Raw genomic sequence first — 67,092 nt, 5'->3', positions numbered from 1 at the left:
ATGTCGAGGATCGGTAGGATAGTCAGTTTTACTAGGGTAAGCTTGGCGGCGTGAGTGAAGGAGGCTTTGTTGCGGAATAGAAAGCCGACTCTTGATTTGATTTTCGATTGGAGATGTTTGATATGAGTCTGGAAGGAGAGTTTGCAGTTTAGCCAGACACCTAGGTACTTATAGACGTCCACATATTCTAGGTCGGAACCATCCAGGGTGGTGATGCTAGTCGGGCATGCGGGTGCAGGCAGCGACCGGTTGAAAAGCATGCATTTGGTTTTACTAGCGTTTAAGAGCAGTTGGAGGCCACGGAAGGAGTGTTGTATGGCATTGAAGCTTGTTTGGAGGTTAGATAGCACAGTGTCCAAAGACGGGCCGAAGGTATATAGAATGGTGTCGTCTGCGTAGAGGTGGATCAGGGAATCGCCCGCAGCAAGAGCAACATCATTGATATACACAGAGAAAAGAGTCGGCCCGAGAATTTAACCCTGTGGCACCCCCATAGAGACTGCCAGAGGACCAGACAACATGCCCTTCGATTTCACGCACTGAACTCTGTCTGCAAAGTAATTGGTGAACCAGGCAAGGCAGTCATCCGAAAAACCGAGGCTCCTGAGTCTGCCGATAAGAATATGGTGATTGACAGAGTCGAAAGCCTTGGCAAGGTCGATGAAGACGGCTGCACAGTACTGTCTTTTATCGATGGCGGTTATGATATCGTTGAGTACCTTGAGTGTGGCTGAGGTGCACCCATGACAGGCTCGGAAACCAGATTGCACAGCGGAGAAGGTGCGGTGGGATTCGAGATGGTCAGTGACCTGTTTGTTGACTTGGCTTTCGAAGACCTTAGATAGGCAGGGCAGGATGGATATAGGTCTGTAACAGTTTGGGTCCAGGGTGTCTCCCCCTTTGAAGAGGGGGATGACTGCGGCAGCTTTCCAATCCTTGGGGATCTCAGACGATATGAAAGAGAGGTTGAACAGGCTGGTAATAGGGGTTGCGACAATGGTGGCAGATAGTTTCAGAAATAGAGGGTCCAGATTGTCAAGCCCAGCTGATTTGTACGGGTCCAGGTTTTGCAGCTCTTTCAGAACATCTGCTATCTGGATTTGGTTAAAGGAGAACCTGGAGAGGCTTGGGCGAGGAGCTGCGGGGGGGGCGGAGCTGTTGGCCGAGGTTGAAGTAGCCAGGCGGAAGGCATGGCCAGCCGTTGAGAAATGCTTATTGAAGTTTTCGATAATCATGGATTTATCAGTGGTGACCGTGTTACCTAGCCTCAGTGCAGTGGGCAGCTGGGAGGAGGTGCTCTTGTTCTCCATGGACTTCACGGTGTCCCAGAACTTTTTGGAGTTGGAGCTACAGGATGCAAACTTCTGCCTGAAGAAGCTGGCCTTAGCTTTCCTGACTGACTGCGTGTATTGGTTCCGGACTTCCCTGAACAGTTGCATATCACGGGGACTATTCGATGCTATTGCAATCCGCCACAGGATGTTTTTGTGCTGGTCGAGGGCAGTCAGGTCTGGGGTGAACCAAGGGCTGTATCTGTTCTTAGTTCTGCATTTTTTGAACGGAGCATGCTTATCTAAAATGGTGAGGAAGTTACTTTTGAAGAATGACCAGGCATCCTCAACTGACGGGATGAGGTCAATGTCCTTCCAGGATACCCGGGCCAGGTCGATTAGAAAGGCCTGCTCACAGAAGTGTTTTAGGGAGCGTTTGACAGTGATGAGGGGTGGTCGTTTGACTGCGGCTCCGTAGCGGATACAGGCAATGAGGCAGTGATCGCTGAGATCCTGGTTGAAGACAGCGGAGGTGTATTTGGAGGGCCAGTTGGTCAGGATGACGTCTATGAGGGTGCCCTTGTTTACAGAGTTAGGGTTGTACCTGGTGGGTTCCTTGATGATTTGTGTGAGATTGAGGGCATCTAGCTTAGATTGTAGGACTGGCGAGGTGTTAAGCATATCCCAGTTTAGGTCACCTAACAGAACAAACTCTGAAGCTAGATGGGGGGCGATCAACTCACAAATGGTGTCCAGGGCACAGCTGGGAGCTGAGGGGGGTCGGTAGCAGGCGGCAACCGTGAGAGACTTATTTCTGGAGAGAGTAATTTTCAAAATTAGTAGTTCAAACTGTTTGGGTATGGACCTGGAAAGTATGACATTACTTTGCAGGCTATCTCTGCAGTAAACTGCAACTCCGCCCCCTTTGGCAGTTCTATCTTGACGGAAGATGTTATAGTTGGGTATGGAAATCTCTGAATTTTTGGTGGCCTTCCTGAGCCAGGATTCAGACACAGCAAGGACATCAGGGTTAGCAGAGTGTGCTAAAGCAGTGAGTAAAACAAACTTAGGGAGGAGGCTTCTGATGTTGACATGCATGAAACCAAGGCTTTTTCGATCACAGAAGTCAACAAATGAGGGTGCCTGGGGACATGCAGGGCCTGGGTTTACCTCCACATCACCCGCGGAACAGAGAAGGAGTAGTATGAGGGTGCGGCTAAAGGCTATCAAAACTGGTCGCCTAGAGCGTTGGGGACAGAGAATAAGAGGAGCAGGTTTCTGGGCATGGTAGAATATATTCAGGGCATAATGCGCAGACAGGGGTATGGTGGGGTGCGGGTACAGCGGAGGTAAGCCCAGGCACTGGGTGATGATGAGGGAGGTTGTATCTCTGGACATGCTGGAGGTAATGGGTGAGGTCACCGCATGTGTGGGAGGTGGGACAAAGGAGTTATCAGGGGCGTGAAGAGTGGAACTAGGGGCTCCATTGTGAACTAAAACAATGATAACTAACCTGAACAACAGTATACAAGGCATGTTGACATTTGAGGGAGACATACAGCGAGGCATACAGTAATCACAGGTGTTGAATTGGGAAAGCTAGCTAAAACAGTAGGTGAGACAACAGCTAATCAGCTAGCACAACAACAGCAGGTAAAATGGCGTAGACTAGGCAACGGGGCCAACAGATAGAACAAACAAGCAGAATGGAGTACCGTGATTAATGGACAGTCCAGCGTGCATCAGTTATGTAGCCAAGAGATCCACACTCAACAACAACAAATGCTGGGTTGTTAGAACAACCCAACTGCTGGTTTGCAGGGATTGGGTCACTTAGTTGTGTTTTCTATAACAAGAGCAAGGTTCTGATCTTAATGCTGGGTTATTGATGTTGGGTTATTGAGATATGACCCAGTCATATTTATCCCACAAATGTAGAAGATCAATGTGATCCAGGAAGCTCGTGAATGAGGATTGTTGCAGCTGTGTACCATACAGTGCAGCTGGCACTGAGTAGAATGACTTTTAGACAGGCAAATGGGCAAGGCTTTGTGGCTGACCAACAAAAAAAAGCTAGGAATAAATGACCTAGCTATCATAATTACATATTATCTCAGTAATTGACAATGTTATATAATCATAGCTAGCAAACTACTAACATTTACTAATTTAGCTGGCTAGCAAGCTATTTTCCTGTGCTGTGTGTGGTACTAAACATTTTAAGGTTGGTTGTATTTTTAAAATCCTAATTGTTTCTGAATTGGCTAGCTAGATGGGGATACCTAATCAGTTATACAACTGAAATGTGTCTTCCGCATTTAACCCAACCTCTGAATCAGAGATCGACATAATCGACATCCACGGCATCTGGGGAACAGTGGGTTAACTGCCTTGCTCAGGGGCAGAACAACATATGTTTACCTTGTCAGCTCAGGGAATCAACCCAGCATCCTTTTGGTTACTGGCCTAATGCTCTAACAACTAGGGTACCTGCCTCCCCCTAGTCTCAGTCTGAATGCAGACAGTTACTATAACTTCATATTGAAATGAAAAAAGCGTCTCAATTGTTCATCCAAGTTTAGGCTACCCATTTTGACTCTCCACTTAATCTGCGTTAACGTTGTCTTTGTCACCAACTGCCCTGATACTAGAGGAAGCATGGCCCTGATACTAGAGGCTGCATGGCCCTGATACTAGAGGCTGCATGGCCCTGGTACTGGAGGCTGCATGGCCCTAGTACTGGGGGCTGCATGGCCCTGATACTAGAGGCTGCATGGCCCTGATACTAGAGGCTGCATGGCCCTGGTACTGGAGGCTGCATGGCCCTAGTACTGGGGGCTGCATGGCCCTGATACTAGAGGCTGCATGGCCCTGATACTAGAGGCTGTATAGCCCTGATACTGGAGGCTGCATGGCCCTGATACTAAAGGCCGCATGGCCCTGATAGTAGAGGCTGCATGGCCCTGATACTGGAGGCTGCATGGCCCTGATACTGGAGGCTGCATGGCCCTGATCATAGAGGCTGCATGGCCCTGATACTAGAGGCTGCATGGCCATGATACTGGAGGCTGCATGGCCCTTATACTGGAGGCTGCATGTCCCTTATACTGGAGGCTGCATGGCCCTTATACTGGAGGCTGCATGGCCCTTATACTGGAGGCTGCATGGCCCTTATACTGGAGGCTACATGGCCCTTATACTGGAGGCTGCATGGCCCTTATACTGGAGGCTGCATGGCCCTTATACTGGAGGCTGCATGGCCCTTATACTGGAGGCTGCATAGCCCTGATACTATAGGCTGCATAGCCCTGATACTATAGGCTGCATGGCCCTTATACTGGAGGCTGCATGACCCTGATACTAGAGGCTGCATGGCCCTTATACTGGAGGCTGCATGGCCCTGATACTAGAGGCTGCATGGCCCTTAAACTGGAGGCTGCATGGCCCTTATACTGGAGGCTGCATGGCCCTGATATTAGAGGCTGCATGGCCCTGATATTAGAGGCTGCATGGCCCTGATATTAGAGGCTGCATGGCCCTGATACTAGAGGCTGTGGTAAATCACATAACCCAACAGTGCTGGATCAAAATAACCCAGTGCTGGGTATGTACTGTAGTGACCCAGCACTGGGTTACAGGAATTACGCAAATTGGTCATAATTGACCCGGCATTTTTTTAGAGTGTATGTGATGTTTTGAAATGTAGATATACATTATATGCTGCTGTCTGTCGGATTAAAACATGTTTGTCACTTGACGAAAGACACTGGACATGATCATATCCAACTAATAGTGCTCCACTGGCACACACACATGGCTGAGAAGCAGCATGTGACACAATGATGAAGAGAAGAAAAGACGCCAGCCCAGCATGTCCATGGCTATTGAGGAGGTTGAGAGCCAGAGATGCTACCACCACCATCAGAGTAAAGGACACATAACTAGAGCGTTCTGGATAACACACTTCACCTTGTGTTAGGATCACAGTCACACACAGCCGTACACAGACACCAGTGGAGGTTGCTGAGGGGAGGACGCCTCACATTAATGGCTGAAATGGAGTCAATGGAATGGTACACGTGGTTTCCATGTGGTTGATACCATTCCATTGACTCCATTCCAACCATTACTATGAGCCGTCCTCCCCTCAGCAACCTTTACTGCCACACACACGTGTCAAATCAAACTTTATGTGTCACATGCGCCGAATACAACGGTGAAATGATTACTTACATAACGAGGCTATATACAGGGGGTACCAATACCGAGTCAATGTGCAGGGTTACAGGTTAGTCGAGGTCATATGTACATGTAGGTAGGGGTGAAGTGACTATGCATAGATAATAAACAGCGAGTAGCATCAGCGTAAAAAACTAATGGGACGGGGGGTCAATGTAGATAATGATTTGATTAGCAGTCTTATGGCTTGGCGGTAGAAGCTGTTAAGGAGCCTTTTGGTCCTAGACTTGGCGCTCCGGCACTGCTTGCCGTGTGGTAGCAGAGAAAACAGTCTATGACAATTTTATGGGCTTTCCTCTGACACCGCCTATTTTATAGGTCCTGGATTGCAGGAAGCTTGGCCCCAGTGATGTACTGAGCCGTACACATTACCCTCTGTAGCGCCTTATGGTCAGCATAAGGCGAGCAATTGCCATACCAGGCTTTGATGTAATCGGTCAGGATGCTCTCAATGGTGCAGCTGTAGAACTTTTTGAGGATTTAGGGACCCATGCCTTTTCAGTCTCCTGAGGGGAAAAAGGTGTTGTCGTGCCCTATTCATGACTGTCTTGGTGTGTTTGGACCATGATAGTTCGTTGGTGATGTGGACACCAAGGAACTTGAAGCTCTCAACACGCTCCAGTACAGGCCCATCAATGTTAATGGGGCCTGTTCGGCCCGCCTTTTCCTGTAGTCCACGATCAACTCCTTTGTCTTGCTCACATTGAGGGAGAGGTTGTTGTCCTGGCACCACACTGCCAGGTCTCTGACCTTCTCCCTATAGGCTGTCTCATCGTTGTCGGTGATCAGGCCTACCACTGTTGTGTCGTCAGCAAACTTAATGATAGTGTTGGAGTCGGGTATGGCCACGCACGTATGCAAACGGCTGAGAGGTTGAGCACAGATACGGTCTAGTGTGTGTGTGTGTTTGTGTGTGTGAGAGAAACACAAGGGTAACCTACAGGCTTGTGCATTATTAGGAGGGAACCCTTACTGCACACACACACAGCAGAGGTATGTCATAGTTTTGAAACAAACTCTACATGGGACACTGAGTTATGCACCTTTAAGTGAGCCATTGAGAGCATACGTCATCACCCATCACGCAATAGTCATGTCATCAGAGCGCACAAAAGATCAGTGTACTGTCTACATTGTTGTTTTCATGACATACTGTAGTTTTGATTAAATTGGTTTTAATTATGTCAACAACAACAACATCTTTAACGATTGGAGGTTCTGATAGCAAAGGATTCCGCAACGCGGTTAGCTTATTTGGTTGGAACCGCAAGTTTGAAAACACAATAGTTATTGGTTAGCCATCAGGCTAACAAAGCAAGATCACGCTAGCAGCGCTAGAGTCAAAACACCAGCGGTATTTGTGTCTACGTCTGGGCTCAAATGCGCTAGGTGCGAGATCATATCTATACAAGAGTAGGAAAATAAGGTGGAACTGATATATTTACAAATTCTTGTTTGTTCCAAATGTATCATCATCAAGCAGTTTAGAGAAGAGATTATCTGACTGCTAGCTCAGCTGTGGAAAAAACACATTATTTCAGTTCTGAATGCCTGCTACCGCCAAGGGGTGCCGACGAGACGGGTGGGAATGACGTGCTCCAATCCACTGGACAGATGGTAAGCTCAACTCTGCGGCCCGTGGGAGACTTGACACTGGAAAGACGAAGGAGGTCGGGTGAAAGGCAGTTTGGATTCCATCGCAACCACCATTGTCGTGGACAGCTCGACGGTGAGAGATTTTGGCCTTCCTGTGGCCTGTGGGCAGACCAAGGTTCACTGTCACCCAGGCATCAACTCCTTCATGCCCACAGTTCTACTACTCTAATATTGTCACCATTGTCACTCACGTTGGATTTAACAACATTTGCTTTCGGCAATCTCAGGAACTGAAAAAGGACTACAACATTCTCTTGAACACCCTTGTTAGCACATGGAAGAGAACAGTCATCTCTGGTCCCCTTCCATGTTATAGAAGGGGAGCGGAACATTACAACCTCCTCCCTACCTCTGAACGAGTTCCTGAAGAAACTTATGTGAAAATGTTTACTTGCTATGGGATCAACCAACACTCTTTAAAATATGAGCATGCATTTATAAGATTGTGCTGTTATAATTTCTATTAATATTATCTATTATTGTTACAAAAAACATTTCTGGCTGTTTTCCATGATATTTGGTTAGTTCTCTTAAAAATCTCCCTCATACACTACCGTTCAAAATTTTGGGGTCACTTAGAAATGTCCTTGTTTTTGAATGAAAAGCAATTGTTTGTCCATTAAAATAACATAAATTGATCAGAAATACAGTGTAGACATTGTTAATGTTGTAAAGGACTATTGTAGCTGGAAACAGCTGATTTTTTATGGAATATCTACATAGGCGTACAGAGGCCCATTATCAGCAACCATCAATTCTGTGTTCCAATGGCACGTTGTGTTAGCTAATCCAAGTTGATCATTTTAAAAGGCTAATTGATCAGTAGAAAACCCTTTTGCAATTATTTTAGCACAGCTGAAAACTGTTGTTCTGATTAAAGAAGGAATTCAACTGGCCTTTAGACAAGTTGAGTATCTGTAGCATCAGCATTTGAGGGTTTGATTACAGGCTCAAAATGGCTAGGAACTCATCAGTTTATTCTTGTTCTGAGAAGTTAAGGCTATTCCATGCGAGATATTGCCAAGAAACTGAAGATCTCGTACAACGCTGTGTACTACTCCCTTCACAGAACAGCGCAAACTCTCTAACTAGAATAGAAAGAGTGGGTGGCCCCGGTGCACAACTTAGCAAGAGGACAAGTACATTAGAGTGTCTAGTTTGAGAAACAGATGCCTCACAAATCCTCAACTGGCAGCTTCATTAAATAGTACCCGCAAAACGCCAGTCTCAACATCAACAGTGAAGAGGCAACTCCGGGATGCTGGCCATCTAGGTAGAGTTACTCTGTCCAGTGTCTGTGTTCTTTTGCCCATCTTAATCTTTTTTTTATTGGCCAGTCTGAAATATGGCTTTTTCTTTGCAACTCTTTAAAGTATTTAGCTTCAAACAGGAGTAAAACAAGGCAGTCTGTTGTCTCCATATCTATTTATTTTGGCCATTGAAATGCGATTAAAATTAGATCCAACAAGAACATCAAGGGGTTAGATATCCAGGGGATAAAATCAAAAGTGTCACTGTATGCTGATGACTAAAGTTTTTTATTTTCTTAAGTCTGCAATTTGGATCCCTGCACAGTCTCATTGAAGATCTTGATCTCTTTTCTAGCTTCTCTGGACTAAAATGTAATCATGACAAGTGCACCATACCACGCATTGGATCGTTAAAAAACACTACCTTGTAGTTTACCAATAAAATGGGCGGATGGGGATGTAGACATACTTGGTATTCACATCTCAAAAAATATAAATGAACTTACCGCAATCCATTTCAATAGAAAATTAGAAAAAATAGAGAAGATTCTGCAACCAGGGAGAGGTAAATACTTGTCTATTTATGGAAAAATCACATTGATAAACTCTTTGTTCCTATCACAGTTTACTTACTTGCTAATGGCACTGCCTACTCCACACAACTTGTTTTTTAAATCATATGAGCAAAACATATTTAATTTTACAAAATTAAACGTGCCTATTTATATAATGCATATGAGTTTGGGAGGCTAAAATGATTAAATATTAAAGCTTTAAACCTCTCACTAAAAGCTTCACTCATACATAAAATATACAGTAGATTAATAAGAATCCTTTGTTCAAAATGGCCTTTCTGCCTTTAAACAGATTACAACTTCTCATTTCCAACTTATTGAAAATCAAATTTTGTTTAAAGTCTGGCCCTTTCTTAAACAAGCCATACAAAGCTGGTTACAATTTCAGTTTTATCAACCAGAAAAGATAGAACAAATATTACAACAAATGTTATGGTTAAAATTCAAATATATTATAAATTATAAATATATTATAAAATATATATTTTTTAATGGTATTATGAATAGAAATTGAGGAGTTATGTCACATACACATGACAGCTGCACCACACAGGTTGCAAAATAAATGGGTAGAGATTTTAGATGTACCAATTCCATGGCATGGTGGCCAGGAAAAACTCCCTAGAAAGGCCAGGACCTAGGAAAAAACCTAAAGAGGAACCAGGCTATGCGGGGTGGCCAGTCCTCTTCTGGCTGTGCCAGGTGGAGATTATAACAGAACATGGCCAAGATGTTCAAATGTTCATAGATAACCAGCAGAGTCAAATAATAATAATCACAGTGGTTGCCGAGGGTGCAACAGGTCAGCACGTCAGGAGTAATTGTCAGTTGGCTTTTCAAAGCCGATCATTCAGAGTATCTCTACCGCTCCTGCTGTCTCTAGAAAGTTGAAAACCCCAGGTCAGGGTTCCATAGAACATTTGAAACTGGAACAGCAGCACAACCAGGTGGACTGGGGACAGTAAGGAGTCATCAGGACAGGTAGACCTGAGGCATGGTCCTAGGGCTCATGTCCTCCGAGAGAGAGAAAGAAAGAAAGAAAGAAAGAAAGAAAGAAAGAAAGAAAGAAGAGAAAAAGAGAAGAGAGAATTAGTGAGAGCATACTTCAATTCACATAGGACACCGGATAAAACAGGAGAAATACTCCAGATATAACAGACTGACCCTAGCCCCCAGACACATAAACTACTGCAGCATAAATACTGGAGGCTGAGACAGGAGGGGTCGGAGAACACTGTGGCCCCATCCGATGATACCCCCGGACAGGGCCAAACAGGCAGGATATAACCCCACCCACTTTGACTAGAAGGATATCTTCAACCACCAACTTACCATCGTGAGACAAGGCCGAGTATAGCCCACAAAGGTCTCCCCCACAGCACTCCCCCATGGGCGCCAACCCGGACAGGAAGATCACGTCAGTTACTCAATCCACTCAAGTGACGCACTCCCCCTAGGGGCGCTATGGAAGAGCACCAGTAAGCCAGTGACTCAGCTCCTGGAATAGGGTTAGAGGCAGAGAAACCCAGTGGAGAGAGGGGAACCTGCCAGGCAGAGACCGCAAGGGTGGTTTGTTGCTCCAGTGCCATTCCGTTCACCTTCACACTCCTGGGCCAGACTACACTCAATCATAGGACCTACTGAAGAGATGAGTCTTCAATAAAGACTTAAAGGTAAAGGTTGAGACCGAGTCTGTGTCTCTCACATGAATAGGCAGACCATTCCATAAAAATTGAGCTCTATAGGAGAAAGCCCTGCCTCCAGCTGTTTGCTCAGAAATTCTAGGGACAGTAAGGAGGCCTGCGTCTTGTGACCGTAGTGTACTTGTAGGTATGTACGGCAAAACCAAATCAGAAAGATAGGTAGGAGCAAGCCCATGTAATGCTTTGTAGGTTAGCAGTAAAACCTTGAAATCAGCCCTTGCCTTGACAGGAAACCAGTGTAGAGAGGCTAACACTGGAGTAATATGATCAAATTTTGGGGTTCTAGTCAAGATTCTAGCAGCCGTGTTTAGCACTAACTGAAGTTTATTTAGTGCTTTATCCGGGTAGCTGGAAAGTAGAGCATTGCAGTAGTCTAACCTAGAAGTGACAAAAGCATGTATTCATTTTTCTTCATCATTTTTGGACAGAAAGTTTCTGATTTTTGCAATGCTAAGTAGATGGAAAAAAGCTATCCTTGAAACAGTCTTGATATGTTCGTCAAAAGAGAGATCAGGGTCCAGAGTAACGCCGAGGTCCTTCACAGTTTTTTTGAGACGACTGTACAACCATCAAGATTAATTGTCAGATTCAACAGAAGATCTCTTTGTTTCTTGGGACCGAGTTTAAAAGTTGAACATTTGCAGCCATCCACTTCCTTATGTCTGAAACACAGGCTTCCAGGGAGGGCAATTTTGGGGCTTCACTATGTTTCATCGAAATGTACAGCTGTGTGTCATCCGCATAGCAGTGAAAGTTAACATTATGTTTCACCAAGAGGTAAAATATATAGTGAAAACAATAGTGGTCCTAAAACGGAGCCTTGAGGAACACCGACATTTACAGTTGATTTGTCAGAGGACAAACCATTCACAGAGACAAACCGATATCTTTCCGACAGATAAGATCTAATTTAGGCCAGAACTTGTCCGTGTAGACAAATTTGGGTTTCCAATCTCTCCAAAAGAATGTGGTGATTGATGGTATCAAAAGCAGCACTAAGGTCTAGGAGCACGAGGACAGATGCAGAGCCTTGGTTCTGATTCCATTAGAAGGTAATTTACCACCTTCACAAATGCAGTCTCAGTGCTATGATGGGGTCTAAAACTAGACTGAAGCGTTTCGTATACATTGTTTGTCTTCAGGAAGGCAGTGAGTTTCTGCGCAACAGCTTTTTCAAAAATTTTGGAGGAATGGGTATAGGCCGATCGTTTTTAAAATATTTTCTGGGTTAAAGTTTGGCTTTTTCAAGAGATTCTTTATTACTGCTACTTTTAGTGAGTTTGGTACACATCCGGTAGATAGAGAGCCGTTTATTATGTTCAACAGAGGAGGGCCAAGCACAGGAAGCAGCTCTTTCAGTGGTTTAGTTGGAATAGGGTCCAGTATACAGCTTGAAGTTTTGGAGGCCATGATTAATTTAATCAATGTGTCAAGAGATATAGTACTAAAAATCTTGAGTGTCTCCCTTGATCCTAGGTCCTGGCAGAGTTGTGCAGACTCAGGACAACTGAGCTTTGGAAGAATACTCAGATTTAAAGAGGAGTCTGTAATTTGCTTTCTAATGATCATGATCTTTTCCTCAAAGACGTTCATGAATTTATCACTGCTAAAGTGAAAGACATCCTCTCTTGGGGAATAGGATGATGGAGCAGCAGTGAGGGCTCTTCGATACTGCATTGTACTGTCTTTCCAAGCTAGTCGAAAGACTTCCAGTTTTGTGTGGCGCCATTTCCACTCCAATTCTCTGGAACCTTGCTTCAAAGTTCGGGTATTTTCTGTATACTAGGGAGCTAGTTTCTTATGACAAATGTTCTTTGTTTTTAGGGGTGCGACTGCATCTAGGGTATTGCGCAAGGTTAAATTGAGTTCCTCAGTTAGGTGGTTAACTGATGTTTGTGCTCTGACGATCTTGGGTAGGTGGAGGGAGTCTAGAAGGGCATCTATGAATCTGTGTGTTGTCTGAGAATTTATAGCACGGATTTTGATGATCCTTGGTTGGGGTCTGAGCAGATTATTTGTTGCGATTGCAAACATAATGAAATGTTGGTCCGATAGTCCAGGATTATGAGGAAAAACATTAAGATCCACAACATTTATCCCACAGGACAAAACTAGGTCCAGATTATGACTGTGGCAGTGAGTAGGTCCGGAGACATGTTGGACAAAACCCACTGAGTCAATGATGGCTCCGAAAGCTGTACATGAGGCTGTGAATGAATTGAGAGAGAAAGCACTTACGGCCATTAAAAACGAATTCAAATTGAAATACCTACTAAAATTTGGCAAATAGTAATTGAATGTGTCTATGAACCAATTGCACTTTATGGCAGCTGGGTGTGGGGTCCACTTGCAGAACAAAATTTCACCCAATGGGACAAACACCCCTTTGAAACCCTGCATACAGAGTTCTGGAGAGAGATGTGTGAGCAGCCAGTCACTGGATACGTTTATTTTTATTTATTTTTATTTCACCTTTATTTAACCAGGTAGGCCAGTTGAGAACACCTTTATTTAACCAGGTAGGCCAGTTGAGAACACCTTTATTTAACCAGGTAGGCCAGTTGAGAACACCTTTATTTAACCAGGTAGGCCAGTTGAGAACACGTTCTCATTTACAACTGCGACCTGGCCAAGATAAACCAAAGCAGTGCGACACAGACAACAACAGAGAGTTAAACATGGAATAAACAAACGTACAGTCAATAACATAATAGAAAAAAAAGTCTATATACAGTGTGTGCAAGTGGCGTAAGGAGGTAAGGCAATAAATAGGCCATAGTGGCGAAGTAATTACAATTTAACAAATTAACACTGGATACATTAAGAGATTAAGTGTACCCATCTATAATCTTCACAACGTGTCAACTGTGTTGTCAGAATCCTCTGAATAGCCAAAACACTGAATAGACTCAGCTACCATTCTAGCTGGAAAAGGACACTACAGTTACGGGTCTTCTCTTTCTTCTCGTCCTCTGAAGATGGATGGAAAGGTAACACTATCCAGACACTGTAATAGACCTGTCCACAGCTTCTCACCTTGACACAGGTGTGTGTGCGTGTGCACGTGTGTGTGGCCTGCATGTGTGTGTGTGTGTGTGTGTGTGTGTGTGTGTGTGTGTGTGTGTGGCATGTGTATGTCCACATGTGTGTGTGTGTTTGTGCGCACACATGTACAGTGGGGCAAAAAAGTATTTAGTCAGCCACCAATTGTGCAAGTTCTCCCACTTAAAAAGATGAGAGAGGACTGTAATTTTCAACATAGGTACACTTCAACTATGACAGACAAATTGAGGAAAAGAAATCCAGAAAATCACATTGTAGGATTTTTAATGAATTTATTTGCAAATTATGGTGGAAAATAAGTATTTGGTCAATAACAAAAGTTTATCTCAATACTTTGTTATATACCGTTTATTGGCAATGACAGAGGTCAAACATTTTCTGTAAGTCTTCACAAGGTTTTCACACACTGCTCCTGGTATTTTGGCCCATTCCTCCATGCAGATCTCCTCTAGAGCAGTGATGTAACTGGTCTGACGACTTAACCGTCCGAGGGGGGTTTCAACAGACTCTTGTTGCAACGTCCCCCTGAGGCCCATCTGCAAGCCTGCTGCTAGCCTCGGCCTGCTAGCTGTCTGAATCGGCGTGCCTCCAGCTCGCCTAGCTACTCACTGGACCCTATGATCACTCGGCTACACATGCCTCTCCCTAACGTCAATATGCCACCTGTGCTACTCCTCCTACTCCTACTGCCTACATGCCCAGCCCTCAGACACTCTGACTGTTTAGTGTAAGGAAAACATCCCATATAATAACCAGCTGGGCCCAGGTACCATGTTAGCAATGCACTGCGACCAGCCCCACGCCCTTCATGGATACATCACATGACAGGGCGGACTAAACCCTGCAGAGCAGTGGGCGTGATAGAGAGAATCCAGAATCCAGACAGTTTATGCGTGCTGTCTATATTAATGAAGGACAGGGCAGAAGCAATCCTTGACTCAAACTCTGCAACCTACAATGAAATAGATCTTTACTGCTCTCTAGTGGTGATATAATGACATGACTTTCTTCCTTCCTTTCTTTAGGAGCATACAGCAGGCCCCTCAAACTCAACTCTGGACCTCGAAGCCAGTTCCACCACAGGAGGTTGGTGGGACTTAAATTAGGGAGGACGGGCTTGTGGTCAAGTCAAGTCTCAAGTAATAAACTTTGAGTTTCGAGTCCTTAACAAGTCATAATGTGCTCTTCACCAAATGTAATACCATTTTATATTTTTAACTAGAGTAATAGTTAGTATATTACATTTACACAAATCATGAATGCTTTTAAAAATATCCATATTTTTATTACTTTATCAAGTCAGGTTGAATCAAAAGGCTCAAGTCAAAGTCACGAGTCAGTGGTGTTAAAGTCAAAGTCGAGTTGCAAGTCATCATATCTCTGATTCTGTTATACCTGATAATGTATTGTACCCACCTAGTGTCCCAGGTCTAAATCAATCCCTGATTATAAGGGAACAGTTAAAAAGCTCTGTTGAACTTCGAGGTCCAGAGTTGAGTTTGAGGTCCCGAGCTGCATCTAGTACAGAGCTTGCCTGGTGATGTTGGAGGGTGGCTTTAAGAGGGTGTGGCCAAATCCATCCATCTCCATCTCCTTTGGATCTCCTCCTCCACAGAACGTGACTGGTGCGCTCCCAACCACCACACCCACAACAATCACCACACCACTTCCAACCACCACACCCACACCAACCACTACCAACCACCACCAACCACCACACCCACACCAACCACCACACCACTACCAACCACCACACCCACACCACCCACCAACCACTACCAACCACCACACCCACACCAACCACCACCCACCAACCACTACCAACCACCACTCCCACACCAACCACCACCACCCACTACCAACCACCACACCCACACCAACCACCACCCACCACCACACCCACACCACCCACCACACCACTACCAACCACCACACCCACACCAACCGCCACACCACCACCAACCACCACACCACCACCACACCCACACCAACCACTACCAACCACCACACCCACTACCAACCACCACACCCACACCACACCACTACCAACCACCACACCCACTACCAACCACCACACCCACACCACTACCAACCACCACACCCACACCAATTTATTTGTCTTTTAATTTTAATATTAAAACACATTACAAAGTCATTATGGAAATAACTTTTCACGCCTTGAGTAAACAGAGGTTAACTATAGAACAGGTCATTACATATATATTAGTTAACTTCAAATACCCTGCAAGTATGTTCACATTCATTGACCAAAATAATTGAATGGATGTATTCATTTCTGTCTCAACACTGCACTTCTGTGTCTGACAGCAATCAGGATCATGGAACCTTGCATGTTATTATGAGTAAAGAAAACAAAGTAAGAACTTTAGTTTTGTTCTAGGCTGGGCAGCGGTTTGGGTAAAACATTCTGACGGTTGTTATGAATGATACTGCACGCTTTACATTTTAGTCTTTTAGCAGACGCTCTTATGCAAAGCAACTTACAGGAGCAATTATGGTTAAGTGCCTTGCTCAAGGGCACATCGGCATATTTTTCACCTAGTTGGCTCAGGGATTTGAACCGGCGTCCATTCTGTTACTGTCCGAACGCCTTCAACAGCTAGGCTACCTGCCGCCTCAAACACTGATTTCTCACATAAATGCAAATATTAATTCAGGTTACAGACCATGTAACTACGCCTAGGACCCCTAGACAAAATGAGTGCAACAATATCCGTAGGCTAGTGAATTGTTATGAATGGTTTCATAAAGGTGTTATGAATGCCGTATGTATAACCCCTTCCTAAAGTGTTAACAGCATTTTGTTCAGCTTGACATTGGAGTCCCTGTTATTCTACTTTGACTTACATAAATAACCATCTTAGTCATACTTTAACTTTAGGTCCATTTATATCTATTAAACTTGTGAGGCAAAATAACCACACACTAAAAATCATAAACAGAGAAAGAAAATGCAATGGAGAGAAATGTGTTGTTCTCTATGGAACTTGCATATACAGTACCAGTGGACACACCTACTCATTCAAGGGTTTTTCTTAATTGTTTAAAACTATTTTCTACATTGGAGACTAATAGTGAAGACATCAAAACTATGAAATAACACATATGGAATCATGTAATAACCAAAAAAGTGTTTAACAATTCTTCAAAGTAGCCATCCTTTGCCTTGATGACAGCTTTGCACACTCTTGGCATTCTCTCAACCAACTTCATGAGGTAATGAGGTAATGATGCATTTCAATTAACAGATGTACCTTGTTAAAAGTTAATTGTAGAATTTCTTTCCTTCTTAATGTGTCTGAGCCAATCAGTCGTATTGTTACAAAGTAGGGGTGGTATACAGAAGATAGCCTTTTTTGGTAAAATAACAAGTCCATATTATGGCAAGACCCAGAGTTACCTCTGCAGCAGAGGATAGGTTCAAATAACAGACACATCTCAACATCAACTGTTCAGAGGAGACTGTGTGAATCAGCCCTTCATGGTTGAATTGCTGCAAAGAAACCACTACTAAATAATAAGAAGAGACTTGCTTGGGCCAAGAAACACAAACAATTGACATTACACCAGTGGAAATCTGTCCTTTGGTTTGATGAGTCCAGATTTTAGATTTTTAGTTCCAATCGACGTGTCTTTGTGAGAAGCACAGTAGGTCAACAGATGATCTCTGCATGTGTGGTTCCCACTATGAAGCATGGAGGTGTGATGGTGCTTTGCTGGTGACACTGTCAGTGATTTATTTAGAATTCAAGCGCACTTAACCAGCATGGCTACCACAGCATTCTGCAGCGGTACGCCATCCCATCTGGTTTAAGCTTAGTGGGACTATCATTTTCTTTTTAACAGGACAATGACCCAACACACCTCCAGGCTGTGTAAGGACTATTTGATCAAGAAGGAGAGTGATGGAGGGCTGCATCAGATGACCTGGCCTCCACAATCACCCGACCTCAACCCAATTGAGATGGTTTGGGATGAGTTGGACCGCAGAGTGAAGGAAAAGCAGTCAACAAGTGCTCAGCATGTGCTCAGCATATGTGGAAACTCCTTGGAAAAGCATTCCAGGTGAAGCTGGTTGAGAGTATGTCAAGAGTGTGTAAAGCTGTCATCAAGGCAAAGGGTGGCTACTTGGAAGAATCTCAAATATATTTTGATTTGTTTAATACTTTTTTGGTTACTACATGATTCCATGTGTTATTTCATAGTTTTGATGTCTTCACTATTATTCTACTATGTAGAAAATAGTAAAAATAAAGAAAAACCTTTGAATGAGTAGGTGTGTCCAAACTTTTGACTGATACTGTACATCTACTGCATTTATCGCCATACAGACAATCATGTGAAAAATTATGCAAATCTTGAAAAGAAAAGGCTTCCAGTGAAGAATACAATGTGTCGATTCACAGAACTGACAACAGTGAGCTCAACATATTATCTTTGTTTTGTTTTACAAAAACTGCAGAAAATACTTAATCCCAAAAGCTGCACAGAGGAGGAGTGGTATGCTTTCTATTTAATGAAAGAAATATAGAGCAGACTTTGTTTTAGAACTGTTGCTGTCATCCCACAGTAGACCTCTAGCGCCCCCCCCACCCCCCACACACACACCCCAAAAGGGTAACACACGTGTTACAAAACAAACAACATAAGATACCGTGCCTGGCTGTGTTGTCATTTTGATAAAAATGACCGAAACAACAATGAAAATAATGGACACCCTGGCCTAGCTGCTAAGGACCACAGCTTCTCTAAGAAGGCAAGGTCTTTGGCATCTCTCTGTGTTAATAGCATACTCCAAACACTTACTCACACCACAAGTCTGCCTGCATGCTCTTTTATGTTCTGTCAATGAGTCCACCCTCTGTTTGTGCTGTTTTTCCAGATCTTATGATCATTGTCACAGAGAGTTGGCAAGACCGCACAAACATATCTGGAACCAGGCTAGTCCATCCCTACTGTCTCACATGGCAACATGGAGAGGAGAGGGTATTGTCTCTGTCTGCAGAGCAGAGCTGGGTCATTTGGCCTGGTCCTCTTCCCGAGTCTCCTCCTCGATCACCATTATCCTTAGGCATGAGATCTGCCCGTTAGCATCCAGCTCTACCCCTTCTACCTGGCTCTGCTGCCCAGCTTCGAGAACCTCCCCCTGAACCACCATTCCCTCCCCTCCCTTCCCCTCCTCCGAGACAATGGTCACATCCATCCCACCATGGACGACCATGGCGGAACCCTCCTCCCCAACCTCAGCCTTTCCTTCTTGGGCCAGCTGTAGCTCCATCACCGCCCCCATGGTCTGGTCAACCAGAGCAGGGTCAATCTCGGTCACTGTCGTTTGTGCATGGCTCTTGTCCTCTAGTCCCTCCACCAATCCCTCCTGTATCATCCCTTCCTGGTGGAGTACCATTGGCCCACTCTCCACAACTTGGCCCATGGGCTGCTCAACCATCATCTCCCCACTGACAGTCACCCCTCCCTGGGTGAGTTGGACCAGCTCCAAGGGACTCATCATGGTTCCTCCCAGCTGACTTGGGTCCTGGAGGGTGGTGCCCACCAGCGTCAGACCTTGGGATGGTTGGAGGGTCAAGGTCTCTGTCTTGCCGTCGGCCCCAACCATGGTGGTGATGTATTGGGTGAAGGTCTGGGTGCCAGCGGGTAAAGTGTGGAGGGTCACCGTGTTGTTCTGTTGACCCAGCGTGGCCATGGGGAGGCCTGACAGGCCAGACAAGCCAGACAGGGAGAAGGGCTGGCCCATGGAAGAGAATGAAATGGGGGAAAGTACAGTGAACTGCTGGGGCTGCAGGGTGGCTGTCTGTGGCTGGGAGAGGGAAGAGGTGAGGAGGGTGGTGGAGGCTGGCCGTTGCAAGCGAGGTCGTTTGGCCTTGGTGGGTTTGCCTCCTGGGGTGTGACTGATGTTGTTGTCGGGCTGGGGGTGGCAGAGCTGAGCTCTGAAGTGCTGCTGTCGTCTCTGTTCCTCCAGCTGCAGCTCCAGGTCTGTGGAGATCAGTCAGAGGTCAGAAATGACTCAGATGGAGCTCTACAGTAATCAACCGTACCAATTAGCAAGTTTGAGGCCAGATCCAATACAGGTCCATCTTTACTATTGAATGTAGACTTGGCTTTTTTGTTTCCTGACCATTGACATGAAATAATATGACTAAAATGGAAATGATCCAAAACATCATAGGAATATTTATATACATATCTCAATCTCCCTTCCTCTGCCTGAAGTTACTGAATTGAACATTACTCACTGGTCAGTGTGCTAATGACCTGCTCCTCTCCAGGGTCAGTCTGTTCTCTCCTTACATTCAGGATGTGTTTGACTGAGTCCAGCAGGCCAAACACCTGGGCCAGGTTACTCAACACTGCCACCTCTACCAGACAGGAATCTGAGATCCATCAGTGGGCAACCAATCACATGGTCAGTAACAACACATCCATCAACCAATCACAGGGTCGCTTACAACACATCCATCCACCACCCCCCTCACTCCCTTATATCGTCTGTAACAACACATCATCAGTCAATCAATTAATCAAAGCAAAGAAGTGTAAACTTTATTCACTTACTAAAGTAAGACAATTCAACAAGACATAAAATGTGTCCCCTATTTTGGGGGATGCCCCACAAAAGACCCATAATGTAGACTTTACTTTATTTAATCCCCAGACTTGATCAACAGAAACCAACATTGCACCTGTGTGACACCATGCATATACCCTTAGAAAGTACCCTATTCCCTGTGTCTTAGGTGCCAGAACCCACCCGCGTCCTGCAGAGCAGCCTGCTCGCTGCGTAGCTGCACTCCTCTCAGCATCTCCAACAGCTCTGTCCTGATGTTGTCTACCACCTCCCCCATCAGGCCCACGTCAGCTATGCCTTTCCAGAAGTTCAATGTCTCTTCTGGGGGAACAAAGGACACAGCAGAGTTCAAAGTAGTTTATATGCCATTTGAGTAACAAGGTAGAGAGCGATGAGAAAGACCTTAAGTCAGTTACATGTCACATACTTTCAAATACTTGCGATGTGGTTGGTTTAGCTTGACCGGCATATAGGGTGGGCAGAGTTTGCACTTTGGGGATTATTCCATTGGTTCCATTTTACCGGTCGAGCTAATCCAATGGCACCCAATAGCAAGTATCTGACATAATGTATTTGACCCAGGTACGAACCTTAGATTGATACAAGACTAATGACCAGAAAACTACATTAAACAAAAATAGAAATGCAACATGTAAAGTATTGGTCCCATGTTTCATGAGCTGAAATAAAAGATCCCAGAAATGTACCATATGCAAAGATTTCTCTCAGGTTTTCAGCACAAATTTGTTTACATACCTGTTACTGAGCATTTCTCCTTTGCCAAGATAATCCATCCAGCTAACAGGTGTGGCATATCAAGAAGCTGATTAAACAGCATAATCATTACACAGGTGCCCCTTGTGCTGGGGACAATAAATGCAGACAGCAGGAATGTCCACCAGAGCTGTTGCCAAATAATTGTATGTTTATTTCTCTACCATAAGCCACCTCCAACATCGTTTTAGAGAATTTGGCAGTACGGCCAACCGGCTTCAAAGCGCAGACCCCTGGTGTGTGCGAGGAGTTTGCTATTGTCAACGTCGTGAACAGAGTGCCCCATGGTGGCGGTTGAGTTATGGTATGGGCAGGCATAAGTTACGAACAAACACAATTGTATTTTATCAATGGCAATTTGAATACATAAAAATATTGTGAGTTTTTTTAAAGGTATATGTGACCAACAGATGCATATCTGTGTTCTCAGTCATGTGAAATCCATATATTTTTTATAGATATTTTTTATTTATTTAACCTTTACTTAACTAGGCAAGTCAGTTAAAAATCTCTGAAGCTGGAGACTCATATCTCCCTCACTAGCTTTAAGCTTCAGCTGTCAGAGCAGCTCACAGATCACTGCACCTGTACATAGCCCATCCATCTACCTACAGTATTTATTTATTTATTTATTTATTTATCTTGCTCCTTTGCACCCCAGTATCTCTACTTGCACATTCATTTTCTGCACATCTACCATTCCAGTGTTTAATTGCTATATTGTAATTACTTCACCACTATGGCCTATTTATTGCCTTAACTCCCTTATCTTACCTCATTTGCACTCACTGTATATAGACTTTCTGTTTTCTTTTGTTCTACTGTATTATTGACTATGTTTTGTTTATTCCATGTGTAACTCTGTGTTGTTGTACGTGTCGAATTGCTATGCTTTATCTTGGCCAGGTCGCAGTTGCAAATGAGAACTTGTTCTCAACTAGCCTACCTGGTTAAATAAAGGTTAAATAAATTTAAAAAATTAAAAGAACAAATTCTTATTTTACAATGACGGTCTACTCCGGCCAAACTCTCCCCTAACCCGGACGACACTGGGTGGGATTGTGCGCCGGCCTATGGGACTCCCGATCACGGCTGGTTGTGATACAGCCCGGGATCAAACTGGTCTGTAGTGACGCCTGTAGCACTGAGATGCAGTGCCTTAGACCGCTGCACCACTCGGGCGCCAGATTAGGGCCGAATTAATTAATTTAAACTGACTGATTTTCTCATATGAACTGTAACTCAGTAAAATCAATGAAATTGTTGCATGTCGCATTTATATTTTTGTTCAATATATTTGAATCAGAGTTGTGAGTGCAACCACCGTAAATAGTCACTAGTGGGAGCTGTTTGGGTGAAGAACACACCTGATATCTCACTGGTTTCCTTCTTCTCTGTCTCCATGGCTACAGCCCCTGAACTCCACTCCATTGTTCCAGTCAGAACATCTGACCTCTCCTCTGTTGTCATGGCAACCTGGCCACCATTACCTATCACCACCTGGGCTACATGTCCAACAGGGGAGAGACATGGTCAGCTACACTACTTACAATATTTAATACACAAAATAAAACAGATGGTTCTGGTCCTGGATGCTTATTGACTGATACTGTATTCCAAACTTGTGTATATATCCCAATGAAAATGTCAAGTTAATGGACATGTGTACCATATCACCAACTAAAAAATAAGTTAAAATGGGAGAAAATAGGATTAAAAGGACCCTTACAGAAAATAACTGCCTGACAAACTTTTAAATTGTTTTGCCACAGACAACCTGAGATCTTTACAGCCCTCAGTGAGGGGTGTGTCTGGTCTCACCTTGTGAGGAGATGGGCATGGTGAGTCCGCTGCCGTCAGGGGGGAAGCGTGTGTTGTTGATCAGCAGGTCAAACTTGGTGCTACGACACGTGTTGGTGCACAGAGTGCTGTGTTCATAAAAGTCTAGCTGACCCGAGTCCATCATCTTCCTGAAGGAGAGATTATTAGATAAAGGACAAGAGTGAAGAAAGACAGAGGGAAGAGAAGGGACACATCGTCTACATCAATCACCTCGGGTTGATTTTCCCCTCAGACCTGGGATCCTAACTGGCAACCCTCCAGTTTCTGGTCCACCTCTAACTTCTAAACTACCTGTAGATCTAATGATCTCAGATCTCTGCACAAGTGCTTAGGGGCTAGAGGGCAGGGGTTAATTTGGGACTGGTCAACTCTACTCTTCACCTGAGCATGACCCCTCCCATCCGGATAGCTCTTTTCCAGTCCTTCAGTGTAGCCTTCCCAGACATGTGGACAAACTGCTTGGGACTGATCAGTTGGTCTTCATACTGTATGGGGCAGATGTTATTGTGAGAGTTTAGAAAGGAACCATACCTGTTCACTGGGATTACAATCATATACCTACACCACCTTATTAGAAAGGAGACAGCAAAGAAACAACTGGCCAATGAGAAACATTCAACCGATGTCTAAGGCATTGTTAAAGCAAACAACTGGTCCTGTATGTCTCAGTTGGTAGAGCATGGTGTTAGCAATGCCATGGTTGTGGGTTTGATTCCTGGGGCCACCCAGAAGTAAAATGTATGCACACAAGACTAAGTGGCTTTGGATGAAAATGTCTGCTAAATGGCATATATTAAATGGTATGTGACAATCTCTTCTGCTGACATTGTACAAACAGGATTATAAGTATATCAATAGCTGGCAGGCTGAGCTGTTCCTTCTCTGCATACCAACATTTGAAAAACTTTATGATTTCTGTAGAAAATACAATGACCATGACTAACCTTGACACATTTGACGTTTATTCCAGGACAGACAAACCTCTTGACCAGCAGCACAGCTTTACACTCTCCACATGTGATGGGATAACCCAGCTCTACCTCCTCCCCATCAACTGTGGCTTCTTCTGAAGGAACATTTTTTATGATATACTTTGTTTGTTTATTTATGAGTGTGTTTATTTATATATGTGTATATGTCAATTACCTGGGTGTGCCTCCACAGCTGTGTCTGTCTCTCCTGACTCATCCATACTGCAAGGGAAAGTGAAACAACAAATGAAAATGTTGGCAAAAAACAAAGCAGGGTCTGACTATGTTAGCTCACTAACCTAAAGCCTGGGCAATTAGATTGGGAAGCCATCATGTGAGCATGGTTCACCGATCCAACTGTTACACTAGTCTTGTCCCCTTTTCCCTTATCAGGTCCAAGTAAACATCAGTGTGTACCTACCCTGCTGTGATTGGTTGTAGCTGGAGGATGACCTGTGTGTTGCTGTCCTCATCATCACCATTCTCTTCATCAGTAGCCTTCACCACCACTAGGTCCCCCATAGAGACCGTTGTCACCTCGGTTTGTGCCATCCTCCCAGAGTAGCCTACTGAATTCCCAGGTGAGTATAGGGAAGAAGAGCACAATGGTTACAAATACAGTAGATTAGAATAGAGATAGAGATAGATAGAGATATATATATATATATATAGAGAGAGAGAGAGAGAGAGAGAGAGAGAGACTACAGGAGGACAGACTCCACAAGGCAGAATCTGGATAAGATGCTCTTAGGGCTGACCGTGCCCATAAACAGATTAAATTGCCTCAAAGTTCCAGCCAATGACTATGGCTTTTCAGCATTTTAACCTCCAAAGTGTTACTCAGTTATTCTGTCATATTTAGAAAAGGGGGCACATCATGGTTACTAACTTGCCGTGCATAACTTTTAACTAGTAGCTAGCTATTGTTACACCGGATCTCCTAACTGAAACTGTGTGTGTACTGCACTGCCCATACCCACAGAAACGTTGCGTTAGCTAGCTACTAGTTAAGCTTTATGCACGGCAAGTTTTCACTATTTTTCTACTCACAACGTTTCTATGGGTATGGGCAGTGTGGTGCATTAGTTAGTCATAAGATCAGGTCTAACATTGATAGCTAGCTGCTAATGCACCATTTGCCCGAATAGCCTACACCAGTGAGGTATATATGAACGGCTAACGCCCTTGCAATGGCAATGTACTATCTTGCTAGCAAGATGGCTAGGCTAACTAAAGTAATAGACTTTGGGCAGAGGTTTGGAGCTTAAGCAACCGAAGGCTGAGCTGTTACTAGCCACCTTTGATATTTACATCGTGACGGCGGTTACGTGACGCTTTTTTTATGAACAAGCGTGCGCCCGTTCGTTCAACTATTTCCTTTTCTCCGCTCCCTCAAAATTACGTCCCTGTGCGGCAGCACGTACACGAAAACAACAACGCGGCGACGGCGTTGCCCCGCCATTCGGAGCGAGCCCGGGGTGTTGCCCCTTTACAAATACCAAACTCTACGTGGAGATAGACATTGCCTAGCATATAAATCAGTTCGCCCTTATAATCCGAATAAACCTAAAATTACAAAACCATTTTTCTGATTTTCCTTACCGTTTTTACGAAGTCGAATACATCCCTACAAGCTGCTGGGCATGCGCACTTCGTGCAGTTACACTTCCTGAGATATAGCGCGGCTCGCCAGTCATGCATGCTGCTTCCCCCAAAATAGGTCAAACATAAAACACAAGCCTGTTGACAATCAGTCACTGTAAAAAAAAAAAATTGACAGCAATCATCACTTATTTCACAGACGTTCGGGTTACGACCTGCTTTAGCAATTGAATATTTAATTTTGTGGAGTGGCACAGACCTGTCTGTGTTTGTACAGGCGTCGCTCAACAATTAATCACTACTTTATTTGTACAATAAATTGGGGCGCAAAGATTCACGTTCATTCGCAACCCCAGAAGTTAAAAATTATGCTTCCGAAATCTCTTGATATAGATTCCGCAGGAAAAGTGGTGAATCCCTACCTTCCCTGTGCTAAACATAGCAGAAGCCCTTTTTACGTTAAAACACACAGTTCTACAATCTGTTCTCTGAACACAGGGACTTCAGTCAGGGTAGAGAATATAATTACCTTTATTTTACGAAACATGTTCTGTTTGTGATTTTCAGTTGGGTTAAATATGTAAATAATATTTTAGATGACAAAACAAGAGATAGCATTGAATCAAACAGAATTAATTTCATTTATCTGTAATTTTTCCTGACGCAAAGCATCATGGGATAGATAGGCTGACCTTACCATTTTATTCCAAATCGACACTACCACCTGCCCTCTGCGTCCCATTCCGCCTGAAGTGTGTACTTGTTCACGACTCCCCCGCAAATGTACAAATATTGGATCGGTGTACTGGCGTTTCCATCCATATACCATTAATTTATTTTCAAATCCATGAAGGGAACAAATGCACACTTCAGAAAAAAATGTGAGATTGTTGGGACACACTCTAGGGGTCAATCATTCCGGAATGGGAAACTTTGATTGGGGTCCACAAAAAAACGGATCTCATCAATTGATTTAATTGTGCTATTATTGGTCCGCGGATTTCCCATCCCTGATCTAGACCAATCTAGACTCGGTACCAGGCCAAAATCCATGCTCAGAAGGCTTACAAAATACCTTTACTGTCACTTTCATAAAATAATTAACTTTAAAAAGATATGATCATATAAATGAATCAAGTCTTTCTTTAATTTAACATAACATTTATTTTATCTTTCACCACCTATCAAATAATCACACATTTTGGCAGCTTACAAAACCATATGATACAGCTCAGCTAAACTAAACGTACATTAGAAATTGCACAGAGTGATTTGCACTGTCATTTTAATGAATTTGCACCTTTAGCTTGTGTGTATCTGCATTTCCTCACTCCAGATGTTTCATTGAGAACCCCGGTTGTTTCTACCATAAGTCTATATATGGTTTCTAAAGGTGAGCTTGGACAGCAGTGGAGGGTGCAAGTGAAAGCAATATCAGTGAACAGCTTCATTTCCACAAGTGATATTAATCTGTTATTGTTGATATTGATTAGTTATACCAATTAACACTTGTGATTTTCAACAGAGGCATATGAAAATTAAAACACACCATCACTGTTATTACCATACACAGTTTTATGTTTATTAGTTGAAGTTTAGTATTTTATTTGCGCTGTGATTCAGCTAAGTGGGTCAGGTATGCAGTTCTGTTGTTACCAAAAGAGGACGCCACAAGCCTGGCATGGAGCTGGTCAATCATAATATGGCACCATGGACATAATGTTGTTTATTCACTGAATACCCCTTTAACAGTAGAGTACCTTGCCCAGAACATTTAGAATAGAAAATAAATAACATTTATTCCATCAAGCTGTGAACTGTGATCAGACTTAGTCAGAGGCAAAACAGAGGCATCAACTGCACTGCTGTGTTGCTATGTCTAGTTCTAAGCTTGCCAAAAAACAGAATTTGCAAGAAAAATGCATTAGTGATTTGTCATATGTTGTTGTACTATCATGGACCTAAATCAATTGTTTTGTCGATTGATATTCGAGTTACAGTATTATGATATAACTATCATCACAATGAAAATTGCCACTTATTACTTATAATCAACACATTCTAAAATCTAAACTTTTCTAGTTCGACTGGCAATGTGTCAAGATCCAAGAACCAAGCTCAATCTCTTCTTTCAAGTCCTTGAGCCTGATTAGGCTGTTGAATATAGCTGGTGCTCCATCTCAGTGACATGGGCCTTTCTCCAGATACACCTTTTTCATAGACCGTCATCGGCATCATCACCACAGCTTGCTATTTCCTGTTTTCTTCATATCTCATGTAACAATACAATAAGAATCCTTATCAAATTCGGTGATCAGGAATATGTTGCATTCACTGACAAGCAGCTGTATTACAGCACATATTATCATTATTATAAGCATTAAAAATACAGCTGTACAAAAAAAACTGTTATCAATTACACACAAAGCTGAAAAATGAAAGAGGTACGTACTATAAGGAACATGATTTGACTTTAACTTCCTTTGTGGATTAGAATGGAAACATTTTCTGCTTTTCAAAAGGAGTTGAATTGCAATGACCAAACAGACAGCAGCCTACATGATCATACCTCTGAAACCATGTCTGAAAAATATAATTATCCATTTCTATACATTCCCAGGCAAGACTGTTTTTGTTCATTTAAAGGGTATGTCTCTTCTCCCTAGGCCTCGGTATTGCCTTCTCTTTGTGGATGTGTCCTTCCTTACCGTAACAAGAACATGGATCAATACAGAGTGTCATAGATATTAGTTAGCCAACTGATTTAACTTTGAAAGAAATGAGACATGGGTTATGACCTGTGATAACAGAGGTTTAATCAAAGTCTGTGAATGTTCACTGGAGCTGAAAAACTGACCACGGCATAACTATAAACCTGGTTAAGCCCATGAGTGTGGGAACAACTACACTATGTTTGCATCAGACTTTGTAAAGCAAGAGGCAAAACATAAGGACTGTATGTAGACAAACACATACTGTTGTCAAGAAATTGTTTGCTGAGGCTTTGTAAGCTGTTTGCCAGAATGTATGTAAAGGCTTACAAAAGTTAGTTAGTTAGACATTCCTTTCAACAAGTCAAGTCGCATGGCCATGATACAGCCCGGATGCTCCTGGACCTTGCCCAATGACCACTGAAACACAAAACCAACATAGAACACAATATCCTATAAAGTCACTGTTGCTGAATGCACAATGTCTCTCCTGTCATCTACAGTGTGTGAAGTGTCTGGTGAGGTGTGGTGCTGGTGAGATGTGGACAAGGTGAGCTAAGGGGAAGGAAGGAGGGAGGTAGGAGGAACCAGGCAAAGTGAGCTGTTATCTAGGCCCTGAGCCATGGCTGTACACTCCTATGGTAACACCAGAATCTACAGCCAAGTCTCAGCGCAACTGTTATCTGCACGGGGGTTTGCTGTATAGAGGTAGTAGCCAAAGGAAACTAGAGTTATCTTCCTGTGCCTCTCTGCAAGCAGAAAGGGACTATAGACAGAGCAGTGCAAAATTCTGTCTGTCTTGATATCGGAACCATTCTGATGGAGCATGGAAGCCATTAGGGCCAAAATGTCATGTTCTCAACCAGATAATGTAATAATGCCAATAAATTGTTATTATGGCTACAAAAGCCCCATGTGAGCAGTCTTAAAGTCAGCCAATACCTCTCTCCAATTAAAGGAAAATTGTTTGGTGTGGTTTTCCCCCTTGAAGACCCACCTTGGAAGGTTTGTTTTGTTTTTAATATGCCATATAGTATTCAAATACAAAGAGTGACTACCAAATTGTTTGTGGCTTCAGCAATGTACTACAAATGATAGATATGTTTTTAAAAATGTTGAAAACATTACTCGTCTGCTCTGAAGTAGGAAGTCCACAACATGATGCAACATGAAAATGATTTGGCTTATGTGCACTTACATAGATTAGTAGTCTACAGGACCATATTGATTAGCAGAGGATGGGGGGTCGTGGTGACACATATAGAGTACAGTTTATTCTCCCTGCCTATTATCAGTGACATTTTAACACCAGAGCTAACCATATGATGTACAGTCTCAGGGGACTGCAGGCAGAGCAACGACATATCCACACACACACACACACACACACGCAGAGCCAACCACCAACAACGTAATGGGAGTGATGCCAGACCACAATAATGCATTGTCCGCAAGTCCTGACCTCGCTTGCTTGAGACTCCAGTAACTCCTACGGCAGCAAAGGGCATCCAGGAATGAATAGGGTATGTACTGGAATAACTCAAGGCCTGATCACTCTCATACAGGTGTCTCTTATTGGCAAAAGGCCTTTTCTCATTGGCCAAATGAACAATAATTGGGCAAAATATCAGAATTGTCTGCCTGTGAAACTGCAGCCTCTGTGTCTGTCTTACCTAACTGGGCCCAAAGCTACCCAGGTCACCCAGGTGATGCAAATTTTTGTACGTTTAGCATGTACATGTATGATGCTTTTCCACTGCAAGGATTTACACTAGTGTTTGGCCTAAAGACTCAGACTTTTGTGTTTGTAGAGAAGCTTTTGTCACATCAAGATGTATACTACAGGATGTGTATTGTGTGCTCCCATCAGAAAACAGCCCCATCCTGACCTCTGTAGGAACTGATACAGAGGGGACTGGCATCCTGTCTACACTAAGCATAAGGTGACACGTGGACGCGTGATGATGATGTCATAGGACAAGGGCCTCACTTTAGACTGTGGCTTAATTTCGATGGGAAACTGACTAAACTGTGAGACGATGTGAGATACTTGTAGAGATAAGAGAGGGGGAACAACAGTGGAGACATGAGTCGTGTTTATTAGGGCACATATTGGAACACGTTTTCCAAAACGTTTCGCAATGGCAAATAAAAATGTGCGTTTCTTATTGGACAATTCCATGTAGTCCCTCTCTTTTTCAGTCCGTTTTCTTCCATTTGGTGCCTAATGAACATGACCATGGATGAGGTCAGGGGTCAGAGATCGAGGCTCAGTCTCTCAGCAGTTGCAGCTCTTCTCCCTTGGCTCCACCTCAATGTCCTCTTCGCCCGGGTACAGGACCCCGGTGGTGAGGCCGCTCTTCACCCCATCCCATCCGTCCCTCGTGGTGATCTCCCCCATCTTCATCAGCTCATAGATGTCCCTACTGAGCAGCTGGAAGGCCCGGTCCACGTTGCTGTTGCACTTAGCCGATGTCTCCACATAGCGGATCCCCATCTCCGCCGCCAGCTGCTCAGCCTCGTCCCGCGTCACCTTCCGGTCCTTGTTTAGGTCGCTTTTGTGGCCAATCAGAATGTAGACCATGTGGTGCGGCAGAATGTGCTCGCTCACTTCCTTGTGCCACTCTCTCACGTGGTCAAAGGTCTTGCGATTGGTCAGGTCGAACACGAGGAGCCCGCCCACTGAGTTACGGTAGTAGGAAGTAGTGATGGACCTGGAAGATGGAGTAGGAGATGTTACAATTCATCTCTGACCCATAGTGAAACGTGAATTTAAACAATGCTGACTTGAATCTCAGTGTAACTCTGAACCAAACTACACTCATAGCATGACAATAGCCATATAGGAGTTGGCAAAACAGCATAACAAGATCCACGACTCCTTGCAGGTCCAGGGAAAAACATAACTTGTGGCTTACAAAGGAACGATAACTAACAGTACAGACCTGTAGAGACAGTTCATTCATGCCACTGAGAATCTATTTTAGGTGTGTACTGTGACCCTCCTAGCGGAAAACAGTCTTTCTTCCATAATATTCTGTCAGAGACATGCAGGTTTGGCTTCAAGAGGAAAGGGAGATCTGAGAGCAGTCTGCAAACACAGTTATAATGATCTTAGAGGAATTGTATCTGAGACTACAGGCATCAGTGGGGAATGAATTGTGTTGTTTACATGTTCTTTTCAACTACAATATACTGGCTCCTGGATGGCTACTGTACATGTCCGGGCATTGCAGACTAGGCTACAATGAGGCACATTACAACATGTATGTAATAGAGAGAGAGAGACATGCCTGCGGATTTACAGGCCATCTCAGCAGCAACAAACGACACTTACAGAATAACTGGATTTGAGTGTACTCCATCCAAAGACAAAACCTTCTTATCATTGTATTATAAAGGGATATTTAATTAGTGTATTACACAAAACAATATCAAGGTGAGGTTGTTGCCCATCATCAGTGAATGAATGTAACTGATGATGCGCCACAATTTGGTGACTGTTTTTATAATGGAGATTGGAGTAAGGGGCCTCCGTTATTACAGTCATAGGGTAAAACATGACTGACGATGACTGACCTCGTTTCTCTGTGGGCTACTAGAGACAATAAAAACAAATATTTTTCTCCACTGTTATTCACCAAAATTGTAAACCAATCACAATAGATATCGTGAGGGCTGGTGCGTGTTACTTATTTGTTACAAATCGGTTAATTTATACTGATGGAAATAATGAATTACATGATCTTGTCAACAGATTATTGATAACAGATATAGGCCTAGGATAACATTTATCGTCTACATCTCACCTGAATCGTTCCTGTCCAGCCGTGTCCCACAGTTGAAGCTTGATTTTAATCCCTTGCTCAATGTCTAGCGAACGGGCATAAAAATCCACACCGACCGTTGGATCCGCTACATCGCTGTAAATTCCATCTGTAAACCGTTTCAGCAAAGACGATTTCCCTACCGTCGAGTCTCCGAGCAAAATTATCCTGAACTGATATTGCCACAAAATATCCATGACATGGCTATAGAGAGACCCACAATGGTGGTGGTTCCGAAACAAAGCTGCGCAGCACGTTGTGTTTACAAAGCCAGTGACTGCTGCTGCCTACTGCCTTCTGGTCAGACAGAGATGGGAGCGCCAGCGAGCAAAGAGCGATAGTGCTGCAGTCATGTGATAGGCTACCTACCCAGGTCCATGCACGGGCTTTATTATAGGGCCTATTGCTTCAGAACATCACCATAAAAAGAATACAGCGTCACAATTATGTTATGACAACTCTACAGCCTTATTGTATTTTATTCTAGCCTATGGGCCAAGGCTACGAAGCGTAATTTCGATAATGAAAATATGAATCGTACGTGAGGCCTATACAGTGTCAAAATATAGTTAGATAGCAGATGATAAGGCAAGATGTTATCTGACTCTCAAATTGGTGTGAAATTCCATGGAGCCTATGCCTGGTCCGTCTATAAATTGCTTATTGACTTGAGATGGCCATGACGGCGTACCATGAGCTGTAGGCGAAACTATTTCCTGCGCTGTACACGAATTGTGATATGCATTGCATGATATTCTTGTATTTGTTGTGTTATGTCCGTTCGAAAGTCAATTAAATCCTGGCGTTTCAATGAAACTGTGGTCGCATCAGTCATGGAACTGTCCCTGGTGCTGAAATGTTGAGACGGGTTTTTGGCGTCAGTCAGTGCGTGCGTTTGTTGGGTTGTTGACTTTGATCAGTTTAAATCTAGTTTTCACTTAGGCTTGCCTAACAGCATTGATTAAAGTAACCACTTTCAACACTATTGGCCTACTAAAAATATACACCTCGATTGCATAGATGTCCTATACAGACCTACACATCTATTTTCAAATCCGGAAGTGTAATTTCCCATTGTTGCCAACTCGTAAAGGCATAGGACGTCTGGAATAAATACTAGTGTGTGGGCTTGATCAATCTCAGATGCCTTAATCCAAAAATCACAAAGGGCAGCAATCCATTGATTTGTCTTGTTCAGAACTACATTGACCAGGCGTAATAAATTAGCAATAGCTTCAAGTGAAAATGTTTTTGTTTTGCCTCTCTTCAAACAGGTATTTCTGTTTTGATTTTCATTTGTTTAATCCCGTCTATTTTCGTTGTATTATTTGTTCATGTTTTATTGTTAATCTTATGAGTAGCCAATGCATGCATTAGCTATCTAATTTATGCCACATTCTAGCATTTGTAGCTATGTTGATAGCGGTCTATGATTTATGGCGAACGTCATATACCGTCATACATCTCGTCCATGTGACACATGTGGACCAATCGCCAGGTTGTCCCACACTATATAAAGCAATAGAGGGTGCAATTTCTCTCTCTTCAGTTCAAGCTAAATGCAAAGGTGAGTCACCAGCAAAGGAGGTATCGCCTGACATCACCTTTTATAGTCAAGTGAAAGCTATTTAACTCATTTGCCAATATCACATGTTTTGGGAAAAGCATGTACTTTAATGTTAAAATGGGTTTTCTGTCGATTTGCTATCGGTTCCTAGAACGGGTTGACTTAACTTCCGTCGGGATCTGCACCTTCCTGTGCTCTCGTTGGCTATATAGCTAGCTAAGTTAGCAACTAAAGTAGTTTCTGTGGACCTTGTGGGCAAACTTATGTTAATCGTGAAGTTGCATGTACCATTTCGATAATGCTTACCTACGCTAGTTCGATACTAATTGTTAGCCAGCCAGCCTGTGATTTCCACGTGGCGGCTGCTGCTCGCGGCCCTTATTGAAGCCGAGTCAGTACACTCTTCCGGCTGACTCCATCAACAAAGGAGTTATGGTTTTTACCGAAAAGAACAGTGGGATAGAACTCACTTTTTGTGACTTTTTAACTATAGCTAATCATGTCAAACATTGAATAGATGGTTATGCTAAAATTGTCACATTTTGTGCAGTGAGTGTAGGCCTACACAGCTAACGTTAGTTGGTTAAGGTTAGCCCTACTGAGTATACCTCATTGATCTCTGCTTCTAGGTGGACAAACTGCATACGATAAACCCTGCTCAGCCCAATATGGCTGCATTGCTACTGCAGAATAGGTGAGCAGTGTCCAATAACTCTGTACAACCCATTCTAAAACCCAGGCACCTATCGAAGCCGTTCCTGCATTCTTGTAGCAGACATGGTCAACAGGATGCCAAAAACAATACTTTCACCGACGGTCGCTGTCCAGTTCGAAAGTAACTGACGCAGCAACATTAAGGGGAAGGACATTCCATGCACCATTGTACCTAGAAAATGTTGATGTATTGGTCATATGATGGATGAAGTTTTCTAATTGGATTGCTTCCCTATGCCCTTTAAGCTCAATGGTATCTTCTGAGCAGACCTCAGACGGTGGAATAACAAATGGATATGCAGAAGGTACGTTTGTGCAGGATGATTTTGAGACGTTTGACCATCCTTCATTCTGGCTGTGATGAGACACTTGCCCTCACTTAGAGGAGTGCCTCGATGCTGAGAACTTCTTAGTACTCGTCTGAGCCCAAATATATCATTGATTTAAACTGAATGTAAATTGTGTGGTTTTGACTATACAACAAAGTATCTCTATACCTGATCCTAATCTTCTAATGCTCTCTACAGAATTAGTCAATCTGAAGACCCTATAAAATGGGATTCGAATGAACCAGTGGACGTTTAATTGGAGGTAAAACTGAATTTTAAAAAATTCAATCTGTTTTGGCTGTGATGACAAACTTGCCCTCACTTAGAGGAGTACCTCGTTGATGAGGATTTATAGTACTCGTCTGAGCCAAAATATTGTAATGAACCTGCCTAGTTAAATGAAGGTGAAATGATAAATGAGGACATTCCAGTATTCAACTTCTGAGCCTGTTTATTGAAAGTAGTAATGAGTTAAACATCCATGCTTTGGAATGGAAATGAACCTAGATTGATCATCCCACTAAGGTCACTTTGTTTCTCATCAGGACTCGTACCAACTGAAATGGCAGCGGTGATGACCCAATCACCTTGGGATTGAACAGCGGGTACGGATTTTTTAAAACTAAGTGTTATCTGGTCGCATGCTATCCTAAGGACCCGGGCTCTGTCTGTAGCCTTTGGTTCTCCAAGTTCATGCCAGAGAAATGGGGAGTCTTTGACTGTCCTAGCCTCTCTGTGCCTGAGGTAGTCACTCTACTGTCCTACAGATATTTAGCTGCATCTTTGAACCATAGTAATGTTGCTTTGATAGTTCCACCAATGTAAATCCTGCCGTTGGAGCTTAACTTGTGCGCGGCTGAATTTCTCATGTCTGACTTGGTATTTCTGCAGGTATGGAGGTACAAGTGTGCCTTAACACTTAAGCTGTAATGGCCCAATCCAGGTCCCTTGATGGGAATGTCAATCTGTATGTATATCCCGAACTGTTATTTTGGGGGGGATAAATAACACTCACTTATCTTCAGAGGGCCTGGTATGTTCTGATCAATGCTGATACCTTTATGTGATTGCTGGATTAAACATGCAGATATGGGACTTAAGATCAGAGTAAATCCTTAAATATAATGTGTGTATATATCAAGATGCTAAACTTTATTTCATTTGCAGGTCTTGTGACTGGCATTGACCAATTACACTTCACCGTTGATATACCCGTAATACGGGTTTTAAGGTACTTCTGTTTTGCCTCGTGCTAATCAGTCATCTGTGCAGGGTCTGGTGTGTTCTGATCAATGATTGATATCTTTTTAAAATGTGACTGATGGATGAAACATGCGGATATGGGACTGAGATCAGAACGGCGCCTTCAAAGTGTATGATACAAATTGTCTCCAGCCACTAAAACATTACTTTATTCTCAGGTCTTGTGAAAAAATGATTGAGGCCGGTCATACATCATAATGGCCTTCTCCTGCCCGCATAACATCCAATGACGTGGGAATTCTACTAACGGCCTGTATGCAGCTGCTGCTGGAGAAATGGAGAAGGCTCACATCCTTCCAATGAGTGAAGCTAAATAAGACATTATTGGTTGCTGTATGGTCATGAGCCAGGTTGAATGATATTTCCTCTCGTAAAGCCCTTTTACTGCAATAAATTAACAAGAAATTGTCTGTACATTGCAGGGTTAATATTGAGGGGGGCTCCTTAGGACATTCAGTGTTTCGATGAAACGAGACGCTCCATCCATTGGTTTCATCTCAAGGGGGTTATCCTGGGTAAAGAGTCAGTTCCATCAAGACACGTCAAATGTCTTGATCCTCCGTTTAGAAAGGGATTTCCTTTTTCATTGTTCCTTTCCCTCTGCAAGAAAGAAATGGTTCCAGACAAATAAGTTGGGTAGCCAAACATGCTCCATTTCAATTCCATGCTTAAAAAAAAAAAGTCGTTGAAATTGTGTTGCTTACCGGTCACACGTTCCTGTGAGATGGACTCAACTATTTCTGAGTCTGGGGTGCTGCTACCGCTCTGATCACTGTATGTGTCCCTACAGAGATGGTATTCAAACAGCATATTGTTGCTATACAATGGAAGTTCCACAACACTTCATTTAGCCAGTTCTCGTAACATTCAACACGGGTTTAGGAGTCATACTGAGTGAATATTCGGTTACCGTGGAGACAGACAGCGGCCCTTCTGTAGGTAGCTCTGTAGTTTCCCGGCTGATGCCAGCAGGAGGCCAAAGTAGGGAGGTGATGGTTTGATGGGGCGAGAGGTGAACTCGGGATGATACTGCACTCCTACGAAATACGGATGATCTAAAAATAAAAGCAGAGGGGTTAAGAGCTGTAGGTATAAAAGGTACGTGCAAACCAGACATTTTGTCCACTCACCGTCTAACTCGATGACTTCCATTCGCTCGCCTTCTACGTCTTGACCCACGAAGTGAAAGCCTTTCCCCTCAAAGTGATCCTTCAGCTCTGGGTTCACCTGAGACCGGAAACAAGGTCAGCACCTGAAAAACTAGTGACATTTAGAGAGAAAGTGACGTGAACATGAACCTCAAAGCGATGTCGGTGTCTCTCATCCACGTACTCAGCATCTCCGTAAAGTCTTCCTGCAATGAAACAAGTATAAAACACAGCAGGTATAGCTTTTTCCACATCGTTACCTTAGACTTACTGGGAAATGGATGAAAGTTTTTTTCTCCTAATCAATCTATAAAACTGTTCCCTATAATGAAGCAAAAAAGGGTTTGAAGCTTTCGCAAATTAATTTAAAATAAACAATTTTACATAAGTATTCAGACCCTTTACACCATACTTGGTTTAATCACATCCGGCAGCAGAGTCTTCTTGGGTATGACGCTACACGCTTGGCACGGCTATATTTGGGGAGTATCTCCCATTCTTCTCTGCAGATCCTCTCAAGCCCTGTCAGGTTGGATCGGGTTCGAGTCCGTGCTCTGGCTGGGTCAGAGACTTGTCCCGAAGCCATTCCTACATCGTCTTGGCTTTGTGCTTAAGGTCGTTGTCCTGTTGGAAGGTGAACCTTCACCCCCAGTCTGAGGTCCTGAGCAGGTTTTCATCAAGGATCTCTCTCTATACTTAACTCCGTTCATCGTTCCCTCAATCCTGACTAGTCGTCCAGTCCCTGCCGCTGAAAAACATCCCCACAGCATGATGCTGCCACCACCATGCTTCAACGCAGGGATGGTGCCTGGTTTCCGCCATACGTAAAGTTTGGCAATCAGGCCAAAGAGTTCAAATGGTTTCATCAGACCAGATAATCTTTTTTTATCATGGTCAGATTCTTTAGGGGCCCTTTGGCAAACTCCAAGCGGGCTGTAATGTACCATTTACTGAAGAGTGGCTTCTGTCTGGCCACTACCATGAAGGCCTGATTGATGGTTGTCCTTCTGGAAGGTTCTCCCATCTCCAGAGGAATTCTGAATCTCTGCCAGTGACCATTGGGTTCTTGGTCACCTCCCTGACCAAGGCCCTTCTCCCCAGACTGCTCAGCTTGGCCGGGAGGCCAGCTCTAGAGTCGTGGTGGTTCCAAACTTCTTCCATTTAAGATTGATGGATGCCACTGTGTTGTTAGGGACCTTTCAATGTTGCACAAATGTTTTGGTACACTTTCTACAAGTCCCCAGGTCTGTTCCTCAGAGCTCTATGGACAATTCCTTCGACCTCATGGCTTTGTTTTTGCTCTGACATGCACTGCCAACTGTGTGACCTTAAAGACAGATGTGAGCCTTTCCAAATAATTTCCAATCAATTTAATTCACCACAGGTGGACTCCAATCAAGTTGTAGAAACATCAAGGAAGATGAATGGAAACAGGATGCACCTGATCTCAATTTCTAGTCTCATAGCAAAGGGTCTGAATATTTGTAAATAAGGTATCTTTTTATTATTATTATAAATGTGCAAAAAGATCCTAAAAACTAGTTTTCACTTCATCAATGTGAAGTATTGTGTGTAGATTGATGAGGAAAATGTTTTATTTAATCCATTTTAAAATAAGTCTAACATAACAAAATGTTGAAAAAGTCAAGGGGTTTGAATACTTTCCGAATGCACTGTATAGTGTGTGATTACAACAGTGACTTTACTCTCAAAGTTTGGTCTCTTACTTAGTATACTGTTGGTGGTCTTGAAAATGGTCCGTCTCTTTCCCAGCCTCATGGTCCCACCCATCTGCCCAGGATTGTGTTCTGGCATGTCAATCACCTAGAAAGAACCAGTAAGGAATCAGATTTCTTTTTGTTGGCCTTCACGACCAGTAAAAGGGAGGCGAGATCTTATGAAGGTGGAACCTACAACAGGATGCTTTGATTCGGGATGAAACTCTGTAGAGTTGGCATCTTCCCATTCTAGCACATTCCTGGCAAATTCACACACAGCCAGCTGCATCCCTAGACACACACCTGCAAACCCATAGAAGTCAGGTTAACGCTGCACATACATGAAGGAATGTGAATGGAAAGCTTTAATTCCATCCTTAGGTGTAATTTGTTCCTTGATGTAAAGACTACATCCTCATGGCTGCCTGCCACCAATACAGACAATTCTGTACCTAGGAAGGGTTTCTTCTGTTTGCGTGCCCAGTTGATGGCGTGGATCTTCCCCTCTGTCCCTCTGACTCCAAACCCTCCAGGTACCAGGATGCCACTGTGGAGGGAGGGATACACCATTATCATGAACATAGTCACAATATTGACCTTGTTCTCTACCAGTCCAACTGACCCCCCGTGATGCCATATCTCAGTGTTTCTCCCCGTGTCCCCCCCAGCCAATTCTACTTAATTGATGTATTTAAGTTCAGGCATACCCTATTCAACTGGATGAATCAGCAGTGCTGGTACTGGACTACCGTACATAAAATAAGTAGAACTGTCTGGGGGTACAAGAGGGTTGGAGAACAATACCATAAAAGATGCCACATCCCACCGCTAGAACTTCTACCCCGGACCCTACCATACTTACTCAGCACTGCAGAGTTTTTGCCACGCCTCATGGTACTTCACAGGCTCCTCCTTCAGTGTGTTTGGCTCCAGGTCTGCTGAGTCAATATACTGAGAAAAAAAAATTGATGAGGGGAGGGGGAGACATGAGAATGGGTTGCTATTGACCTGATTGGACGTAGCTTATCCAATACATAAAACAAAAATGTCAAACGATTTTATGGAGTTAAAGTTCATAGAAGGAAATCAGTCAATTTAAACCAAATTCATTCAGCCATAATCTATGAATATCACATAACTGGGTAGGGGCACAGCCATGGGTAGGCATAGGGTCACCCACTGGGGAGCCAGGCCAAGCCAATCAGAATGAGTTTTTCCCCCACAAAAAGCTTTAAAGACAAAACACTCCTCAGCAGCCCCCCGGTGAAGAAGCCGGATATGGAGGTCCTGGACTGGCGTGGTTACATGTGGTCTGCAGTTGAAGCCAGTTGGATGTACTGCCAAATTCTCTAAAACAATGTTGGAGGCGGCTTATGGTAGAGAAATTACCCTTCAATTCTCTGGCAACCGCTCTGTTGGACATTCCAGCTGTCAGCATGCCAATTGCACGCTCCCTCAAAACTTGACATCTGTGACATTGGGTTGTGAAAAACTGCACATTTTTGAGTGGCCTTTTAATTGTCCCCAGCACACGGTACACCGGTGTAATGATCATGATATTTAATCAGCTTCTTGATATTCCACACCTGTCAAGGTGAATCGATTATCTATGCAAAGAATACAGGCTCACTAACAGAAATGTAAACAAATTTGAGCAAAATAAGCTTTTTGTGCATATGAAACATTCCTGGGATCTTTTATTTCAGCTCTTGAAAAACGGGACCAACGCTTTAAATGTTGCGTTTATATTTTTGTTCAGTATCGTTGACATGACTGCACAAACAAGTAAGACTTAAACATGAAATCACACATTACAGCAGCAATGTTCTTCAAAATAAAACCTATTCCTGAGGACATCCAAGCCAGAGGAGCAGTATAATTTAGCCTTGCTGTGAAATAAACTAAATAGAAAAAGATGCACTGTCATGCACAGGTTAAGATGCTTGTGGATGTTGGGCTGGTTTCCCTGACACCGATTAAGCCTAATCCTGGACTAGAATGCACTTTCTTCATTGAAAGTCTTTTAGTCCAGGACTAGTCTTATTATATGTCCAGGACACCAGCCAGTAGTGCCTTTCCAAATGTGTAGTTTGTACATGTGTTTTAGCCTGGCTGTGTGCGTTTTACCTTGATATCCAGTTTGTGGCAGATGGCTAAGGCCGAGTGTTCTAGCGCTTTGATGACTGACGCGTAGGAGTCTGTGAACTTGGTGTATTTCCCCACCAGGGCTATAGAACACTGCTCTAGGAGCCTGTCTGACCTGGGATTCAAAAACACCACAGGCAAAGTTATATGCCGTGTTCACAACTGAGACCTCCGAAATCTCCAACTACAGTGTTTTCAAGACAACTGGGAACTTGGAAACTATGACATCTTTCTAGAGCTCTCGACTTGAAGATAACCGCTGTCATGATTTGACCCCCTTTTTCAGAGTTCCCAGTTGGCTTAAAGCACCAATCATCTGAATACAGGTCACTCCATAGTGCTACAATACAACAGGTGAATAGGCAGAGCAATCAAACAGCATCATTACATACCTCTGTAGTTCTTTATCCAGAGGTCAAACTCAAACTCGGTGGGTCTAAATATGGGCTGTTCAATTCTGGTCCTGGAAGGTCGACACACTTGTTTTTTGTTTCTACCTGGTAGTTAATTGCACTCACCTGGTGTCCCAGGTCTGAATCGGTCCCTTATTAGGACCGACAATTAACAGCCCAGGGCCCGGTTTCCCAAAAGCATCTTAATCACGGGAAACTGAGCCCTGGTCTAAATAATCGAGCACTACCAGTCCCAGAGACTGCCTGCCCGCACGCCTGTCAGACACACCCACCTGTCAGACATCTCCTTCCACTTAGTGAGCATCTTCCTGGGGCGTGTCTCTATAGGAAGGTCTAATCTCTGACAGAAGTAGCCCACCACCCCCTGGTTCTCCAGTAGCAGAGGCACTCTGTAGATGGACGACACGTCTGCCACACAGATCACCTGGGAGAGGGGAGAACTAACACTCAGTCACAACTAGAGGCTTCAGTGTTTCTTTATTCATCTTTCCTTGATTCCTCACATCAACCAAGGGGAGATTTATTGGACCTTCTCTAATACAGTCGAGAAGGAGATGACAAGGTAGGATGTGAGGAATCACTGGGAAGATTTATTGAGCCAGTGTCATTTCATCCTAGTGTGTGACTGTACGATCAGGTCTTACCTGTTCAGGTTCTACATGACAGAACATGGAGATCTTCTCTTTAACAGAGTTCTCCAGGGAAGTGGAGCAGCGACACATGATCTGGAGGGAATTGACAACACAAACACAATTAGCTAACAGACAATCCTTACACTAAATGTACAAATGGACAGAAGTGGTTATGACGGCTTGCTAGGATTAGAAAAAAACCTGGGTTCATTTAAACTCACCAGATCAGGAGACAGGCCGAGTCCTCTGAGCTCTCTGACACTGTTCTGAGTGGGTTTGGTCTTCTGCTCTCCTGTGGCACTGGGCTGTGGGACCAGGCTGACGTGGATGTTACAGAAGTTCTCCCTCTTCACCTTGAACTGGAACTGCCTGAAGGCTTCGATGAAAGGCATGCTCTCGATGTCTCCCACAGTGCCTCCTAGCTGCACACATGAAACAGACACACAGGGAAACAATTACACAGGAATACAACTAGTAACTACCCAGCCTGAAATGGCTCCTCAAGTACATATGTCACACTATTATCAAACCAATAAAAGGTTCTCTGGAAGTCATTGATCTACCAGTGTTAACCATAATCTTTTACCTCGATGACACAGATCTGAGGCTCCACACCATCATCGTCAACAGGTACTCTGGCCTGACGCATCACCCACTCCTGGATCGCATCAGTGATGTGGGGCACCACTGCAAGGATACACCAAACAGGGACAGTTAGTCTAGAGATGCAGAGAAAGTGACGAGAACTTGATAGCTCATATCCTTCCTTGTTGTCATTGGTTCTTCATAGGATATTGGACTGAGGTTCAGAACTGCCATGTCACACAAGCTAAATCAAATGCACATCAACTATTCAACAAGGGTCTGAACTCCTGTATACCCAGTCTCTCTCCCAGCATGACTATCTTTCCCAGGTAGTCTCTTCTTCCTGTTGATGACAGATTGGTTGCTCTTCCCTTAACCCCTGTATATACACAGTTTCTACAAGTCATCCCAGCCCTTGTCCCGCACTGTCTTATAGTTAATCTTACCCTGTACGGTCTTTCCCAGGTAGTCTCCTTTCCTCTCCTTGTTGATGACAGACTGGTAGATTTTGCCGGTGGTCAGGTTGTTGTCTTTGGTCAGTCTGATGTCCAGGAACCTCTCGTAGTTCCCCAGGTCCAGATCCACCTCACCCCCATCGTCCAGCACAAACACCTCACCTGGAGGGAGAGCAGAGGAACAGCGTTAAAACACCTCACCTGGAAGAAGTCGAGTGGTATGGTTAAAACCCTAGCCAACACGCAAACATGTCACATAGAGCGAGGGACAGGATTCTGTATATTTGAATAGGTGTTCATGTCTCCATCTGTATCGATGTTGATCTAGACCAGGGGTATTAAACTCTTACCCTGAGGTCCAGAGCCTGCTGGTTCTCTGTTTGACCTGATAATTAATTACACACACCTGGAGCCCCATGTCAAAATCAGTCCCTGATTAGAGGGGAGGGGAACTGACTTCAAGGTCCAGAGTTGAGTTTGAGGGATCAAGACTATTGATGTCGAGGTACCCTTCTGTGTACACAGGACACCAACACACATTCCTAGTAACATTTATTGTATGGCAATAACATTGTCTGATTCTGACAACTGTGCTTGAGCAAAGAAAGTAATTCCATAACAAACAGAATAGTACTTAGGAGGCCTCATCATGGCATATAACTGCATTGACAGTGTCGTTTCAACCTATAATAGTTAGTTAGCATTTTCTTCTGTTTCATGACCCTGGACTCACCATTGTGAACCAAGTTACACAGCATACACACAAGACAGATCTTAAAATCACTATTTCTATAATACAGAACATTTCCTGAACTCACCATGCTCGTACGGAGAGAAGGTCCCTGCATCTATGTTGATGTAGGGGTCAATCTTGATGGCGGTGACACGCAGACCACATGACTTGAGGATGGTTCCCACACTGGAGGCTATGATGCCCTTCCCGATGCCTGAGATGACACCACCAGTGACCAGGATGTACTTCATTGTGGCACTGGGTAGGAGACAATAGTATGGATTACAGTAATGTAGTTAATTGATTCTAGTAGCTACTTGAGGCGGCAGGTAGCCTAGAAGCTGGAGGAGTGCACCAAAAACAGGAACATTTCTGGTCCGACTGGGAGGATTCTAGGTATCCTACACCTAGATGCCATCTCCTGCTGTTGTGACCTTAAGCAATCAACGTTAGCCCTGTATTTTTCATGTGGTGTTGCTCAACCAAGCAGGTCTACCCATCCGAAATGGTGGAAAAATTGCACAAGAGTTTTTTGTAATCAACATTCCTTCCCCTCAGGATGGGAGGGGTCTTGCTGATTCCTATCGTTCAATAGTACAGTACATGCAAAGACCGTACAGTGGTACCTGCGTGGTGGCTAACGTTACATTGGCCAGAGAAATAAGGGACAAAGAGAACGCGTTATTTTTTTTTCTAAAATCGGAAATCTAGCTACTCTCAACGGTTACAACCACCAAGTAAATGCAACAATGTACAACAACTGAGCTCGTTGATAAACATTGCAGTTAGCCAGGTGCAAAGGTTGTAACACAAGTTACCTAACAGTAAAGGTCTTGCAACATATAAAGTAACGTTATCTACAGAACAGTTAGCTTTACTAGCTAGTTAGCTTGATATCCTATTCCATTATCAATAACTTTGAGCCACACTAGCCGGATAGCTAGCTAAACTGAATCCTAACCTAGGACAATGCATTGATGTACAACGCGCCCAAACCTGTCATAATACAGTACAGGGGATGTATAACACGCGGACTCCACGGGAAACAGGCCCGAGGACTCCGTCATAGATAGAACAACGAGCTCTACAAATATTTGACTCCATAAAGTTGATTTTTGTATTATGAATAATATATTTTTTTAAGTATTTAAAAAAGATGACTCCATCGCGTCAATTGAGGTAATAAGCTAACCGCAGGCTAGGCTACCTCAGGGCTGCGGTGAAGTTCACAAAGGAAGCATGTTTTTCAACTCACCAAAACGAAATAGTGTAAGGCGGTCAAATGGTAAATATTTGGACTTGATTGATTTTAAATTGTCGATATATATACACATTTAAATTCTTCCTTCAAATCTTGAATAATACTTTAAAAAAAAGGTGACTTAATTAGAATTGACTATCCATCCACTCCAAGTTCCAACACGTGTTCACTGGCCAAATCTTGATTCAGAGCAGTACAGAAAACGACGCGCGACTAAGCCAGAGTAGCCTTGTGGTCGAGGACGCCAAGGTTGCGTAGGATCTGCGCATTCACCACGCTGGAAATGTAACTATTGTATTTTTTTAAAGGTAGCTATATCAATATGCCAATAGTTATTGCAATTTTTTGTCTACATTTTCATACTAATTGCATTATTGTGAGTAAAATAGTCAAACGATGTCCGATACAAACCAGCATACGACAATAATGTTTGTACCATGTTTTGTGCTGCTCCCATGTTGCGTTGTTGTCATGTGTTACTGCCTTGCTATGTTGGTGTCTGTCTTAGGTCTCTCTTTATGTAGTGTTGTGTTGTCTCTTGTCATGATGTGTGTTTTGTACTATATTTATGTTATTTATTTATTTTTATCCCAGACCCCAAAATACCACAGGGGGCCTTTTGGTAGGCCGTCATTGTAAACAAGAATATGTTCTTTAACTGACTAGTTAAATAAACAAACAAAAAATACTCCGAACAGTCCACATGGTGGTGGGGGTAAGTGTTTACAGCTGATAATTAGTGGGACAACCAGCAGGTGACAGTATTGCTCCATCTAAAATTCTTGTTGGCTGTACATGGCAGAAAAATGCAATGAATAAACTAGAAACAATAAACGTTGTCTTTAATGCATAGACATATTTTGAAAAGTATATTATATATTCTGCAATGGAGGGAGTACAATAGTGGTGCAATGCCTCTTCGCTCTACCCCTGGTACCTAAGGCCTTTATAATTATGTTTACATGCAAACACACAAGATCACATCCACTTTCAAACTCTGTTCTACCTGGGGACAGGTTGACATATTTTTGTATTTTTTTTTACCAGGTTTGAATTGTTTTGTTATTTTTTGTTGGGGGGGGGTCACAGGTACATTATCCATTTCAAATTATATGTTTATAAAACATGTACTAGTAGGCTGCCACTCAAAAGAAGAAGAAGAAAAAAAGACAGAGTTTAAGTAATAATACTTTCAGTATAAACAGGAAAAGAAAACAAAAAGAAGTGGGCCTCAACCCCCAACCTCCCGTTTCCCCCACGGAAACCTTCCCACCGTAGCAACTATGGTTGCTCATCAGGCAACCCCCACCCTCCCTCAGACTAGAGAAAACCATCCCCATATCAACCCTTTCTCATGGGCCTGAAAGTAAAAAAGATTAAAATATAGTATATATACTGAGTGTATAAAGTAATAGAAACACATGCTCTTTCCATGACATAGACTGACCAGGTGAATTCATGATCCCTTACATGCTTGTGTTGGGCTTTATGAATGGCTCATTTGTAAGTGTTGGGCTTTTGCTGAGATAATTCTATAACTAGGCAAGTCAGTTAAGAACAAATTCTTATTTACAATGACAGCCAACACTGGGCCAATTGTGCACCACCCTATGGGACTCCCAATCACAGCTGGATGTGATAGAGCCTGGATTTTAACCAGAGACTGTAGTGATGCCTCTTCCACTGAGATGTAGTGCCTTAGACCACTGCGCTATGCAGGAACCGAATATACTTGACTTTAAAGTCAAGTATATTTGTCCAGGCCTCAATTGTTCTTTGACTAGCACCATACCTTCTCACTGTCGAATTTTATAACTTCTAATAGTAACTTTAGCCGCTGGCAAATTGGTAGAGAGTGAGGTGATTGCCTTCTAAGAGCCAACATGTTTTTTGCTGCAGTGCTGCCTGCCAGCAGTAATCGTCTCTGATTTATGGAGAGATTCAAGGAGCTATCATTGTTAGGTAACATAATAGATGCAAATAATTGAATATTTACATTCATGCACAAATAAAAACTTTACCCTATAAGTATTTAACTTGCAGGGCACTCCCACATCAAATGGAGGAATGTGCATACCTAATTCAGGGCTCCTGTGTGGTGCAGAGGTCTAAAGCACTACTTCTCAGTGCAAGAGGTGTCACTACAGTCCCTGGTTCAAGTTCAGGCTGTATCACATCTGTCAGTGATTGGGAGTCCCATAGGGCGGTGCACAATTGGCCCAGCTTCATCTGGGGTAGGCTGTAATTGTAAATAAGAATTTGTTCTGAACTTACTTGCCTAGTTAAATAAAAACTCTGGGAACAGTGAAAAGATGGGAGTTGGGGCCAATTTCATCATAAACTGTTTCCTTGGTGTTAAAAACAGTTTGTGAGCAAACTGTTGATGGTTCTGTTTACAGGATGCCAAGGACATATTTTTTCCTTAGTCTGTTCCAGATAAAGGGTTGTTCAGATTCAACATAGATCTGTGGACCATACTTTTTTAATGGCTAGCTCAGACTATGAGCTTTCCAAAAGTTGACCAGATCATTTATTTATAAATACCATCATTAGCTAGTTCGGTAGTTGGGTTTCCCAAGGGACTCCATAGGCAGCATAGTTGACATAAATTGTAAATATAGAAAAAAGGATTTGCCTGGTAATGTGTATGTATCTTTCAAATCACGGAATGTTCTCAAACCATTACTGTCCATGATATTGACAAGGGTATGGATTACACATTTGGACCATTAGGGGGATGCAAAAGGTGGTCCTCCAGATTGCAAGTCATTATTGTGAAATATTTGAGTAGGAGCATGCCATTTTGATTCCCAGTTACATTGTTTTAAAATGTTGCGCCAAATAGAAATTCTGGGAGCAATAATAGGACCAAAGCATAGTTTGCATTAAGGGATACAGTGGGGCAAAAAAGTATTTAGTCAGCCACCAATTGGGCAAGTTCTCCCACTTAAAAAGATGAGAGAGGCCTGTAATTGTCATCATAGGTACACTTCAACTATGACAGACAAAATGAGGGGAAAAAATCCAGAAAATCACATTGTGGGATTTTTTATGAATTTATTTGCAAATTATGGTGGAAAATAAGTATTTGGTCACCTACAAACAAGCAAGATTTCTGGCTCTCACAGACCTTCTTTAAGTGGCTCCTCTGTCCTCCACTTGTTACCTGTATTAATGGCACCTGTTTGAACTTGTTATCAGTATAAAAGATACCTGTCCACAACCTCAAACAGTCACACTCCAAACTCCACTAGGGCCAAGACCAAAGAGCTGTCAAAGGACACCAGAAACAAAATTGTAGACCTGCACCAGGCTGGGAAGACTGAATCTGCAATAGGTAAGCAGCTTGGTTTGAAGAAATCAACTGAGGGAGCAATTATTAGGAAATGGAAGACATACAAGACCACTGATAATCTCCCTCGATCTGGGGCTCCACGCAAGATCTCACCCCGTGGGGTCAAAATGATCACAAGAACGGTGAACAAAAATCCCAGAACCACACGGGGGGACCTAGTGAATGACCTGCAGGGAGCTGGGACCAAATAACAAAGCCTACCATCAGTAACACACTACCATCAGTAACACACTCAACTCGTTGTGTTTGGAGGACAAAGAATGCTGAGTTGCATCCAAAGAACACCATACCTACTGTGAAGCATGGGGGTGGAAACATCATGCTTTGGGGATGTTTTTCTACAAAGGGACCAGGACGACTGATCCGTGTAAAGGAAAGAATGAATGGGGCCATGTATCGTGAGATTTTGAGTGAAAACCTCCTTCCATCAGCAAGGACATTGAAGATGAAATGTGGCTGGGTCTTTCAGCATGACAATGATCCCAAACACACCGCCCGGGCAATGAAGTGGCTTCGTAATGCAGTGGCTTCGTAAGAAGCATTTCAAGGTCCTGGAGTGGCCTAGCCAGTCTCCAGATCTCAACCCCATAGAAAATCTTTGGAGGGAGTTGAAAGTCCGTGTTGCCCAGCAACAGCCCCAAAACATCACTGCTCTAGAGGAGATCTGCATGGAGGAATGGGCCAAAATACCAGCAACAGTGTGTGAAAGACTTACAGAAAACATTTGACCTCTGTCATTGCCAACAAAGGGTATAGAACAAAGTATTGAGATAAACTTTTGTTACTGACCAAATAATTATTTTCCACCATAATTTGCAAATAAATTCATTAACAATCCTACAATGTGATTTTATCTGTCATAGTTGAAGTGTACCCATGATGAAAATTACAGGCCTCTCTCATCTTTTTAAGTGGGAGAACTTGCACAATTGGTGGCTGACTAAATACTTTTTTGCCCCACTGTATATCAGTGAAGACCACCTCTTCCAGGGCAATAGGAGACACCATATTTCTCTCTATACTCAGTCGGGGTAAACCATGTCTGAAATGCTAATGCTTGGAAATACTATTTATGTTTGGTACGGATAGTCCTCCTACGTCTTTCCCTTTTTGTAGGTTTGTTCATTTTTTCCCGGGATCATTTAGCCTACCTTGCCATATAAATTTAGAAAACGGCATTATGAATTTTGGATCGCCTTGTATGCTGCTTCTAGTGATTCTGAACGGAGTAGAGAAGATATTGTCTCTTATAACTTTGGCTGAGAGATTAAAGCATTTTAATCATATTCATGAAATTGGAGCCAATTCCCATATGTTCCAAGACAGACCAGAGATATGGCCATTCTTGTCTGTCAAAACCTTTTTCTGTATCGAGAAATAAGCAGTTGTTTCTGATGAAGCATTTAAGATATGTAATAGTCAATTGAGGTAATCCGGGGATAAAGGTATTTTTTTAAACAAACCAGCTCTGGTCCGTGTGGAACAATTTGGGTAACTAGATAGAACCACAACATTTTGTAAAACAGTTTAATATCTGTGTTCATCAAAGATAGTGGAAGATAGTGTACGGCTTTGTTAATCATTTTGTGCAATAGTGGACCTAATTGATGTATTTTTTATTTAACCTTTATTTAACTTCAAACATTTTAAATAGACTTCAGGAGGAATACTGTCCCATCCAGGTGATTTGCCTTTATTCATGCTATCATGCTATGAACTCCTTTTGAGTTCATTTGGTCTCCCAGCGAGGTGGCTACCTCTGTTGAAAGAGGAGTTCTTAATTCTTCTGTCCTGACTTTGGAAAGAGTAACAGCTACCAAGGTCTGAAATGAGTGTTTGTTGAGAACGCTCTATCACAGTTAACAACCTTTAAAATTCTGATATCTTCTTTAATTGTGATTTATTCAACCTAGATGCAAATGCAGTTGCAATATTTTTTTATAAAGCCTTTGGTGGCATCCCATAGAATCCAGGGGTCATCGACTGAATTTTTGTTAATTAATATGAATTCATTCAATTCAGTTTCAAATTCTTCACAAAAAGTAGTGATTTTATAGTAAGGAAACATTAAAGCACCATCTTGTGGCTCTTTTAGGAAATTCTGAAATGTGTAACAGGCAGTAGTATGCATGATGATCAGATAGGCTCATATGCCAAATTTCTATTTTCGTGATTGAAGAAAATAGAGTAGTAGATAATTGTTTTGAAATGGGTTCAGGAGAATGTTTTGTGCCTTTTTGAATGGAAAGTGTACTCTTTGGCTTTAGGGTTATGAGTTCGCCTGGCATCAATGAGGTTGTAATCAGAGAGTATATGTTGGAGAGCCTTAGTTGCCTGTGGATTGTAGTTGGTCTTATTAGATTTGTCCCACATGTCCAAAATGGCATTCATGTCTGTCCCAATATCCAGTTGGAATTCAATTAATTAATATGCTCTTCAGAGACTCAAAAAACTTGGAACACACACAATTTGTTTTATTTTTAATAAAACATTAATAAAGGCCATTTTTGTTACATTTTGGATATATTTAAGGAAAGTGATTCTACCTTTGCCAAGGATGGTGATTTTGAGTTTCTTATGTATCAGTATGATTACACCCTTAGTTTTGTATGGGGCTGATGAACAAGCAGCCAGTTTGAACAAATGGTTCTCTATTCTATGTGAGTCCTTTTGGAGTTTGTGTGTTTCTTGGAGCATTGCTACAGTATATCAATATGGTTTCTTGCCAGTGACATGTTGATGTGCTTCCAAGCATGCAGGCAGTTTATCAGGGTACAGCAGGAGTGGCTAATATAATTTGTGGGGGAAGTAAAAGCACATGTTTTAGGGTGAGTTTCAGTTCAGTGTAGTTGAACAGACAAAGGTCACCCTCTCTTATGTAGCAAACTCCAAAACAAACTGTCCCCTTGTAGAGCTTCCTGGGCAGGACAGAGTGGTGCATCTTACACGATCTCCTTCTGACTCATAGTAATTCATAGGAGCACTACACTTACATGCTGTCCTCCACTCCAACGCACTGGCTCCGTGTGTGTGTGTGCGCGTGTGCATTTCTCTTAGCAGGTACATTTTATGTTGTTGAAATGCAGATAAATAAAATTCACACTGGGAGAAGGGGAAAAAGAACAATTTAGAAATAATGCTTTTCAGCGTATTCATTGATGGAAATAGAAGTGGAAGTTGGTCTATGAGTTCATTTGCATAATTCAGTGGAATTCAATTGGTGCGTGTGTATATTCGTTATGTATCTTATTTATCACACTTTCACAGCATACAGATACAGAGCCTGTCAGACAGCGCTTTTATAAGCCCAATCATTGCGCAACAGTTCTAAATGCAAGATTCAAAAGAGCTACTCTTTTTATTTCACAACTGGTAATTAATTGAAGCAAGCTTCCCATTCGCCGTTCAAATGAATTGACAACGGAAGGCAGACTTCATCGGCGCTTCACACACCACTTTGCAATGATCTGGAGGCAGTTTGCATTTTGAAAACATATATCTACTTAATTGTTTGTAACCTGAATGTTTTACTACAAATTATGAGGCATGTTTTACCTTGCCTCAAGGTAGCCTAGGCAAAATTCGTCCATATCAGAAGAGGCAATTATTTTATAAGACTTCCACATGCATTGGAACCAGTAGCCTATTTCTCTCATGTTCTTTGGTTTTCAACTTTCTTTCATTGTCCGGTAGCCAAATGCAGATTTGCGCGTAGCCTACTGCCGTGTGCGCATTGATGTGCTAACAATGTTAAGAAATAATCGTTTCTCAAAATGTTAAGCTAAACGTTCTGATCTGTTGCATCAGATTTAATCATTTTAAACATATTTTTATGTAGCCTAGGCCTACTGGTTATATGAATTTGGGATCTATCTTCCCACTACTGTCCCATAGTCTGTTTTGAGGTATTTCTTTTTCGACATACTGACCAATAGAATACGTACACCTTTCTACTATGGGGGAATGTTACTGAACAAAAATATAAACATCTAACCGTTTCAAAGATTTAACTGAGTTACAGTTCATACAACGAAATCAGTCACTTGAAGTAAATAAATTAGGCTTAGGGCTTTATATGCAAACATTTCTAAAAACCTGTTTTCGCTTTGTCATTATGGGGTATTGTGTGTAGATCGATGAGGAAAACATTTGTTAAATCAATTAAAAAATATGGCTGTAACTTAACAAAGTGTGGAAAAAGTCAAGGGGTCTGAATACTTTCCGAAAGCATTGTAACTATTTGTTCAGCTCTTTTGAAATGTACAGAGACAGAATTCAGAACATGAGCCATTCTTACAGTATTTTCCCTGTACACCAAGTCAGAACGTTAGGATAAGTAAAGGGGGCATATAAGCTGACAATATTTTTAAATATTTTATGACATTTCTCTAAAACAGGCTAAAGGCTACATGTCCACCACCCAGTCAGAACAGTAGGCTAAATTATGAAAGGAAAAGGGACTAAATTATAGGGTGAGGCACATGGACTGTTAGGACCAAATGATTAGGGTGAGGCACATGGGCTACCAACAGCTTACACAACATACGCTTAGTATTACTTTCTTAGGTACAGCATATCATTTATGCAGCAACATACGGTACATTTTTGTACTCACCTTGTTGTGCTGTGCTCACTTGAACAGGAAGGGGGTATGGTGGTCCTTCATGGGCAAATTCTGTCATCAAAGTCTGGCATTCTCTGGAATTATGGTGCTTTCAAAACAACTGGGAACTCTGGAGAAAAAAAACAAGGTTGAATCATGACATCAGTGATCTTCAGGTCAGAGCTCTAGAAAGAGGCTCGAGTTCCCAACTTGCAATTCCAAGTTGGATGACTTTTGAAAACGTATTTTCCCAGTCAGAGCTAGTTTTTTCAGAGTTCCCAGTTGTCTTGAACTCACTGAAGTCTGAGGTTTCCCAGTTTGAAGATTACAGTTGTTTTTAACGTGGCAGAAGTCATGCTGGATTGAAAATAAACCTTTAAACCCAGATTTGGACCACACAGCCACTCTACTGAATAGCAGGCTAGTGATTGTTTTGCAATACTTGCAGTTAGTCACTGATTCCTTCCAAACCACTCATGGTTGAATTTGTGATTTCTAACTTATTGTGTGATGTTTATGGTCGATGAGCACCGATATGTTTGATCTATAATTTCTCTTCATTATTTCTCTTCAAATGACAAGGATTGAAAAGAATTTGCCAGTAGATAGACGACTTGATTCATGATGATGACTGCATGCTTGCTAGCTAAGATTTTGAAAGTATGATGTTGATATGATCAGACCAATCAAAGCTATGGTAGATATAACGTGATTTGACATCATTTTATCTGGCCAATGACCTTGAGCCTTCTTGGATGGGCACTTCTAGGTGCTTGAATTTTTTTAGCTCTCCCCGTAGAATTTGTGGAGACGTAGCGTCCCCATGAGTGACAGAACACTGAGCCAATCATGGCACAACTAGAGAACATTACCAACCCCTACACGCTGTATTTTCCGCTGGCTGCCCCACCACCACAGAAAACACTGAGCTAGGCAGAAACACCTGCATTTTGGAGCTGCCTTATTGAAGAAAGCAAAAAAGAGACCATGTTGGTATGCAGCTTTATTAACTCAATTATTAATAACATTTTTTACGTCGTTTGCAAACTGATATGTGACACGTAATGATGCCAGAATTACATGACATTTACATGTATTTTTTGCTAAACAGGGGGGCTCAAAATAGGTGGGGCTCTGTCCCACCTGCCCTGAATGACGGGTCGCCACTGGCCAATATACAGGAGAGCAGGGTTATCTTCAATATTCCAATATGGCACACAGTAGGAAAACATTTAGCAACAGACAATGAAAATATGTGTTCAGGTAATACCTCCCCGTTTTAGAACGTTAATCTATATTGAACACAACCCTGGGCATTGAGTATTGGAGTGTCTGACTGACGACTGGACCAGAGGGGTGACGACCACAGCACTTCCTAGGGCTAAATGATTCCTTTAGTCCAGAAACAGTCATCCCACGCTAGTGAATATTATCATCAGGCCCCTGTCTCTGGGAAGTAACGCCTAATGAGTCCATTTTAATATGGAATCTGACCATGGCAATGATCTCATTAAACTCCCACAGTGTGACTGGCTGATTGGCTGCCTGCCTCCTCCACAAGCCATTTCCTCTGGTTAGAAATGGAAAAGCAGCATGGCAGCTGATTAACCACATGGTGTACTAGGCCTAAGTCCAATATGCCTTGTGTGATAAAAGAAAAGAACAGGGTTTCATCCCTTTCTCAATCTTTCATGAAAACTTCCCTGCCTGATCTGTGAGGCTGGAGACTGGGAAGTACAGGTAACAACATAGGGGATGGGAAAAGAGAGTAATATCTTCGGGTCAGGCTGGGTTGTAATAAAGGTAGGGGTCAGACCTAGTGGAGGCTCTTTAATGCTGGTGTGGATTACCTTGACATGCTCAGAGCATACCACTGACCAGGCTGATAGAGTGAGTATGTGTGTGAGGGGGGAAGGGTAGTGAGGACTGTGTGTTCTTGCTCTCTCTTACTGTCTTTCTCTCTCTCTTTCAATCTTTCTCTCACTTTCTAATCTACAGCTATCTCCTTAGGGTCCCAAGTCAGGAGGACAGCCACATGTATCCACACATGTTATCTCATCAACATCAGAACAACCAAAATCCAGCTAATAGTCATGGCAGTGTGTGTGTGAAGGGTGTGTGTGTGTGGGTGTTTGGGGCTGTTCTCCTCCACCCACTGTGACTTTTATCTCATTTGATTATTCTGAGAGGATGACATTCGACCAGGGGGTTTATACATGGTGCAGTGTGTTTATACAGTGTGTGACACTAATGTTGGAGTGTCACACACACACACACACACACACACACACACACACACACACACACACACACACACACAGCCAAACCCAGGCCCCGTCTCCCACTCTCCCATCCATTGGCTAATTACATTTAGCCTTCTGCTCCACGGTGACTGTTGGAACAGCTGGGCTTGGTGGTTCCTGGAGAACAGATAACACAAATCATGAATCAAACTACTGTTGCTGCCATGGAGAGAGAGGCAGTGAGGGTGGGGAGCGATGAGAGGGAGAGGAGTGGGGAGAGAGAGAGAGGACAAGGACACAGTGATAATATTTAAAGCCTCATCCCCCACACATCTCATTCATATCTATATCACAGGCTGAAAAGAGGGGGATGGAAAGGCCAGCATATGACTGTTTCATTTTCCTGGCCCAACAGAACAACATGATACAGCTGGTTGGGTGTCTTCCTGGCCCAACAGAACAACATGATGCAGCTGGTTGGGTGTCTTCCTGGCCCAACAGAACAACGTGATGCAGCTGGTTGGGTGTCTTCCTGGTCCAACAGAACAACATGATGAAGCTGGTTGGGTGTCTTCCTGGCCCAACAGAACACCATGATGCAGCTGGTTGGGTGTCTTCCTGGCCCAACAGAACAACATGATGCAGCTGGTTGGGTGTCTTCCTGGCCCAACAGAACAACATGATGCAGCTGGTTGGGTGTCTTCCTGGCCCAACAGAACAACATGATGCAGCTGGTTGGGTGTCTTCCTGGCCCAACAGAACAACGTGATGCAGCTGGTTGGGTGTCTTCCTGGTCCAACAGAACAACATGATGCAGCTGGTTGGGTGTCTTCCTGGCCCAACAGAACAACATGATGCAGCTGGTTGGGTGTCTTCCTGGCCCAACAGAACAACATGATGCAGCTGGTTGGGTGTCTTCCTGGTCCAACAGAACAACATGATGCAGCTGGTTGGGTGTCTTCCTGGCCCAACAGAACAACGTGATGCAGCTGGTTGGGTGTCTTCCTGGCCCAACAGAACAACGTGATGCAGCTGGTTGGGTGTCGTCCTGGCCCAACAGAACAACATGATACAGCTGGTTGGGTGTCTTCCTGGCCCAACAGAACAACATGATGCAGCTGGTTGGGTGTCTTCCTGGCCCTACAGAACAACATGATACAGCTGGTTGGGTGTCTTCCTGGCCCAACAGAACAACGTGATGCAGCTGGTTGGGTGTCTTCCTGGCCCAACAGAACAACATGATGCAGCTGGTTGGGTGTCTTCCTGGCCCAACAGAACAACATGATGCAGCTGGTTGGGAGTCTTCCTGGCCCAACAGAACAACATGATACAGCTGGTGAGGGGAAAGGAAAAGAGAGGGACAAAAACATATTCATGCTGGAAAACAAATCCCATAAAATCTTCTAGGATGTTACTTTGTGTGAGGTCTTCCTAACCTATATATTCCTCTATGACCTTGGCAGTACAGTATAATGGTGCATACACGAGCTGCAGGTTTCACATATTATATTATACTATCCCAATGTATACTTTATATCATTCCCTGTTGAACTTACATAGTGTAAATCCTATTGGTTCTACTGTATATCTACTGGTTGGTTGATGTATCTTCCTGATATATGCCATTTAGCAGAGACATTTATACAAAGCAACGTCCAAATCAAATTGTACTTGTACGAGCCCCTAACCAACAATGCAGAGTTTAAAAAAGTAAGAAAATGTTGCTAAACTAAAGGAAAAATAGTAACACATTAAAGAACAATAACGAGGCGATATACAAGGGCTACCGGTACTGAGTCAGTGTGCAGGGTATGGGTTAGTCCAGGTAATTGAGGTAATATGTATATGTAGGTAGGGGTAGTGACTATGCATAGATAATAAACAGAGAGTAGCAGCAGCGTATGTGAAGGAATGTGAGTGTGTGTGTGTGTGTTGGAGTGTCAGTGTAGTATTTATGAGTGTGTGGGTAGAGTCCAGTGAGTGTACATCGAGCCTGTGCAAGAGACTCAGTGCAAAAAATAGTAATAAATAAGGGGGTCAATGCAAGTAGGTGGCCATTTGATGAACTGTTCAGCAGTCTTATGTCTAGAAGCCTTTTTGTCCAAGACTTGGTGCCTCAGTACTAGAGAGAACAGTCTATGACTTGGGTGGCTGGAGTCTTTGACAATTTTTGGCCTTCCTCTAACACCACCTGGTATAGAGGTCTTATAGTAGGCTACAGTATGTGCATCCATTTTGTATATGACTCTTGCAGGAATCAAACCCACAACCTTGGCGTTGATAGCATCACACTTTTACCAATTGACCCACACAGGACTACTATTTCTCTGTGAGAGGCAGATGTGTGTGTGGGTAAATTCCAACCGCTGGCTGTATTAGTGACCTTCCTAGACATGATGGCCAGGCCAGATGATTGGACAGTCTTCAACAGATGTTTGATTTGCTGTCTTTAGTGGTGACAGACATGCAAACCAATATGTCTGTCCATTTGGGGATGTGTGTGTGTGTGTGTGTGTGTGTGTGGGCAGGCAGGCGGTGGTAGCTATGATTCATAATAATAGTTTTGGCACTGCCCTAACTCATTTGCTTATATCCGATTCCTTATAAACTTTGTCGATGGCTAGCTGAAGCTTGCGGTCACATGGTCGGGGGTAGGGAAGGTACTAGGGAGAGGAGGATCAGTCACATGTTTACTGGAATGTTAGGCTGGTGTGAGAAGGCCGGACACACAGTCATCAGTGTACAGAATTGCAAAGAGGAAGCAAAATCCTTTTGGACACAGCATTGCTGCCTTGCCACTATGTAGACACTCATATCTGGAGGAGCAGGAGAGGAATGGAAGAGTGCAGCTATATAGAGAAGAAAAATATCCCATAAACTGTAATGATTAATGGTTACTAGTCTAGCACCCTATATCCCCCCCCCCCCCCTCTCCTCCCTTGTTCCCCTTTTCTCTGTGAGGGATCTCCAGCTCTATTCCATTTCTTTAAAGGTTTGAATTCCCCCCCCCCCACAATTTTTTTCCTCAATATAGTTTATCCCCTCTCTCTCTCTCGCTCTCCCCCTCACACTCTATCTCTCTCTCTCCCCTGCCCCCTTCCTTTCCCTGCTATGTGTTTGAAGTGCCCTTGTGACGCTAGGCGGGCGGGGTCTTTGAGGAGCCCCGTGAATTGCTTGTATAATTGTGTCTTATATAACAGTGAATTAGGCAGGATATATGTTTCAAACAAGGGCAGCAGTGGGGGGAGTGTTCTAGCTTCACTGTGTGTGTGTGTGTGTGTGTGTGTGTGTGTGTGTGTGTGTGTGTGTGTGTGTGTGTGTGTGTGTGTGTGTGTGTGTGTGTGTGTGTGTGTGCTTGTGTTAAAGAGAGTGGGCAAGAGAGACGGAGAAGGATGTTTGCATAGGCACAATGGTAACAATGAGTCACAGCTGTACTGAAGAACAAGTGACATGAATCCTTAGAAGCCTCATGAAACATAAGCTATCTGACAGATTCATGAACACTTTGCGCCATAGTACATGCTTAACAATACAAAACGTTTCATTGAATGAGGTAAAATTGTACTCTTGTGTAAGGTCTAAGCTACATCTACAGTTCACAACCCATATGATCCGTGCCTTCCTACAGTAATCGGTTGGCTGTGTGGGACAGGCGTGTAGTATGTAGTAACCATGTAGACTCAACACTTCACGGGTACTGCCATGTTGCCGGACTTCAATCTTGTTTGTAATCTTGGCCTGTAATTTTCATCATAGGTAGACTTCAATTATGATAGACAAAATGAGAAAAAAAATATAGAAAATCACATTGTAGGATTTTTAATGAATTTATTTGCAAATTATGGTGGAAAATAAGTATTTGATCACCTACAAACAAGCAAGATTTCTGGCTCTCACAGACCTGTAACTTCTTCTTTAAGAGGCTCCTCTGTCCTCCACTCGTTACCTGTATTAATGGCACCTGTTTGAACTTGTTATCAGTATAAAAGACACCTGTTCACAACCTCAAACAGTCACACTCCAAACTCCACTATGGCCAAGACCAAAGAGCTGTCAAAGGACACCACAAACAAAATTGTAGACCTGCACCAGGCTCGATCTGGGGCTCCACGCAAGATCTCACCCCGTGGGGTCAAAATGATCACAAGAACGGTGAGCAAAAATCCCAGAACCACACGGGGGGACCTAGTGAATGACCTGCAGAGAGCTGGGACCAAAGTAACATAGCCTACCATCAGTAAACACACTACGCCGCCAGGGACTCAAATCCTGCAGTGCCAGACGTGTCCCCCTGCTTAAGCCAGTACATGTCCAGGCCCGTCTGAAGTTTGCTAGAGAGAATTTGGATGAACCAGAAGAAGATTGGGAGAATGTCATATGGTCAGATGAAACCAAAATATAACTTTTTGGTAAAAACTCAACCCGTCGTGTTTAGAGGACAAAGAATGCTGAGTTGCATCCAAAGAACACCATACCTACTGCGAAGCATTGGGGTGGAAACATCATGCTTTGGGGCTGTTTTTCTGCAAAGGGACCAGGACGACTGATCCGTGTAAAGGAAAGAATGAATGGGGCCATGTATCGTGAGGTTTTGAGTGAAAACCTCCTTCCATCAGCAAGGGCATTAAAGATGAAACGTGGCTGGGTCTTTCAGCATGACAATGATCCCAAACACACCACCCGGGCAACGAAGGAGTGGCTTCGTAAGAAGCATTTCAAGGTCCTGGAGTGGCCTAGCCAGTCTCCAGATCTCAAACCCATAGAACATCTTTGGAGGGAGTTGAAATTCCATGTTGCAGCAACAGCCCCAAAACATCACTGCTCTAGAGGAGATCTGCATGGAGGAATGGGCCAAAATACCAGGAACAGTGTGTGAAAACCATGTGAAGACTTACAGAAAACATTTGACCTCTGTCATTGCCAACAAAGGGTATATAACAAAGTATTGAGATAAACTTTTGTTACTGACCAAATACTTATTTTCCACCATAATTTGCAAATAAATTCATTAAAAATCCTACAATGTGATTTTCTGGATTTTTTTTTCTCATTTTATCTGTCATAGTTGAAGTGTAACTTTGATGAAAATTACAGGCCTCTCTCATCTTTTTAAGTGGGAGAACTTGCACAATTGGTGGCTGACTAAATACTTTTTTCCCCCACTGTACATGTAGGTATGGTTAAAGTGACTATGCATATATGATGAACAGAGAGTAGCAGTAGCGTAAAAGGAGGGGTTGGCGGGAGGTGGGACACAATGCAGATAGTCCGTGTTCAGAAGTCTTATGGCTTGGGGGTAAAAACTGTTGAGAAGCCTTTTTGTCCTAGACTTGGCACTCCGGTATCGCTTGCCATGCGGTAGTAGAGAGAACAGTCTATGACTGGGGTGGCTGGGGTCTTTGACAATTTTTAGGGCCTTCCTCTGACACCGCCTGGTGTAGAGGTCCTGGGTGGCAGGCAGCTTTGCCCCAGTGATGTATTGGGCCGTACACACTACCACCTGAAGTGCTTTGCGGTCAGAGGCCGAACAATTGCTGTACCAGGCAGTGATGCAACCGGTCAGGATGCTCTCAATGTTGCAGCTGTAGAACCTTTTGAGGATCTCAGGACCCATGCCAAATCTTTTTAGTTTCCTGAGGGGGAATAGGCTTCGTCATTCCTCTTCACGACTGTCTTGGTGTGTTTGGACCATTCTAGTTTGTTGTTGATGTAGACACCAAGGAATTTGAAGCTCTCAACCTGCTCCACTACAGCCCCGTCGATGAGAATGGGGACGTGCTCGGTGCTCCTTTTCCTGTAGTCCACAACCATCTCCTTAGTCTTGGTTACGTTGAGGGATAGGTTGTTATTCTGGCACCACCCAGCCAGGTCTCTGACCTCCTCCCTATAGGCTGTCTCATTGTTGTCGGTGATTAGGCCTACCACTGTTGTGTCGTCTGCAAACGTTATGATGGTGTTGGAGTCGTGCCTGGCCATGCAGTCGTGGGTGAACAGGGAGTACAGGAGGGGACTGAGCACGCACCCCTGGGGAGCTCCAGTGTTGAGGATCAGTGTGGCAGATGTGTTGCTACCTACCCTCACCACCTGTGGGCGACCCGTCAGGAAGTCCAGGATCCAGTTGCAGATGGAGGTGTTTAGTCCCAGGTTCCTTAGCTTAGTGATGAGTTTTGAGGGTACTATGGTGTTGAACGCTGAGCTGTAGTCAATGAATAGCATTCTCACATAGGTGTTCCTTTTGTCCAGGTGGGAAAGGGCAGTGTGGAGTGCAATAGAGATTGCATCATCTGTGGATCTGTTTGGGCGGTATGCAAATTGGAGTGGGTCTAGGGTTTCTGGGATAATGGTGTTGATGTGAGCCATTACCAGCCTTTTAAAGCACTTCATGGCTACAGACGTGAGTGCTACGGGCCTGTAGTCATTTAGGCAGGTTGCCTTTGTGTTCTTGGGCACAGGGACTATGGTGGTCTGCTTGAAGCATATTGGTATTACAGACTCAATCAGGGACATGTTGAAAATGTCAGTGAAGACACCTGCCAGTTGGTCAGCACATGCCTGGAGCACACGTCATGGTAATCCGTCTGGCCCCGCAGCCTTGTGTATGTTGACCTGTTTAAAGGTCTTACTCACGTCGGCTATGGACAGTGTGAGCACACAGTCATCCGGAACAGCTGATGCTCTCATGCATGCCTCAGTGTTGCTTGCCTCGAAGTGAGCATAGAAGGGATTTAGCTTGTCTGGTAGGCTCGTGTCACTGGGCAGCTCGTGGCTGTCCTTCCCTTTGTAGTCTGTAATAGTTTGCAAGCCCTGCCACATCCGACGAGCGTCGGAGCCGGTGTAGTATGATTTAATCTTAGCCCTGTATTGACGCTAAGATTGAATCATACTACACCGGCTCCGACGCTCGTCGGAGTGAAGGTTACTCAGGACTTTGCAACACACCTGATATTGTTTATACTTTCAGAACCATTACGGTTAGTAGGGTGTATTGTGTTGTTTTTTCAGTTCAGGGTGTTATGTTTTAGAAATTATGATGACAATGATGATGATTGTGATGAAGATTGGGATAGTTGTGAATGAGGCCAGCTGCGTCCACACTGTCCAATCAGAACGTCTGGAATGTTGAGAATGTTTAGTTTCTCTCAGAGCTAACAGCAAGAGAAAATAGAGCGAGAGGAGGGGAGAAAGAGAGGAAAAAGGGAGAACACAATATCTGTGTCCTAAGTCTGTTTGTTTCAGTTCTAAGAACTAGTGGCAAGTCTTACGAACGTAGCACAACACCGTGGAACAAAATGTATTCTGCTTGCTAGGAAAAACAAGACAGAGAGAGAGAGAGATAAGTGTGTGTGTAGCACATGGGGAGATGTAAAACATTCTCCTCAGCCTGAAGTGGCACCACTTGTGCCAGTGAGTCGCTAGCTTTTCACGTGGCGTGACTGGTAAGGTGCTTCAGGAGGGTGGTCACGTGTGCTAGCACAGCAGAGGTCCTCTGTTCAAGCCTTGGTGTGAGCCGAATCAGGAGGATGTGGTGCTTGCTAAGCAAGCAAGTGACGTCCTTTACGTGTGTGTGAGAGAGACATGCCCCTTACTCAACTCCCTCTCAGCATCGTGACACAGTCCTGTATCTTGTGTGTCATCAGAGCTGTTCTGAGAAGCTTAACATGCACCCAGCAGGCTGGGACTCAGCAAGCAGGCCACGGGACACTGGACAGCTCCAGAACTGACCAGTCTGTTTGGAGAGCTGATGTGTTTCACATCAATGAGGCAATGGTTTGGTCCCCTCATAACCAGCAGTAGGGTCTTCCTATGCTATCATGACATAGCATTTCTCTCCCTCTCTCTCCCTCCTCTTTCTCTCTCTATCAAACTCTCCCCCCTCTATCTCTTTCTAGGTCTCTCTCTCTCTCTCGGTCTCTCTCTCGGTCTCTCTCACTCGGTCTCTCTCTCTGTCTCTCTCGGTCTCTGTCTCTCTATGGATGGGTAGCCATGACAGTGTTATATAGCTGACTGTGTTTAAGTCGTGATTAAGGACATAGAACTGCTGTGTCGACGTGTGATGAGTACTGAAAAACCAATATGCATGCTATCTTTTTTCACTTAGGAAAAACACATACTCCCCTGCCTGTGGAACTCACTCTTCTCCTCCTCCTCTCATTCTCTCTCTCTCTCTCTCTCTCTCTCTCTCCCTCTACTCCTCTCTCTCAGAGCTGCTATACATGGCACACTGCACTGTCCCTGTGTGGTGTTGTGCCTTGTTATGAATTATCAGGTCTCCACAATACCTTTACAGAGGCCATAAGGATATTAACCTCCCCAACGAATACATACAATATGTCGGTGTGAGTATGTGTGTGTACATGCCTGAGTGTACATGCCTGTTTGTGTACACTGTCGCTGTTTATGTGCCTGTGCGCTCTCTCTCTCTGTCTCTCTCACTGTCTCTCTATCAGGGAGAGAACTAATCCTGGTCCCCATGGGAGCAGATGTCACAGGCACAAACAAGCGACAGATTGCCTCAGAGTCAGCTCCCAGCTCCCTTCCCCTGGGCCAGGCCTCGGCCAGGCTGAAGAAGGGAGGGAGGTCATTAATGATGGGCCTCAGCCCTGGGCCAGGCTGAATGTGTTCTGCCTCAGCCCTGGGCCAGGCTGAAGAAGGGAGGGAGGTCATTAATGATGGGCCTCAGCCCTGGGCCAGGCTGAATGTGTTCTGCCTCAGTCCTGGACCAGGCTGAATGTGTTCTGCCTCAGCCCTGGGCCAGGCTGAATGTGTTCTGCCTCAGTCCTGGGCCAGGCTGAATGTGTTCTGCCTCAGTCCTGGGCCAGGCTGAATGTGTTCTGCCTCAGCCCTGGGCCAGGCTGAATGTGTTCTGCCTCAGCCCTGGGCCAGGCTGAATGTGTTCTGCCTCAGCCCTGGGCCAGGCTGAATGTGTTCTGCCTCAGCCCTGGGCCAGGCTGAATGTGTTCTGCCTCAGTCCTGGGCCAGGCTGAATGTGTTCTGCCTCAGTCCTGCCACCAAACAGAGCATGGTTGTGTTCATTAGGGCAAGCAAATATTGTAGCAAAAATTTAAATGGAGCAAAACGTTTTGCATAATGCACAGTCTCAGCCCCAGTCTCTGTGGCGTTGTGGTGAGGTAATTACTGGGAGAGACAGGACTGGAAGGCACAAATGAAGAGTCCTTTGCACTCACACTGCTTTCTACAAGGCTATTTTCCTACCAGCAGCTCTCCAGCTTTAGGTGCTCAATGGCCCCAACAGAAAATCTGCCTGCTATAGAAACATAGCAGGAGTCTCACTGGTGATGGTCTGAAGCCGTAGCAGCGTGAGGCGGCAGGCAGGATGACAGCATCAAAACACAGCAAGTCTACGCCGTGACCCCTTTCACAGATCAGACCTGTCAAACTGTCAAACCCCAGCTCATATGTAGCAGAGATAAATTGAAAGATGGAGAGACACACGCACAGTCTGCTTCTCATCCTGCAAGTGAAGTTCTGCAAGTGAAGTCTTTTTAAAATCATGTTGAAAGAGGTTTGAATCCCCAAAGGGAGAAACCCTCTAAGCTACATAATTAACTTGGGTGTCAGGGAAAGGAAGACGCAGGGTCCCATGGGAGGAAGGCTGTGTGGCAGACCTGAGTTCCCTATTCCAACTCTGTCAAATACTGCGAGTTTGCTTGAACCTGCCCTGGTGAGCTCGATGAGCTGGGTTTGCACTTTTGGTACTATTCCATTGGTTCATTGGGCCAGACAAGCTCAATCAAGCACAGTGTACGTGTCTGCTGTGTAGTGTGTTTCCTTTAAACAGAGAGAAGCAGACAGACCAGACAGACAGACATCTCCATTCTGCATGCTTCAGTCAGAACTACAGCTTATGTTAACCTCGATACAAGGACACACATCAGACTGTCATCCCTCCATTACTCAATAGTACCCATCCCCCTCTCTTCCTCTCCCCCTCTCCCCCTCTCTCCCTCTCCCCCTCTCTCCCTCTCCGCACCCCAACCAGATGTGCCGAGGAGAATTCCTGTAGTTAAACAGGATTTGGGATATTTCGTGAGAACATGTCCAGCAATTCTACCTCATCATCGCTTACAGGTGATTTGTGAGACTGAAATACTTATGGAATTAAAGCTCTCTCTGTCTTGTTCTTTCGCTCTCTCTCTCTCTCTCTCTCTCTCTCTCTCTCTCTCTCTCTCTCTGTGTCCTTCACTTTCTATTCTCTATCTAGGCTAGGCAGGAAGGCAGACAGGCCTGGTCTTCTGGGCTAGGTTATATAACATCATCCTCCATGGTAGAGGGAAGTAGAATCATCTGGGCCTTGGGCTACTGCACTCACTGACCTCTTCTTCTATGAACACTACAGCTATAGGAGGGGGGGATGGTTGTGTGTGTGGCGTGTGTTTGTGTGTGTGTGTTTGTCGTTTGTGTGTGTTTGTGTTTATGAGTGCGTGCGTTCGTTCATGCGTGTGCGTGTGCTTTACAAAGTGCCTGGGCCTGGAGTCAGATAGCCAGACGTGCAGGTCCTTAAATAGCTCTAATCCTGTGCTACCCCCAGCTGCTGCTTTCCTATGACTACAATAGGGCTGCGTGCCAAACAACACCCTATTCTATTAGTCAGCTACTTTGACCAGCGCCCATAGGCCAGCCTAGATATCTGAGAGTGCATGGGGAAGTATTAGCCATCCGCAATACTGTTCTGGGGGGTGTCATGAGGATATAGGTGTAGAACCGTTTCTTAACCCTGATCCCAAGCTGCAAGTGGTCAATCTATAGACAGTCAATACATCACTATAGAAATACATCACATTAGTAAGGATCAGTGGTCCATTACGTACATGCTAAATGACAACATATGAAAGCCCTCTCCACTTATAAAGCAGAGAAAGACACATTCATTCAGTATACCAGTACACAGTACACATAGTACACAGACTGCTTCACCCTCCCTCCCTCCCTCCCTCCCTCCCTCCCTCCCTCCCTCCCTCCCTCCCTCCCTCCCTGCATCCTTCCACCTGTCCATCACAACACCCCCTCTGTTCTCTTTCTCATCTCTCGCTTTCTAATTCTCTCCATTCTCTTTTCTTCTGCTTTCTCAGTGGCCCTCTCCGCTCCTCTCTTTGTCCCAGTCTTTCTTTGTTGTGTTTGTCTCTCTTCCCTCGACAATGGACTCCATTGGAGGATGTGTGTGTGTGTGTGTGTGTGCTTTTCCTTCCACCCAGACTGGCTGCCTGCTGCAACAATGGGCTCCTTCAGCCACTGTGTGTGTGAGTATGTGTGTGAGTGTGTAAGAGTGTGTGAGTGTGTCAGAGTGTGAGTGTGTGCCGCTGTGTGCTGTTGGAAGGAGTCCGCAGGCTGCTTCTTTAAGCCAGGAGTGTAACAGCTTGCAGCTATGCACCAGCCTCTACCCCCCACCACTAAACATACTGCCACACACTGTCACACACTGCCTCACACACTCAGCTCAAAGCTTTATTTGCGGGTTCACAATGACACATTGTAACACATTGCCATAGACTCGCCATGGACTCCTCATGAGTTTAGATAAATCCTTAGATAATATTCAAGGGTATAATAACATCAGCACACATGCATAGAATAATAGTTTAAAACACCATTCATTAGACTCTCGGTTTTAGCCAACAATTGACCAGAATACAACTTGCCTGTGGCCAGCCATAGTGAACTATGAATGTGGTCAACCAACTTAGGCTGTCAGGACTAAATATGAATACCTGAGGCTGGGTTTGACCGCCAGCCAACCTTCTTGTGTGTGTGTCAGTGGATGCTCCTTCGAGGAGGAAGGGGAGGACCATCCTCCTTATGGAATGTTTTTTTTAATGGTTAAA

At 43.8% G+C, this 67,092-nt stretch overlaps 3 protein-coding genes, 1 long non-coding RNA gene and 5 other non-coding genes across 16 annotated transcripts; 5 read left to right on the top strand and 4 right to left on the bottom strand.

Moving 5' to 3' along the window:
• Positions 1-16,041: 16,041 nt before the first annotated feature.
• LOC109907392 (glucocorticoid modulatory element-binding protein 1-like) lies at positions 16,042-25,713 on the bottom strand. 4 transcript variants are annotated; one of them, XM_031793442.1, is made up of 10 exons: positions 25,551-25,713; positions 24,370-24,517; positions 24,124-24,170; positions 23,922-24,043; positions 23,359-23,462; positions 22,957-23,105; positions 22,503-22,640; positions 20,545-20,682; positions 20,030-20,167; positions 17,933-19,769 (listed from the first exon to the last, which is right to left on the bottom strand). In XM_031793442.1, exons 2-10 carry the CDS (start codon positions 24,498-24,500, stop codon positions 18,796-18,798), a joined length of 1,941 nt encoding a protein of 646 aa, XP_031649302.1. In that variant the 5' UTR covers positions 24,501-24,517; positions 25,551-25,713; the 3' UTR covers positions 17,933-18,795. The 4 variants fall into 4 exon arrangements, with proteins under 4 accessions (XP_031649306.1, XP_031649302.1, XP_031649305.1 ...); XM_031793445.1 differs by lacking the exon at positions 25,551-25,713 and adding an exon at positions 25,247-25,427; XM_031793444.1 differs by lacking the exon at positions 25,551-25,713 and adding an exon at positions 24,999-25,213.
• A 157-nt stretch (positions 25,714-25,870) lies between these two features.
• LOC116354546 (U11 spliceosomal RNA) lies at positions 25,871-26,006 on the bottom strand. Its single transcript, XR_004203882.1, has one exon. It is a non-coding gene; the product is annotated as a U11 spliceosomal RNA (small nuclear RNA).
• Positions 26,007-30,340: 4,334 nt separating this feature from the next.
• LOC109907394 (ras-related protein Rab-39B-like) lies at positions 30,341-32,455 on the bottom strand. The gene is made up of 2 exons (XM_020505329.2): positions 32,071-32,455; positions 30,341-30,975 (listed from the first exon to the last, which is right to left on the bottom strand). The coding sequence occupies exons 1-2, from the start codon at positions 32,283-32,285 to the stop codon at positions 30,540-30,542; spliced, it is 651 nt and encodes a 216-aa protein (XP_020360918.1). The 5' UTR covers positions 32,286-32,455; the 3' UTR covers positions 30,341-30,539.
• Positions 32,456-33,595: 1,140 nt separating this feature from the next.
• On the top strand, positions 33,596-36,371 carry LOC109907391 (uncharacterized). The gene is made up of 8 exons (XR_002257539.2): positions 33,596-33,655; positions 34,285-34,349; positions 34,616-34,674; positions 34,897-34,960; positions 35,244-35,303; positions 35,590-35,665; positions 35,866-35,929; positions 36,120-36,371. It is a non-coding gene; the product is annotated as an uncharacterized LOC109907391 (long non-coding RNA).
• LOC116354536 (small nucleolar RNA SNORA16B/SNORA16A family) lies at positions 34,391-34,526 on the top strand. Its single transcript, XR_004203872.1, has one exon. It is a non-coding gene; the product is annotated as a small nucleolar RNA SNORA16B/SNORA16A family (small nucleolar RNA).
• LOC116354535 (small nucleolar RNA SNORD103/SNORD85) lies at positions 34,720-34,799 on the top strand. Its single transcript, XR_004203871.1, has one exon. It is a non-coding gene; the product is annotated as a small nucleolar RNA SNORD103/SNORD85 (small nucleolar RNA).
• Positions 34,992-35,070, top strand: LOC116354534 (small nucleolar RNA SNORD103/SNORD85). The gene has a single exon (XR_004203870.1). It is a non-coding gene; the product is annotated as a small nucleolar RNA SNORD103/SNORD85 (small nucleolar RNA).
• On the bottom strand, positions 35,132-53,137 carry LOC109907390 (CTP synthase 1). 5 transcript variants are annotated; one of them, XM_020505324.2, is made up of 17 exons: positions 53,022-53,137; positions 43,876-44,048; positions 43,049-43,219; positions 42,604-42,704; positions 42,239-42,439; positions 42,030-42,110; positions 41,658-41,809; positions 40,955-41,087; positions 39,690-39,778; positions 39,280-39,374; positions 39,024-39,130; positions 38,837-38,933; positions 37,260-37,315; positions 37,092-37,188; positions 36,872-37,016; positions 36,666-36,745; positions 35,132-36,561 (listed from the first exon to the last, which is right to left on the bottom strand). In XM_020505324.2, exons 2-17 carry the CDS (start codon positions 44,039-44,041, stop codon positions 36,545-36,547), a joined length of 1,788 nt encoding a protein of 595 aa, XP_020360913.1. In that variant the 5' UTR covers positions 44,042-44,048; positions 53,022-53,137; the 3' UTR covers positions 35,132-36,544. The 5 variants fall into 5 exon arrangements, 2 of the variants coding, with proteins under 2 accessions (XP_020360913.1, XP_020360912.1); XM_020505323.2 differs by lacking the exon at positions 53,022-53,137 and adding an exon at positions 45,046-45,261; XR_004203568.1 differs by lacking the exons at positions 37,260-37,315; positions 53,022-53,137 and adding an exon at positions 45,046-45,261 and having other exon boundaries at positions 37,092-37,221.
• Positions 35,983-36,056, top strand: LOC116354548 (small nucleolar RNA SNORD99). Its single transcript, XR_004203884.1, has one exon. It is a non-coding gene; the product is annotated as a small nucleolar RNA SNORD99 (small nucleolar RNA).
• Positions 53,138-67,092: the final 13,955 nt, after the last annotated feature.

This window comes from Oncorhynchus kisutch, linkage group LG17 (assembly GCF_002021735.2).
Source record: "Oncorhynchus kisutch isolate 150728-3 linkage group LG17, Okis_V2, whole genome shotgun sequence".
NCBI classification, from domain to species: Eukaryota; Metazoa; Chordata; class Actinopteri; order Salmoniformes; family Salmonidae; genus Oncorhynchus; species Oncorhynchus kisutch.
Note: the sequence above shows the minus strand (reverse complement) of the source record. Positions and strands in the feature narration are given on the sequence as shown.

Bases quoted from the DNA above. Each gene is read 5' to 3' on its own strand.
- LOC109907392 (XM_031793442.1), bottom strand. From the start codon at position 24,500: ATGGCACAAACCGAGGTGACAACGGTCTCTATGGGGGACCTAGTGGTG. The intron at 24,044-24,123 runs GTAATTGACATA...ATGTTCCTTCAG, and splicing joins AGCTGTGGAGGCACACCCAG to AAGAAGCCACAGTTGATGGG. The intron at 23,106-23,358 runs GTGAAGAGTAGA...TCTCTCCTTCAG, and splicing joins ATGGGAGGGGTCATGCTCAG to GAAGATGATGGACTCGGGTC.
- LOC109907394 (XM_020505329.2), bottom strand. From the start codon at position 32,285: ATGGATATTTTGTGGCAATATCAGTTCAGGATAATTTTGCTCGGAGAC. The intron at 30,976-32,070 runs GTGAGATGTAGA...TCCATCTTCCAG, and splicing joins GCTGGACAGGAACGATTCAG to GTCCATCACTACTTCCTACT.
- LOC109907390 (XM_020505324.2), bottom strand. From the start codon at position 44,041: ATGAAGTACATCCTGGTCACTGGTGGTGTCATCTCAGGCATCGGGAAG. The intron at 41,810-42,029 runs GTAAGACCTGAT...CCCCTCTCCCAG, and splicing joins GTCATGTAGAACCTGAACAG to GTGATCTGTGTGGCAGACGT. The intron at 36,746-36,871 runs GTAACCGAATAT...CCATCTCTGTAG, and splicing joins GGCCGCTGTCTGTCTCCACG to GGACACATACAGTGATCAGA.